This window comes from Sorghum bicolor, chromosome 4 (assembly GCF_000003195.3).
Source record: "Sorghum bicolor cultivar BTx623 chromosome 4, Sorghum_bicolor_NCBIv3, whole genome shotgun sequence".
In the NCBI taxonomy this organism is placed as follows: Eukaryota; Viridiplantae; Streptophyta; class Magnoliopsida; order Poales; family Poaceae; genus Sorghum; species Sorghum bicolor.
In genome coordinates this window covers 11,974,219-12,035,166 of record NC_012873.2, presented here as the reverse complement: position 1 = coordinate 12,035,166, position 60,948 = coordinate 11,974,219, and the positions used below count along the sequence as shown (strand labels likewise).

The 60,948-nt window shown below is 44.8% G+C and overlaps 4 protein-coding genes across 7 annotated transcripts; 3 read left to right on the top strand and 1 right to left on the bottom strand.

Moving 5' to 3' along the window:
- LOC110434423 lies at positions 7,061-12,283 on the top strand. 2 transcript variants are annotated; one of them, XM_021458438.1, is made up of 5 exons: positions 7,061-7,853; positions 9,110-11,174; positions 11,299-11,359; positions 11,446-11,669; positions 11,974-12,283. In XM_021458438.1, exons 1-5 carry the CDS (start codon positions 7,664-7,666, stop codon positions 12,026-12,028), a joined length of 2,595 nt encoding a protein of 864 aa, XP_021314113.1. In that variant the 5' UTR covers positions 7,061-7,663; the 3' UTR covers positions 12,029-12,283. The 2 variants fall into 2 exon arrangements, with proteins under 2 accessions (XP_021314113.1, XP_021314114.1); XM_021458439.1 differs by lacking the exon at positions 7,061-7,853 and adding an exon at positions 8,452-8,740.
- Positions 18,172-20,541, top strand: LOC8078357 (high mobility group B protein 6). The gene is made up of 7 exons (XM_002453590.2): positions 18,172-18,640; positions 18,754-18,900; positions 19,004-19,402; positions 19,489-19,620; positions 19,711-19,815; positions 19,915-20,003; positions 20,093-20,541. The coding sequence occupies exons 1-7, from the start codon at positions 18,242-18,244 to the stop codon at positions 20,286-20,288; spliced, it is 1,467 nt and encodes a 488-aa protein (XP_002453635.1). The 5' UTR covers positions 18,172-18,241; the 3' UTR covers positions 20,289-20,541.
- On the bottom strand, positions 21,456-22,644 carry LOC8078356. The gene has a single exon (XM_002451853.2). The coding sequence runs from the start codon at positions 22,372-22,374 to the stop codon at positions 21,955-21,957; it is 420 nt and encodes a 139-aa protein (XP_002451898.1). The 5' UTR covers positions 22,375-22,644; the 3' UTR covers positions 21,456-21,954.
- Positions 26,823-31,197, top strand: LOC110434704 (protein RDM16). 3 transcript variants are annotated; one of them, XM_021459390.1, is made up of 7 exons: positions 27,497-27,574; positions 28,646-28,708; positions 28,788-28,909; positions 28,998-29,408; positions 29,504-29,698; positions 29,779-29,942; positions 30,030-31,197. In XM_021459390.1, exons 3-7 carry the CDS (start codon positions 28,799-28,801, stop codon positions 30,892-30,894), a joined length of 1,746 nt encoding a protein of 581 aa, XP_021315065.1. In that variant the 5' UTR covers positions 27,497-27,574; positions 28,646-28,708; positions 28,788-28,798; the 3' UTR covers positions 30,895-31,197. The 3 variants fall into 3 exon arrangements, with proteins under 3 accessions (XP_021315064.1, XP_021315065.1, XP_021315066.1); XM_021459389.1 differs by having other exon boundaries at positions 26,823-27,574; positions 28,646-28,909; XM_021459391.1 differs by lacking the exon at positions 27,497-27,574 and having other exon boundaries at positions 28,691-28,708; positions 28,783-28,909.

Here is a 60,948-nt window from a genome sequence, read left to right as displayed (position 1 = left end):
CACACAGGACATAGCAGAGTAAGGCCTTGTTTAGATGTGAAAAATTTTTGAATTTCACTACTGTAGCAATTTCGTTTGTTTGTGACAAATATTATCTAATCATGGACTAACTAGGATCAAAAGATTCGATTCGCGATTTACAGCTAAACTGTGCAATTAGTTTTTGTTTTTTTCTATATTTAGATGTATGTGCCGCAAGATTTGATGTGACGGAGAATCTTGAAATTTTTTTGGTTTTTGGGGTGAACTAAACAAGGCCTAACCATGTGTTCCATTTAAATTTTGTATAAATATTATAAGGATATGTACTTCTAACAAGGTCTTGTTTAGTTCCCTATCCGAAAAAAATTAGTCAATGTAGCACTTTCATTTGTATTTATTAATTATTGTTCAACTATAGACTAATTAGACTCAAAAGATTCATCTCTTAAATTACTTACAGGTAAACTGTACAATTAGTTATTATTTATCTATATTTAATGCTCCATACATATGCAGCAAGATTTGATGTGATGAAAATTTTGATTTTTTTTTGTTTTTAGATGGAACTAAACAAGTCCCAAAAGGAGAACTATTATTTTTAGAAAGAATAAAAAAGAACTACTTCATGAGGCCGTTGTGGCGTTGTCTCACACAAACCCATAGTACGGTCACACACTCAGGCCTTGTTTAGTCAAAAAAAATTTAAAAAAAATTCAGATTTCTCATCACATCGAATCTTGTGGCGTATACATGGAAAAAAAAATATAGATAAAAATAATAACTAATTACACAGTTTGTCTGTAATTTGCGAGACAAATCTTTTAAGCTTAATTAGTCTATGATTGAACAATATTAGTCAAATATAAATGAAAGTACTACAGTATCCATTTTGCAAAAAGAATTGAAACTAAACAAGGCCTGAACCTGCAAAACAACTTATCGACAAAACACACGTACGAGTATACTAATTTATCCATTGTACTACATCTCTAGTGGATGCAGGATTAGATTAAACATAGGTAAGTAGAGTTTGTTAAAAGTTGTCGTTGTTTTTAGAAGCAAAAGATGATCAGAAAACTGTAGTGGCATTTAAAGTAAGCTGTAACATGTCTTAGCTTGGTTTTCCATAAGCCTCTATGGGTTCATATGAACATTAATTAGTGTTAACTAGAAAATGGTGATATGGTAGCTATATAAACTTAAGGGAGAGGGAAGAAAATTGTTTCGTTAAACTTATCAGCACAACTTATTAGCTATGGTATAATATTTTTCTCTTACAATAAAATAAGCATCAACTAGCTTATTAGCCCAAAAACCATAGCTGAACTCCCTACTTAAGAACTAAGATAAGAAAAAAAATAAGATAGGTAGATAATAGGGGAGAGAAGCATGTGATTAGGCAAAAATCTATTTTAAAAGAACATCCACTAGGATTATATTTTTTGTGTAATGTCTATATGATTTGATAAGTATGTCATAATGTTTGGGTTAGGACTTAGGACTATACTTATAACTTGGTTAGTGTTTTAGCAAAAGTCAATGCTATGGCCTCGTTTGGTTACAACCGGTAAACTTTAACTCTTATCACATTGAATGTTTAAATAAATGCATAAAATATTAAATATAGATAAAAAAATAACTAATTTTATAGTTATATATAATTTGCGAGACGAATATTTTAACCATAATTAGTCTATAATTAAACACTAATTATTAAGTAAAATAAAAATACTACAGTACCTATTAAGGCCTTGTTTAGATCAAAAACTTTTTGATTTTGACACCGTAGCATTTTTGTTTTTATTTGACAAACATTGTCCAATTATGGAGTAACTAGACTTAAAAGATTCGTCTCGTAATTTACAGGTAAATTGTATAGTTAGTTATCTTTTTTAGCTATATTTAATATTTCATGCATGTGTCGCAAGATTCGATGTGATAGGAAATCTTGTAAAGTTTTGGATTTTTTGGTGCATCTAAACAAGGCCTTAAATTTTACTTTCTCAAACCAAACACCTACCCCGCGATAGTTTCCGGGCTGGGATTAGAGTGCCGACCACGCTGCTGTGCGGACGCAGTTCAGCATTGTATAGTTAGCGAAAAATTTTAGGTTTGATTAATATAGCATTTTTGTTTATATTTAGTAATTATTGTCTAATTATAGACTAACTAACTTCAAAAAATTTGTTTTATAGACAAAATATATAATTAGTTATTTTTGTATCTATATATAGTGTTTGATACATATGTCCAAAAATTCGACAAAAAATCTTGAAAAATTTTTACAAACTAAACGCCTCATGTGTAGTACTGCGTACCTCTGCAAGTGCAACCCCTCGTCAATAAATACAGGTCTTAATTTTGCCGAACCACCGCGTGCAGCAACCTTTGCACATGACTGGGTAGGTTTTATTAGGCCAGTTTTAATGGACAATGCCACTGTACGGTTTCACATCATCAAGATTGAAATGAAATCATCTATGAAATAACCCCAGCAATGAAGCATTTCACTTTGTTGTTTCCAAGGCTAAGCAAAGCATTTAATAGCTGCAAAATAATTGGATCATATGCAAGATGGTGAAACGATCAGGCCCTTAGTGGGGATTTCATCCCGTTTCACCGTGTGGGAAACAACCCCTACGGAGTTTCACCATGGTGAAACTACTTCCTTCTCTCTCCTCTTCGTTTAATGCAAAAAGTGTAGTTTTGCTGACATAACGCTCTAATAAATATGCACGACATCATCGTGAAACCTCCACTGAGACTAGTCTTATGAGTACTCCCGAAATGATAGGCCTATTTGACAACACTAAAAGTCGTATAAAATATGACCTGAAATTTTTCTTATAACATGTAGTCAATTGCTAAATCATCTTAGGGCCACTTTGAACGAAAATCTATTGATGTAAATTTTATGCTCTACATTTGCACAAAATTTGACTAAGGTCTTATTTAGTTCCCAAAAAATTTCAAGATTCCTCGTCACATCGAATCTTTGAATGCATTCATAGAGCATTAAATATAGATAAAAAATAACTAATTGTACAGTTTGCCTGTAATTTGTGAGATAAATCTTTTGAGCTTAGTTAGTCCATGGTTAGACAATAATTACCAAATATAAACCAAAATGCTATAGTAGTCGAACCAAAAAAAATTGCGAACAACAAGGCCTAATTGTTTGTCAAACTTTGCATAATTTGACTTTTCCTCTAGTCTAATTTGCCTATCATTTGTGGATGGATAGAACACTAAATAGGTTGATATGGTATAGTATAAATGAAGAGAGATGATAAAAACTTTTATGGGATGTTTCATGGGATGAAACTTGATTACACTATTTTCAACAACTTGAAATCTTGAAAATAGGGACATGATTACCCCACTAAGACTGACCCAAGGTACACATGCATATCAAGATTCAAAATTTTATAAACTTTGACCAATAGTTTAGCCAATAAATTTTAATTTTATTATAATATTACTAGATACGGTTAGATTTGTAATTAAATGTACTACCCGATTATCATGAGCTTATATGTATAAAATATAAAATAAAATGTATAAATGGTCAAAATATAATTTACAAGCCCGTGTAATGTCTAATTACGCCTTATAAAAGAGAATGAAGGCAATAGTTAGCTAACTTTTTTAGATAAAAACTAGCTATGGTATGTTAGAATCCCTAGCTAATAGTTTTATGGATACCTTTTAGTCTAATTAGTTGGATTGACTACTTGATAGACTAGTTGGTTAGGATCCAAATTAAAAATAACTCCACCCTATTAGTTTGCTTGTTTGGATGTTATTTTTTAGTGGCTAGTAATTGTTATTATATTGTTAGTATAAGTAATTCAAACAAGTGAGCTAAGCATAACTCGGTTGGTTAGTTTTCTCATGGTATAACCTGTCCACCTGATTCAAGTTCTAGATGACTTGATGTTGGTGCTTTGTATTTTTCTAGATTTATTTAGGAATTTAAAGACGTTGTTCAAGTGATGTACCCATTGATTAATATATGTGTTTGTAATGTGTTTCATAAATAAAATAAAGCAATTGCCTTCCTTACTCCCATCCATTTCATTTCTCCCAACCTTTGATAAAACACATGGATATTATTTTACTCATAAATACTCCCTCTATTCGAATTTGTAGGCTGTTTTGGCTTTTTTAGATATACAACTTTTGTTATGTATCTAGCTATACTTTATATCTATGTGTGTAACAAAAACTAGGTAACTAGAAAAGCTAAATGAACTATAATTTAGGATAGAGGATGGTACTTGGTAAGGCCGATTTTTGGCAAGGTTTATAAGAAAACTTAGTACTAGTAACTTTCACAATGCAAAAGAAGATGTTCTGATGTGTTGCTGATCTAATTGTTTTCTTTCTCATAGTTATATGCTTGAAACAATAAACAAGTGTACATATTATTTTGAACGTAGCACGCAAGTGTATTTTAAACTTTCCAAGCAAACGATGATCCTATGGAATTGGCTAGAGAAATCCTTTAAATTCTGGTTTTGTTTATGCAAATCAATTATACATGCATGCATGAAAAAACTATAATTGAAATTTCAACAATCATGGGAAAAATCTATAACAACTCATATATCAATGATAGTAACCGTTTATCTAAAATTATATTAGTATTTATTACAATAATCTATGTAAGTTGCTACTTTAGATAAAAAATCTATACATATTGAGACATTAATATATCTCCTAATAGTACAATTGTAAAAACTCTATTTTTTTAATAAAAGATACTATATATATATATATATATGTTTTTTGATAAAAGAAAACTAAATATTTAAACAGTGGATCTTGAAATGTTGTGGTGCAAACTTAAATGATCAATTATGTCCTCATAGTAATTATGACTACTATAAAACATAAAACATATACTTTTATTAAAATACAAAGTCAGAGCTCTAAATAAGAAGTTGCAACAAGAACAAAATTTTGAACCTAACATGCAGACATTTTTTTGTAGCAATTATAGTAAGTTTAAAACTTGGAAGCCAAAGACTGAATGATTATGTTAGGAGACACATGGGCTGCAATCAGAGCTAGTATAAATTAAGCTAAGATTTGATTAAATGCGTAATGAACAAAATGTAGAGAGAAAAAATATTGATAGGTGGGTAAAAACATGTATAGTAACTGATAATGAGTTGTTTGGCATGGCTTCTCCTCTAGGTGTTCATCCGGAGGAGGAGGAGGAGGAGGAGGAGGGAAGAGCCGCAAATTGCAGCTCCTTCTCTATACACAAAAAATGAGCTTAGCTCTCCTCCTTCTAGGGCGTACCTAAGTCTCAAGTGAATAGATTATTCAAAGTTCCAAGGTTACGTTCTAATATAACCAACATCATGTGTTAGGGGTGAAAATAGATTGGGTCGACCACTAGGTTGTTGATCTCACCCATAAAAGTGATACCAAAGGGTCATGGGGACTGATGTTAAAGTCTAAAATTGGACGATAAGCCCATAACCAATTGATTCACTAAGTAGCTAGGATTGATCCAATCATAACATAACCACCTTTTTAAAATTTGTGCCAAAGCCAAGAGCACAAGACTATTTGAATGTGATCGATGAGATTAGGCCCCGTTTGAATCCTTGTAGACAATAACTATATGCTAATAATTATCTCTTCTGGATCTAAACAAGTGTATCTAATAAAATGGCTAATTGTTAGCTGAACCTTAAAATAATAACTATATCACTAGCTGGACCAAATAAGATAACATCAGCTAGTAGTTACCTTAGTAGCATTTTTTCATTAGTTGTGCATCCAAACACTCTGCAGCGAATTAGTAGCTAATACTCATCAGCTAGTAGTTACCTTAGTAGCATTTTTTCATTAGTTGTGCATCCAAACACTCTGCAGCGAATTAGTAGCTAATACTCCTAGTTAGGCCTTGTTTAGTTCATCCCAAAAACCAAAAACTTTTCAAAATTTCCTGTCATATCGTATCTTGCGCCACATGCATGGAGCATTAAATATAGATGAAAATAAAAACTAATTGCACAGTTTGTCCGTAAATCCCGAGACGAATCTTTTAAGCCTAGTTACTCCATAATTGGTCAATGTTTGTTAAATAAAAGCGAAAGTGCTATAATATCGTTTTCCCAAAAATTTTTTGAACTAAACAAGGCCTTAGCTAGCTAATATTAGATATGAGTTATTAGCCAACTAATTATTAGTAAATAATGAATGAAATATGACCTAAAATGTATAGATAGTGACAATAACATGATTTAGGCCTTGTTTAGATACCCCCAAAAACCCAAAACTTTATAAGATTCTCCATCACATCGAATCTTACGGCACATGTATGAAGCATTAAATATAGATAAAAAAGATAACTAATTGCACAGTTTACCTGTAAATCACGAGATGAATCTTTTAAGCCTAGTTGCTCCATGATGGGATAATGTTTGTCAAATAAAAACGAAAGTGCTACAGTGTCAAAATCCAAAAAAAATTTGGATCTAAACAAGGCCTTAAGTTCAAGTTTTAGGCCTTGTTTAGTTGCGAAAACTTTTTGGATTTTGCTACTGTAGCATTTTCGTTTTTATTTGACAAATATTGTCTAATCATGGAGTAACTAGTCTTAAAAGATTTGTCTCGCGATTTACAACAAACTGTGCAATTAGTTTTTATTTTTATTTATATTTAATGCTTCGTGCATATGCCGTAAAATTTGATGCGATGGAAAATTTTGAATTTTTTTAAATTTTTGTTGGGAACTAAACAAGACCTTAGCCAATAGCATAGTACAAACCCCAAAGAAAAACCAGCGGGTCCAAAATCCAACTTTGCCATTCCAGGAGAGCGGGGTTTCCCGTTTCCAGCAACAGGAACGCAAAGATGCTGCTGTAGCCATGTATCGTCAACATTTTACGCAAGCTGGCAGCAGGCGAGGAGACCGGAGAGTTGCGTCTGATCAGAGCCTGACCTGGGGCTGGTGTACTCTACCGTGTGGTTCAGCAGAGCCACGCACTGCAGCTTTCCTTAAACAAAGCATTTTTAGCGTACCCCGCTCTTTATTCTGCCCCCTCCCCTCCTCACCTGTGCTGTGTGTGGCCTCCTCCATCGGCCATCGCCTTCGCCTCGGCACCCACCCGAGGCAGTCTACCAGTCGCAAAGCAAAGCAAAGGAAAGGAAAGGAGGGAGCTTTGCTGCTGCTGGCCCGAGTGGCTCGCCACCGCCTGACCTGACCGCCTGAGCCGGGCATTTGGGCGTCCCACCCCCGCGCGGGAGGAGAGCCAAAAGAGAGAAAAAGCGGCGCCTCATCACGGTCGGGTCGCCCGCCTCCTCGGCCTCTTCTTCTCCCTCCCGCTTCCTGTCTCTGCGTCGCCTTGCGGTTGTGCGCACCTGGTCCTTTCTCGGTTTCCTCTCCACCCGTCCTCCTTTTTTTTTTTTCTTCCCCGCCCGCTCTTGGCATCTTGCTCTCCGGCCTCTTCCTTGCCGTGCTCACCCTTCTTGAGCATTGCTCCTCTGTTCGTTCCCCGCCGAGCGCGGCCGCTTCACGTTCCCTTGGTTCCACCCACCGCCTTGTATGCGTCCGGCGCGGCGGCGGCGGCGGTTGGTGCTGTGACTGTGAGCGACTCGCGGCGGGGCGAGGGATTCCGTCGTGCTTAGCTCAGACCTCAGGGGGCCGGCGGCATTGTGCATGGAGGGTGAGGAGGACGGCTCCGGCTCCGGCTCCGGCTCCGCGGCGCAGCGCCCGCCGCCGCCTCCTCCGCGGCCGCCGCAGCAGCAGCAGATACGGGTGGTGCGGTGCCCCAAGTGCGACAAGCTCCTGCCGGAGCTGCCCAATTACTCCGTCTACGTCTGCGGCGGTTGCGGCGCCACGCTACAAGGTTGGTGCTCACCTTTTTCGTCTGCAATCACTCCCGCCCCCTACTTCTCTCCTGTTCTTATTGGGGGCATCCTAGTGCCTTTTTCTTCTGAGCTCTACCCATCCCACCTGCATTTTTGTTCCATTAGATCAGCGATCTAATTCCACGCTAATCATCAGTTCCATCGGCCACAATGTGAGATCCTTCTCGACAAACACATGGTTAATTTTTTTTTTCTCGAAATGGGCTCGTGGGGACTGCTGCTGGGTTGGCCGGTTTCCTGGGACGCGGATATGACCAGCTCGTTTCGTCCTCTTCTGAGTTCCGAAAGATTCCGTTTTTTTCTTTCGCAGGTTTCCTTACGCAATCTTGTTTTAGTGCCTGTTTTCTTTCGCTCCCCATTCTTGTCGAATGCTCGTTTCCTTCTTTTGGGACTCCCTTGTTGTATTCGCAACGGATTTGGCGTCCATCCTGCCACACTTGGTACGATGGCATATTGGCATTTACGACACAGTAAAAAAAAAACTGCCGTCTTTGGTGAACGCAACACTTTTTTGCAGTAATTTTGCGACAAACCTTGTTTTAACAGCCTGCCGTCAAAATTTCAGAACCCACATAACCGGAGTTCGTAGACAACTTTTTTTTTAAACGGAAAGTTCATATGTCCTCCTCCATCCATCCCCATCCCCGCCTCCCTTTTTCTTACCAAAAATAACAAAGGTTATCTTGTGGGACATTCCCCTTGGTACAAGTTTCTGTTGATTATTTTTTAATGTCTTGAACAAGAAGGCTACCTTGTTTAGAATTCGGCGGATCGTATCACTTTTATGACTCAAGAGTCTATTGTCACTTCTACATACTTCTTTGGACACAGAAAATGGCTGTGGCTGGCAACAGGGATTTCTTTGGTCTGATTTCTTGTTTCAAAGAATCTCCAGTCATTTTAAAATAATATGAAAATGATTGGAACCAACTATTTAAACTAGTTCACTTTCAATTCTGTATTCCCTCTTCAATTTTTTGTCAGCATTTGCCACTATTTGGTGATGCTTTCCTGTCTTTGCTGTTGCACAAATGTGATCTTAGGATTCAGTGTTGATGGACAAAGTTTATTATCGAGGTGGTTTTAAGTTTCTGCGAATTCTTGGATCCTCGATTACTCGTTCTTTGCTTTCAAGACATGTTCTTTGTAAATGTTCCGTAATTTCCAATGAAAGCTGAATATTTCTGTTATGTCTGTTCTCATGGTCACTTTTTTCCCTATTAACAATTTGCAGCAAAGAAGAACTCAGGATCTGATGCTTCTTCAGACACTGAGCATGTGAAGTACCTTGAAGTTCTTGAGAGTTTACCAGATAAGAAAGGAGCAGCATCTGAAGCTAGTTGTGCTGTTCGAGAAGCAGACACCAATACAATCGAAGCTAGGTCAGAAGAGAGATTTGTACCCAACAGAATGGTGGCGGCTGCACATAGCCAATCTGGATTCAGTTTCGATGATAACCAAACTACTTGTGCACCCAGCTGCACCATGAAGCTTGAACCTGCTATCAGAGATGACAACAGGGAAGTTCGGGAGGCAAAATACCGCCGCATTCGTTATGAAGAGAAAGGAGAAGCCAAGCAGCCAGTGAGGGTAAGAGACAGATCACCAAGGCCTGTGGTTAACAGCATCCCTTCTAATGCTTACTCTGTAGAAGGGCCATCTGAGTGTCAAATGAAACCGGGATTCATATTTGCTAATGGTGAGAAGGGCCATCTGAGTGACAGGAATTCAGATAGTCCTAGCACCAGAGTTAGTGGCCTTGAGAAAGACCGTACTGAGCTTCTGCGGATGCTTGATGAGTTGCGGGACCAGGTACAGAGATCCTGTGAGATTGCTGACAAGTCAAGTGTGAATGCTTCGGCAAATAGAATGGTGGATCCTGCAAGCTCCTACAATCCTCATGAGCGTCTGAGTCGATTGCGGTATGGTTCACCTCAGTTGCAAAGGAATGGTTCTCAGCACTCACCTTCTTTGAATGGGCAGGCGCCTGTTGTTCCTCCTGCTTATCCTTCAGTACCTGTACAGCAAGATCTCCATGGATACGGGGAATCGGTTGCACACATGGGAGCTCCTAGCTACCCAGCCGCTCCATATCCATGGAGAAACTTTGATAATTATTTCCATGGACAGTATGATCCTGACCCTCTGATCTCTTATCACCATGACGGCTTCTATCATCAGCCTGCTTGCTCTTGTTTACATTGTTACCATCGTGAATTCTTACCTGTTCATGGAGCTCCACTGGGTTTCAACCATCGCAGGGCACCGTATCTTATGAACAATCCTAGCTTGTACCCTGTAGAAGGCCCAGTTGTATTTGGTGCACAGAACTACAATTCAAGAGGTATGAATGGTATGATGCGACGCAATCACATGAGGGCCACCCTGAGTAAAAAACCTGCACAGACTTGTGAGCCAATTGTCAATGGTGCCCCTTTTACCATATGCTACAATTGCTATGAAGTGCTGCAGCTTCCCAAGAATTCTCTCTTGTTGGGAAAAGATGAGTATAAGCTGCGCTGTGGGTCCTGCTCACATGCGATAGTGGTCAGACTTGATGGAAGCAGGCTTGATGTTTCAGCACCTACACCAGTTTCACACTTATCACCTGGAAGTAAAAATTTCTCTAACAATGGCCAAGGAAGCAATGGACAAAATGCTGATGGAAGACTTCTTCCATCTTATAGTTTTTCTGTAGGCAGTCATTGCTCTCAAGAAAAAGATTTACCATCGAATTCAAGTGAAGCAGACAAAATGCAATGCATATCATCTTCTGCCAGCATTTCCGATGATGATAATAGCCCAGATAGATCTAACTCACAGAAGAACTCCTGTGGTTCTAGAGACCTTCCTCCTGATGCTGAAGTGGTTATCCGTGTTCCAAGCTTACCTCTTCGTGATCACTTTGGATACTCGCCATCAGAGAGGGTGGTTGATGGGTCAGGCAAAGGAAGCAGAAGTACCCGGTCTGAACATGAAAAGGGTGTGTTAACTGAAAGTTTTAAGCCAAACAAAGTGAAAGATGTACCTGTAGCAAGCGTGCTAGACCCATCAGATGACGAGTATGATGATCCTGAGTACGGTCAAGATCCAGGTGATGGGGCACAATATGTTGACCACCCGAGGGCCACAAAATCAGGCGATTCCTTTTTCTCCAGCCTGATAAAGAAGAGCTTTAAAATTAATGGTGGAATGGGCAATGGCAGAGCAAAGGTTTTCATCAATGGCTATCCCATTTCTGACCGTGCTGTCAGGAAGGCGGAGAAGATTGCTGGACCAATCTATCCTGGTGAATACTGGTATGATTTGTGTCTTCTGTATCAATTTCATTTTTAGGTTTCCTAGTAACAATGCTGTTCCATTCTGTAGCGAACTTTAGCTGGAATGTTACTTGACATTTTATTCTTATATCCTCTATACTAGGTATGACTATCGTGCTGGATTCTGGGGTGTTATGGGACAGCCCTGCCTTGGCATGATACCTGTAACAGAGCTTATACTTGATCTTTTGTGTTTGCGCACCCTAGTCATATCTTGATCAAAGCTTTTAACCTGGTGTCCTTGTTGCAGCCATATATTGCGGAATTTAACTATCCTATGCCTAAGAACTGTGCTGGCGGAAACACTGGCGTGTTCATCAATGGCCGAGAACTTCACCAGAAGGACTTGGATTTACTTGTGGGTCGAGGGCTTCCCGATTCTCCTGATAGATCATACAGAGTTGAGATTTCTGGTAAAGTATCCGACGAAGTATCTGGTGAAGAGCTTTATTGCCTTGGCAAACTTGCACCAACGTAAGTAACTTAAAGAAGCTTCAGATTCTTCAGTTTTTGTTTGCTTTGGAGTTCCCTTCTCGTGTAAGTGAGCGCTGTTAAATTCTCTTGAGCAGCTGCATCACTTCATGTGCATACGCAGTCAATTACTCTTATGACTTAATTGACACTTGTTTCATAGATAGTAGGAGTGGCAAAATAAGCAAGTACAGGGGTTCCTGTATGTTGCTACATGTTTGAGCTAGTAAAATTCATAGACATGATGCTCAGTGTGGGTCTGAGTATATTTAATTAAACTCATTTTGTATTTGCTATTGGAAAACAGGGTGGAGAAGATGAAGCGTGGGTTCGGGATGCGAGTCCCAAGGATCATTCAGTGAAATTGGTTCGCATCAAGAAGCAGAGGCTCTGAAATTTGTGTGCCGCCACGCCTTTGTGGTATAGATTGCTAATGTAACCCTCTGCCTGGAATCGTTGCATGTCGTAGAGGTTGTTTTGATCGAGAGTGTCATGGTGTGACCATGTAATTTTGTCTGTGGATTGTTGAAGCTTCTCAATGCAAGTTTTCTGTTGTGTATGTTGTCTATGAACTCCCTTATCTAAAAAAAAAATGTAGCTATGAACTTTACTGCTCCTGTTAGTGTCTGTGAACTTGGGCTTGGGTCAATTCAAGTGTGAGCTGCTAAATGTGCTTTTAGTTCTGCATTAAATGGCCCAAGTATGGATACTTTCTTTTTCTTGGGCCCAAGCCCAATTGGTTGCACAGCAGGCCGCGGGCTACAAGGCTGCAAGGCCATTGTGTGCAGGCCAGCCCCAGACACTTACTTCCGCGGCCTGTTTTATTTAGGGCGCCGTTGGTCCATGGGGTTCGACGAATTGGTAAATTCAGTTATATTCAGTTATTAAATCGTTTCGTTCTATTATAGTAGGGATGGAATTGTACATGTATCCATGGAATGATGGAATTGGATAACAACCATCAGATGGATTAAATTCTCATTATTTGCCGCGGGTGCGTCGGTATTGTTACTGATATAGTGTCTTCCTTGTGAAGCCCCTTGTTTAGGGGAGGGTGTGTAGGGTGGGACGGAGGGTGTGTAGGGTGGGACTGGCAGCGAGGACCGGGGATTTGAGATTGGGGAATCTCCAACATTCTCCAACTCTAGAGGTATGGTTGGGGTGGCGAGCGATTCAGCAATGGTGGTGGGTTACCGATAGTGATCGAGTGAGGTGCGGCGGAACATATCTGCTAGGCAGAGACAGGGTGAGAGTCGCCGACGAGGTGTCGGCGAGGAAGGTTAGAGCATCTCTAATGGCTTTGCAAACAAACTTTGCATTGCACTATTTATAAAAAAGAGTAGAAAATACTCCTCCAATGGTTTTGCAAATAAGGTTTGCAATTTGGTTAATTTTGCAAATAGAGGTTGAGGCTTTGCATATATGCAAACCTTCCCACCACTTTGCATCTACAATTTCGGCCTTCCACGTCGGACTCCGTCCCGCCGGCTCCGCCCCCACCCCGCGCGATTTCTCTACGCCCGTCCGCCCTCCCTGCCGCTCGCGCCCACCCTCCCTACCGCGCGTGCCCGCCCTCCAGCTGCCGCGCGTGCCCGCCATCCCTCCAGCTGCCGTGCGCGCCCGCCCTCCAGCTTCCTCGCGAAGGATCCCTCCGCCGCCAAGGTGTTGCGCGCCTTGTAATACCCTAGGTGTTAAGCATGCACTTAGTCTCACCAAAGCCATGCATAAGCATTCCATCAAGCATAAGCATCATGAGCATGACACTCTTGTCAAATTATGATTTGATGTGCTTCACTTCATGAGTTTAAATATGTTAAAAATATGATACTTGTTTCTAAAATAGTGAAATATTCAAATTAGGTTGCTTTAGGTGTAAGAAGAATTAAGAACATTTTTGTGCAATTTTTGGAGCTATGGAAATTGAAGAAATGGAATTTATACAAAAATATCCAAAAAGAATTTATTTAAAACCTAGAACTGAGTTTTAACTTGTAATTCAAATTCTGTTTGGAATTTGGTCTTGCTTGTTAAAGCAAAGTGGTAGAGTTTTTGTTTTGGAACAACTTTGTTTTTGGGAGCAAGAGGTGAAAATGATTTTAAATTGGTCCAAATGAATTTAGAAAGAATTTGGAGAAAAGAAATTTCAAAAAAAAAGGGAAAGGGGGCAGGCGCTGCTGGGCCGACCCGCCTCCCTTCTGGCCCAGCTGGGCAGCGCGGCCCGCTCCCCCTCCCCTCTCTCCCGCGCGCGCGGCGCCCGCCTTGCTCCACCCGGCGCCGGCCACGTGGCGGCCGTACGCCGGCGTTGGACGCGCCGCGGCCGGCCTCCAACCCCCCCTGGTCGGGACGCCGGCGCAGGCTCCCAGGCCACTCCCTCCATCCTGTCTCCCCCGCGCCCTCCTTCTCCTTCCTCCTCCGCTCGAACCGCGCCGCAGCAGCCGCTCCTCCGCGCGCCGTTGCCGGAGAGAGCTCCGCCGCTCGTCGCCGGCCACACCAGAGCATCAAGCTCGACGCCGAGAGCACCACGGCACTCGCCGTCACTAGGGTAAGCTCGTGCGAACGTTCTACCGAGGTGAGAGTCCGTCGAGCGCCATGAATCGCTCGCCGGAGTTACCCCGAGCTCGCCGGAGTACTCCGCCATGGCGGATCTAGCGTTTCCCTGCGTCTTTTCGCTCGTTCTCTGTTGCGCTAGGTCGGTAGGAAGGTGAGGAAGCTCGGAGAGGCGTTTGCGCACGCTCTACCGCGCCAGAGCAGCCTGGCCACGGCGAGCAGCGCCGCCGTGCCGCCATGCATGCTCGCCGGAGGTGTTCCGGCCGTCCTCTGGTCGATCCAAGGGTACCGCTGGGTGCGTCTTGCTGCGGGGAGCACATTGGTGCTCACCCCGTGGCCGGAGACCTCACCGCCGGCGAGATCCGCTCGTCGGAGGTGAGCTCCCTCTCGGTCTCGCTGACTGGTGGGGTCGGGGACCCACTGTCAGTCGCAGGGGTACCCCGGTGGGTGTAGATCTGGGTGACCGTAGCGTTTTTCGTCGGTTTTCTTGAAAAAGTGTTTTTTCCAGAAATTGATTTAAAGTTTGTAAAATCTATATCTTGAGTTCTACAGCTCCAAATTGAATGAAATAAATTTTGGTGTGCTCTATATTTCCAGATCTACAGTTTGATGTAATTGCATGTCATGTTGGAGCAACTTTTCTATGTGAATATATTTTATCCATGATTTTGTTAAACTTGGAAAATGCATAGTAAATGAAATATGGCTCAGAAAAATGTGAAACTTGTTTTGCTGGCTCTGCATGTGTGTTTACTCACTGAGAAAATATTGTTACATATTATTTGGTGTATAAATGAATTTATGGTAATTTAAATGCTTGCATGGCAGTGCTTTATGATTTTTAATAATTAAATGGGTCATGCAATAAATCTGGAAAATTTTGTGGGTATTTCTTATGATATTAGATAAATTGTAAAAATATGAAATCTGTTGTTTGACACTTATATCACAGTAGGGTGATTATACTTTCCTTATTCATTAATCTTGTGATTTTTGTGGCTCAAAATAAGTAACCAAAAATTATGAAAAATTTACAGTAGACTTTATGATTAGCTAGTAGTCTCTTGTAATTTTTCTGGAATTTATTGATGAACAGAATTGCATGTGATTTTTAATGGGCTTAGAAATGAATAAAGAAAATTATGAATGGTTGTGTATGTGGGTTGAACGGACTAAGTTGGGTTTGGTGTATCTTTGAAGCATCATGTAGGTTGCTGATTTCATTTGAAAAATAATTATAGAAGAGAATGTAATAGATGTTTGATTCAAATGTTTATTCTTGGATGATGTTGACTACCTTGTAATAAGCATGACCAAGTGCATTACCTATGCATCATAACACGACTCCTTTGGTACTCCCTCATGTAAGCATCCACTCGGGCATCTCGCACTCCCCTCATGAGCATGTATGCATCATACAGGCTCGCAGGAGAACGAGGTGGGAACCAAGGAACCCGAGGAGCTTCAGGAGCAGGAACCTCCGGAAGCACAGGAACCCGGAGAGGAATTGCAGGAGTGTCCGGATCACCGACCCAGCACGTTTGAGAAAGGCAAGCCCCGGAGCATTCTAAGTCTCCCTATTCTCGCTAACTTATATAAAGTGTTATACCTGTTCTACTGTATTGCATATTAAGTGATAGGAGTTGCCTGATACCGTTGCTGCATATGTACTCCTTGTTATCCCTGCTCGTTTATCTACCTTGTCCTATGTAGACAGGCGCGGAGTCTATGCTTAGCTTGCTTAGTCCGGTAGAAGTCGGGTGATGTCCTGTCACCTGCGAGATATAGGTGGATACCTGCTTGTTTAAGCAGTGGTTGCTTGGGGAAAGAAATAACCAAGTGTGGAATGTAATTGGAGACCGGGCAGGGTCTTATGGTGGGTTGACCATGGTGCCCCTGCCTGTGTCGATTAAGGACCGATCGTTGACGGCCCTCTTGTCATGTTGAACGCATGCCCCACACTTAGCTGGAAGGATAAGTCGTTCCGACCGCGAAGCCTGAACACTATCCGGGCCGGGAATCGAGCCGCCATGCGCTGTATTGGTGGTGGTTGAGGAGAACGACGAGGGCGCGGCGCGCAACCTTGGTATACCTTGGATACCTCGGTCGCCGGAACGGTCCTCGGGTACTGGCGGTGCCTGCCGAACCCGCGAATTGGTCCTGGATAGTGTAATACGGTGATCTGTAGCTCACTTGATCAGTGAGTGTGGTTTGTGTGGGGAATACCTCGCCAGCTGGTTAGAAATCGATTCGAATCGCCATCGCTCCTGGATAGTGAGCACTTGACATGAGCCCTGTCCTCGTAGTAAGGACTATGGAACACTTGGGTTATAATGAAACGGGTTTATGACTGCTGTGATGAGGTACTATCATAGTCTCATACTTGCTTGTAATAGCACAGGAGCAAACCTAGGTAATAGATAATGATACTTTCAACTTGAGCAGATTTAAAGAAGAAAAGATTTATGTAGGTTGGGTAATAAAACCTTGCGGTCTTTGCAAAATGGTTGTCAGCTACCCCACTAAATAGCCTTCATGATCCTTGATGAGTCTTTATTTTAAGTTTATGACGGGTAAGTCTAGCTGAGTACCTTCTCGTACTCAGGGTTCTATTCCCATGTTGTTTTGCAGATGGTCAAATGTACTATGGTTATTGCATCCTCTGTCTGTACCCAGCTATGGGTGATGACTAGACCAAGGGCGATGGTCACTCCGTCTCTTCTTTTGCTTTTGTGGGAATGACCGAACTATGGCACTGTATCAGACTTATCGTGTGTGTTGTAATTTCAAACTATGAAGCTTCCGCTACTTGAAGAACTTGGTTTGTAATAACTTTAAGCACTCCGATGTATTTTATGAATGTTGTAATCTGGATGTGCTTGTGGATGTCGACCGCTAAACTTATTACGATCTTGGCTGTATATGTGATGTGTGGTTTGAAATCCTTCGAGATTTCACGGACTACCGGGATTATATGGGCTTAAGCGTGATAGTTCGACTATGCAAATGGTCACTATTAGGCTTAATCTCTTATAATTTGGTCGGTTCTGTTACACGCCTCCTCCCGCAAGGTACCTCCATGAATCTCAATTCAGGGGTGGGGGTCCACACTTTGGGTTTGCGAAGTCTAAACGCAAAGTCTCTTGGAGTTGGACTATTTTTAGATTTTGCAAATGAGTTTGGGACTTTGCAAACAACACCAAATGCAAAATTCATTTGCAAAGTCCCTTGGAGATGCTCTTAGGCGGGAGTGGGTGGGGGGCTGTGCTTGAGGTGGCAGAGGGAGTAGATAGATGGGCGCCGACATAGGGGACGTGCTGAATGGTGATTAAGAGACGCGCCAAATAGGAATGGGATCCCTCGCGGGTGCATCCTTTCCCGAAAGTCTCGGCAACACCATGTACCAAACGCCGGCAAGATCCAGGCCTTGTTTACTTCCAAATTTTTTTGCAAAATAGAAATAGTAGCATTTTCGTTTGTATTTGACAAATATTGTCCAATTACGGACTAACTAGGTTCAAAAAATTCGTCTCGTCAATTCCGACCAAACTGTACAATTAGTTTTTATTTTCATTTATATGTAATACTCAATGCATACACCTAAAGATTCGATGTAACGGAAAATCTAAAAAATTTTGTAAAATTTTTGGGAAACTAAACAAGGCCCCAATGATCCCCATCCATTTCAGATTTTCAGTGATATACGCAACGTTCGGGAATCCAAAACAGGAAATATACAGAATTTATACGGAAGGCAATCACTAGTAGGCATGCCATGCGCGTGCAGCTTCCCTCCGCCTCTGGCCCCACATGCCAGCAACTCCGTAGGCTAGCCGTTGCACGCGCCGACGTCACCTGTCGTTCAAATTTCAAAAATTCTGACCGTTTGATGCTCCCGCTCCCCTTCTTCTGCTCCTATATAAACAAGTCAAACCAATCGTAGACCAGATCACCGACCACACACCATTCATCTCCGCCTCGGCCTCCCTCTCCCCTCCCTCGGTCCCTCTCCGCTCCAAACCCCATCCATGGCGACCGCCGCCGCGGCAGGGAGCAAGAGGGGCGGCGCCCGGGGCCGCAAGGCGCTCGTGGCCGTGCTCGACAACGAGGCCAACATCTCCGCCGGGAAGGCCGCTGCGCAGGCCGCCGACCTCTCGGCCTCCTCCGCGCAGAAGAAGGCGAAGCGGGCGCCGGCAAGGACCAAGGCCGCCGTCGCGGCGTCGGCGGTCGTGGACGACGTCGCCGAGCTGCAGGGGATGCTGGAGCGCCTGCGGCTGGAGAAGGAGAAGGCGGAGGAGATGGTGAGGGAGCGGGACGAGGTCATCCGGAAGAAGGAGGAGGAGATCGAGACCAAAGAGAAGGAGCAGGGGCGCCTCCAGGCCGAGCTCAGGAAGGTGCAGCGCGCCAAGGAGTTCAAGCCCACCGTGGTACGTTCAGATTCAGATCTCTCGGCTTCGGTTCAGGATCAGGGACCTCAACTTGTTTCTCTGCGTTCGAATTCGTCTGATCGGTTGCTGATATGATATGGTTTCTTCTGCAGAGCTTGCCCCTCGTCAAGTCGTTGCTGGAGAAAGACCAGGACGCAGACGACAAAGGCAAGAAGAAGAAGGGGAAGGGCAAGGCCGGCCCCGAGAGGAAGAAGCCCTGCCCGGCGTACGTGCTCTGGCTCAAGGACCAGTGGACCGAGGTGAGATTAGTAATAACCGCCCCAAATCAGCCCGATTCGTCATCTTTCTTTGTGATTTGCCCACCAGATGTTTGACGAATTGTGTTGCCCTTGTCTTTTCCAGGTCAAAGAGGAGAACCCTGAGGCCGACTTCAAGGAGGTGTCCAGCACGCTGGGCACCAAGTGGAAGGCACTGAGCGCCGAGGAGAAGCAGCCCTACGAGGAGCGGTACCGCCAGGAGAAGGAGGCCTACCTGCAGGTGGTCGGCCAGGAGAAGCGCGAGGCCGAGGCGATGAAGCTTCTCGAGGAGCAGCAGATGCAGTGGACCGCCAAGGAGCTGCTGGATCAGTACCTCAAGTTCAGGCAGGAGGCCGAGGAGGAGGGCGACAGCAAGAAAGGGAAGAGGAAGAACAGCAAGAAGGACAAGGACCCCTCTAAGCCCAAGCAGCCCATGTCTGCCTACTTCGTGTACTCGCAGGAGAGGCGTGCCGCGCTGGTTGCGGAGAAGAAGAACGTACCTGAGGTGATGGATTTGCTTAGTTATAAGATTTTCTGTTGTGTCAATGCGTGCTCATTTGTGCTGATGTGACATTATGTATGTTCCCACAGATTGGCAAGATCACCGGGGAAGAGTGGAAGAACATGACAGAAGCTCAGAAGGCTCCCTATGAGAAGGTTGCGAGGAAGCAGAAGGAAGAGTACCAGAAGCAGATGGAGGTGTACAAGCAGAAGAAGATTGAGGTGTGAAAACTGTACAGAGTGTGCTTCTACTATTTGTTTGTTTGGGTATGAAAGAGAAATGTCTAATGTGGAGCTTGTGATTTTTATCAGGAAGCTGCGAGCCTTGAGAAGGAAGAGGAGGAGCATAAGAAAATCATGAAGCAAGAGGCTCTCCAGCTGCTCAAGAAGAAGGAGAAGGCAGATAATATCATCAAGGTATTCTTGAAGATCCACTTGCCTGTCTACAGACCAATTTTTCGAAGAAAAAACATTGCGTACAATCCATGCTGATTTTAACCCCTGATCATTGAACAGAAAACCAAAGAAAACCGCCAGAAGAAGAAGCAGGAGAACGCTGATCCCAACCGGCCCAAGAGGCCAGCCTCTTCCTTCCTTCTTTTCAGGTTCAGCACAAATCCCAATTGTGGTACCGATTGCTGTAACATGATACAATTTTGTGGGCTGAATCACCATAATTTCTGTAATTTTTCAGCAAGGAAGCGAGGAAGCAGCTGCTTGAGGAACGCCCGGGCATCAATAACTCGTCCCTGAACGCACTCATCTCGGTGAAGTGGAAGGAGCTGAGCGGCGAGGAGAGGCAGGCCTGGAATGCAAAGGCCGCGCCTGCCATGGCTGCATACAAGAAGGAGATGGAGGAGTACACCAAGGCTCAAAGCTCCTCTGATTGACAGAATAACTAATTCCTGTGAGTGAACTTTGATTATAAGGATTCTCATCTCTGAATCCTGGTGTGGTAGATGACTTTGTGTGATCGTTAGCTTTTGGTCACCTCATTAGCATTTGCTTTAGTGGCATGGTTGCCACAAATTGAGTAATCTCAGCAAGTTTCGTCAGAGTTGCTTCAGTTCTTCAGTTAAACTTTTGGTGGCTCAGTTCTGATATCTGGTGGTTCAGTTAACTTTTGATGGGCACTGGCACCTATACTTTGTATCATGTAGACAAGATAACTAGGTCTGTTTGGCATGAAATATTTTCACCAACAAAATCATCAAATAACGAATTACTGTGCACAGGGAGCCATTCTAGCGCTGGTCCACTCATGACATAAATTATCAAATCGGAAGTTGACAGTTGATTAATCCTTGCAAACAAAATAAATTATTTTGGCACAAAGCTCAACAATCTCTTCTCGAAACCTCTCTTAATTTTCGTTTCCTATGAACCTTGAAGAAGTTCTTAATTTTGATTTGTAATAAATATGATGTGTCCTCTGCAGCGCTCACAGAGCCATTCTAGCGCTGGTCCACTCATGACATGACAAGCGCGGATGTATCTGCATCCCCAATTCGAACGGACGCCTGATAATGATATATAAAAAGGTACAAGGCTAAGTACAAGGCTAATCAGCACTTTACATGACCCACTTGAGCAAGATCACTGTGATAACTTTGAACTTTAACGGTTGAGCAATTGATCAGGAAAAGTATAGGATAAAAAGTTCCATAGACACACACGCACACACACGCTATACTTAGCCCGTAGGAACAATCAACAGCAGGCTTCTGCCTTCCATCACACGGCAGAAAGTGTACAACAGCATGTGAGCAAATAAAGAGAAACCGCCCAGCTTACAATGGCCACCGGCTTGGGATAAACATGAACTTGAACTAAAAACACCACATTGTCAGTGAAGTGATGATGTCAGAATAAGACAATGACACCAATGGATTCCATTGTGGTTATGAAAACCTTTTTTTTTTTCCTTTTCTGTAGAAGCTCTCGTGTGTTAACCTTGATTTGTTCGATTTCCCTGCTCCACAAGCTGAATTCCCTGGCCGTTGTGGCTAAATCTGTTACCGATGTACACAAATTCGACAATTGGCGAACAAACAAGATTGACTAAAAATTTCTCAGTATACAAGAGAAATGCTATACAACACTCAAGTGGGCCCGCGGCGGCAGTAGAGCTCCGGCGAGATCCTACACTCTGTTACATAAACAGATCCGTATACAAAACTACAGATTTGGATTCTCTTCCTCGCTGTACATTAGGTGTCAATCAAGAATACTCCTATATACGTACTGTATTGACGTCGTCTTCAGTTTGGAGCCGCGCGCCCGTCCGATAAACTTTGAGATGCATGGTCGGCGATAAGGCCGGGATTCCGACCTAAACAATGGCTGCCTCCCCGAGATCAGGCGATCAACGACGGCAAGCGCGCACTTGCTCCCTCCAAAGTCCAAATCCATCGGGAGGTGAGATCGATGAACGGCGGCGGCCAAGAACACGGAGGAGCGGCGCGTTCCACGACGACACGACGCGCGTGAACTGATCGAGGCAGATCGACAGTGAGCTTGCATGCTCAGCCATACGTGCGTGCGTGCGCTGTGGCGCTAGACGAGGACCTCGACGTGCACGACGGTGGCGGCGGCGTCGGGTGGGCCGACGAGGAAGCGCTCGGACTTGGCCGCCTTGCGGAGCACGGCGGGGCCGCCGGGGACGATGACGACGGCGTCGGGCGAGCCCTCCTCCTCGGACTCGGACTCGGAGCTGTCGTCGTCGTCGTAGTCCTCCTCCGGGATGGAGGAGAGCACGCCGGCCCACGACGACGACCCCGCGCCGCCGTAGCTGTAGTAGTAGTAGCAGCACTCGTCCTCCTCCGCCGCCGCCGCCGACGACGCCGGCCTGAGGCGGAGCACCTTGATGAAGAGCTTGTGCAGCAGCCTCGGGAGCCCCGCCCGCTTCTTGTTGTTGATCCGGCCAGCCCCGTCGGCGGCCGCCAGCGCCGGTGGCACGGCTGGGAACCACGGCATGGTATATATATGTCGTCGCCGGATGTACTCGATCGATCTCCCACCGTACCTCTCCTGCTGGACCGGTCCTTATACTTTACCTAGGCTTGGCTTTGTGATGGATCGACGGAGCTCGATGAATCGTGTATCTTTCGGCGTTAGTTCACTTGGCTGTCGGCTGTTAATTTAAGGCCGCGTGTTTTTTATACTCGTGTGTACCACCACTTGCAAGTTGCATGAGCCGGCCGGCCGGGTCGGCGGCATCAGGATAGGGCAGAGTAGCAGGAGAGGAGGGGATGGCATTTTGCATGCATGTGTGTGGAAGGTTTTGCTGTGTGTGGTGGTGGACACGGCGACGACGACGACGACGGACGAATCAGCGAGCTGACTGGCCGGGAAGTGTGTCATGCATATGCATGCTTTTTCACGGGCATGCATGCTTGTCACGGACTAATGCAGCGGCATCGGCCAGGCGCAGCTGATGGCGGCGTGGGCCGTGGGGTTAGCTTAATCGCTCATCTGACCGAGGTAGAGAGGAAGCCGGCCAATCATCGACCGACTGCCATGGATTACATATGCAGTGACATAAATAGGACGCCATGATGACACACTGCTGTCGTCGAAAATGATTCTACTTTTCTTCTCGGTATACTCTCGTGCTCCACCTTTGTAGGAGTACCTTTTCTCTCGTATTAATTAAGGAATTAAAACATGGGAGAAAAAGTTAAATACATGTGTTATAACGACAAGGTACTTTGATTGGGAAACCCGGCCTCATGACCAAAAAATTCCAGTACATATATAAAAAAAAACCTCAGCGAACAGGGAGAAGACGCTCCCGAGCATTTTTCTTAAAAACTCAGCGAATAGGGAGAAGACGCTCCTGAACATTTTTCTTGAGGTAGAAGATCTCTCGTGGAGGCCGAAAAATCTCCAAACCTCATGTGCTTTAGACGAAAAATCTCCAAACCTCATCCCCCACGGGGGATCAACTCCAGGTCAAGCTGGTACAAGAACGCATTGACTATCCAATCTGTACGGTCGTAAAAAAAATAAGAAGACTAGCTATCAAAAATAAGAAGACTAACTAAATACCATTAGATTCTTTCTTAATTATATTTTCATAATATACTCACTTTACGTTACAAATCTTAGTATTTTTCTCTATAATTTTGGTCAAACGTGAAAATGCTTTGACTCTCCAAGATTCTTGGAATGACTTACAATTTGGGATGGAGTGAGTAACATTTAGTTTTGTGGCATGTATGAACAAATTAAATTAATAGTATATTTTGTATAGGGAGAAGAGGACTATGAAAGTAAGAATTTTTTGTCATCCCACAGCATTGATCAAGTTCTTTTTTCTCGGTGAGGAAAAGTGAACAGATGCGGTGCACTTTCTTGATGGCTTGGGTGGCGGGTTCTGTATTCGGGCACCGGCGTGGCGGGCATCGGCGAGCAGCGGGCATGATTGTACGGCCAGCAAGGAGTAACTGTAGATGAACAGGGATGTGTGAGGATAGGTTCAGGATGGCACTGTAGCTAACTCACCACGTTAAAGGTCTCCAACTCTCCATAGATGACACCACGAAGAAGAAAAAAAAACCATGGTCACTCTTGATCAGTACATGTACCAGCACGAGCAGCACTGTACTTGTTTTAGCCGACTGTGCTAGAATCAGAAATAGTCGAAGCGCTTGACGGGATTCTCCTTTTGTTTTCACTGAGAATGGATTTATAAACAAAAACAAATATGCGTGTTTTGACCACGTTTTCCCGCAGGGCCTATCAAAAGAAGTGAAGAATCACACTAAGAGCACTCACAATGCAAGACTTTATTATAAAGTCTAAGACAATTAATTACATATTATTTATGATATTTTGCTAATGTGGCAGCATATTTATTAAAGAAAGAGGTAGAAAAAATAAGACTCCAAATCTTATTTAGACTCTAAGTCCACATTGTTCGAGTTAATAAATAACTTTAGACTCCATGATAGAGTCTGCATTGTTAGTGCCCTAAACATCTAGCGGTGCAGACAATTCTTTTCACCGCATATAGCATCGGTACGCAAAACGAACTAGGTTGGACATTTTCGTGCCACGGTACGACAGTTGTGGTACATATTTTGCACCGCGGTCCGAAACACGTCCATAATCTACTACTACTGCTGCTAATGATAATAATAATAATAATAATAATAATAATAATAATAATAATTAGATTATCGTACAAGAGTGCTCGTATGCAAGCGAAGGATGGGCCTATATAATCAGAGATGTGTGGGTGATGTCATTCAGTAAGACGTTGTGTGGACGAGTGGATTTCGCATGTGACCCGCTGCACATGGAACTGAAGGCGTGCATCCAGGGCGTTTGCACGGCAATTGAGCTAGGGATCAGTCATGTGGTGCTTGAAAGTGATGCCCAACAAGTAGTTTGGGGTATACAGGGTGATGAGTATAGATTATCGATGATGGGCGGCCTTGTGCATGAACTCTGGCCGAGATTTTTGTTGTCTTCCATGTGATTTATGCCCCCCGTGAGTATAATCGTGTAGCGCATTAACTAGTTATCATTGGGTGAGTTTGTCAAGTGGTTGAGCCTCTAGTGATGGATGATGTGCCAGATCTGTATCCAGTACTTGGTGTCGAGCGATTTAGCCGTCATGGTTGATTAATGAAATTGCAAAATTCCTATATAAAAAAGCAATTCCAAACATTCCACCACCGCGCGGGCAAGCCAGTAGACGGCGGGCATCCTCGCCATGCCTTGGCTTGCTCCTACTCCATCGGGGCAGGACCATGCTAGGGTGAGAGCCAATGGCTAGATCTGGCCGACTGACTGGCTTCGACCAGTGGTTGGTAAGGACGTGGATGGGACGTCCTCCCTAAGCAAGCAGTGGTGGCGGTGGCCTTCTCCAACCAACCAAGTCAGGGCCATGGGCGGTTGTTTGCCAAGTGCCAACGCTAGCCAGGAGCGCTCGGTCTGCTCTTGCTCGATGGCATTGTGGCTGACCTCCTCGCGCGCGGATCTGCCCGGAAACATGGCACGGTGGTTGCCAACGTCTAGATTTGGCCAGCCGCTACCTGCGGTGGTTGTCGGCCTCCCCACTGTCTGGCACATGTCATTGATCTAAGGGAAGCTACCATCATTAGCATTTAGCTTCTCGTGTTGCTCTGGATTGGCTTCTGCAAGCATTGGGAATCTAGGTGAAAACCCTGTCTCGTTGATGCTACAGGCCAGCGACGATGTCGCGTTTAGCCGCTGTACATTTTAGCTTCATGCTTGCACGGAAGCCATCTTGAGTTTGCTGCACCCAGAGGGCAGGTCTGAAGGGCGAAAGCCCTTACAAGCCTAGTGCTCTGGTCATCAATGGTGGTATTTGTGGACGTCACTTCCATTCTTGAAGGCGTCAATACAAGCACACCTGCTTCCTTCCACAACCGGCGTGCCCTGGTGCTCTCCGTGCTTCTTGCTCCTTGTTCCTCTCTTGGGTGAGATTGGCCCTAGCTACTAGTCGTTGCAGATGTTTTGACGAGTGTCCTCCTCTAGCATCTCTGCTCTGTCTGCGCTCTCCTTGATGGTGCCAAAAGATCGAATGCCAAGTGGTGTATCCACCGTTGCCACCATTCCCCTCTAAGTTTCCTCCCTATGGACGATGTTGAATGATGGTACCTAAGTCCGGATGTGCTATAGGTGTCACCTTTAGTTTCAAGGGAGGTCGCTATGTCCGATGATCATGGGCTTACGTGGCTGTCGTCACTCTTAGTCCCCATTTCACTTGCTGGTCCTTATATTAAGGGCAGCAACGGAGCGCCGCAGCTACGAAGAGTGGTGCAGGGCCAATGGCCATGTCAAAATCGACGAGTATGCTATTTGGCAGTGACGCAAATCGGTGATCGATTGGTGTTTTTCGGCTTGCGTCTAGGCTTATCCTTAAGTCCTCATGTTGGTTTTTGTTGTTGTTTATGTTAAGTGTTGTTGGTGGTGGTGTTACTGTTGTAATCTCTCTTTCTCTCTTATACTCCTTTCATTCCAAATTGTAAATCATTCTAAGAATCTTGGAGAGTCAAAGCATCTCAAGTTTGATCAAAACTATAGAAAAAATTACAAAGTTTTGTGGCATCAAATAGATATACTATGAAAATATAATTATTGAAAAACCTAATGGCACTTAATTAATATTATAAATGTTATTATCGTACCATATAAATTTGGTTAAACTTTAGATGCTTTGAATGACTTACAATTTGACGATGGAGTGAGTACTCCTGTGATCTTCAAAGTCGTGCTTTGCACCGTTCCACTCACCGACTTGCTGAGATGTGTGAAATAAAATCAGGTGGGAACAAATCGTCCCCTATTTCTTTAATAAAAAAAAACATTCGGCCACCGCCACCAGCCCACAACATGCCGGCAGGCCCCCAACCCCAACGGCCCAATCCAACCCGGAACCCGCACGCGGCGCCGACCGCAGATCCTTCGTCTCTTTATCCTCTCAGCCCTCCCTCATTGGCGAATCGACTCAAACCCTAACCCTCCTTGCCATTCCCCACCCATGGATCGCGAGCGCTCGTCACGCCGCACTCGCGACGACGACGGGCACCACCGATCGCGCGACCGGGACGACGACCGGCACCGCCGCCGCAGTCACCACGACACCGACGCTCACCGCAGGCACGACGGCGGAGACGAGGACCGCCGCCGCCGCCACCGCGACAAGGACGGTGGCGGAGGCGGCGAGGATGACCGCCGCCACCGTCACCATCACGACAAGGACGACAGCCGTAGCCACCGCTACCGCGACGGCGGGGACGACGACCGCCGCCGCGGGAACCGACGGTCCGTGTCCCCGTCCGAGTCCCCGCCGCCCTCGCCGAAGCGGGACCGCTCGACTAGCCGCCCGCGGGAGTCCGTCGAGCGCTGCGACTCCACCGACCGCGAGCCGCGGTCGTCGTCGCGGAAGCGGAAGGGCCACGAGGGCGGTGGCGACGGGGACGAGCCCGGCCGCGACGGGGGCAAGCGGGCCAGGGCCTCCGTAGACCCGCCTCCACCCAAGGAGGAGAGGCCTAGGCGGGAGCGCCGGAGGTTTGAGGATGTCGATGCGATTGGGAAGAATGGTGATGTGAGTAAGCTGGGTAAGGAAATCTCGTCTCATGAGCCGAAGAAGGGGGAGTTATCAATTAACGGGGATTCACAGAACGGCGATGCACATAATGTAAGTGTCATTACATTGCTGAGTTCATTTTATTGTGTTTTCATGTTGATTACTAAAGCTTGGGAAAGTAGAATGCTTATGAGTGCCAGTTTATCCTTTTTGTGAAGTATGCGATGGTTTTACTACTAGATTCTGGGTTATGGAAACCTGGAGAAATGAAATGGCTACATTATTGAGTAATACTATTTGCTTAGTTCATAGAATATCAGTTCATAATCTATCATCTGTCTAGAAAATATGTTGAAGAGCTTAAAGTCTTTCTGCAGAATCTGTGTTTTAAGGTTCATTTGTGCTCAAGAAGTTTATGCCATCTAAATTGAGTTGTATTGCTTGAATGTCTCCTTGTGAAAATATCTTTGGTTGGTGATTAACAGTTACTGTTGCTTGATTTGAGTAGCCACTGTTATTACAATGCCAACTTCTGCCCTAGATTCAGTAAGAATAAGGCAGCTATGGCAGTGCTTCCTAAGTCATAATTATGACTGTTTTGTGCTGTCATAAGTCTACAGTATGCTTTGTTTGGCACTTAAGAGTTGCAAGTATGGTGCACTTATGCAGCTTTTCTTATAATTATAAATATATTTTAACAGGCTACTCAGCAGTCAAGACTTCAATGCAGTCCCCTGTTGGTTTATGTTTGCCCAGTGATGGATGATATAGTTATATTTTTGAGTCAAAATGATGTTTTAAATATGAAGTTGTTTGAGGAATGTCATAGTATTTTTGCCCATGCTATAATCTGCCTATTGGCTACAGATGCTACTTTTGCATTTGGTCGTAGTTGCTTTGCTTTTGCAAGGCTGTGGCATTTAAAGTGAATGCCTGTTAAAAATTGTTCATTTTGATATGCTAAGTCATATGCTGGCCAGGATTTGAAGATGCACTAATTTTTTTGTGTGCTGTGGGCTATCGTGCACATTCCACTTGACCATTTTGTTAGTTTTTTTTGATGCGTTTGTTGTATTTTCTGTCCTTTTTTAAGTGCCATGTATTTTGAGACAAAATTGATGATTCATCATCATATTGTTATTGTTTATTTCTATGTATGACTTCTCATCTCATATTTTGCAGGCTGGTTCTCAGCAATCGCTCAGTGCCGTTTCTGTGCCATCTTCTGTCCCCGTTCCTTCAAAGGTATCATCAATTTATACCAACAATGCAAATGAGGGAGTTAGTATTAGATCTGATGAGGTTACCGTAAAATCTAGTACAGATGGAAGTGCAATGTCTGCTGCTGGCAAAAGCAGTAACCTATCTCTTGATGCTTTAGCCAAAGCAAAAAAAGCTTTGCAACTGAAGAAGGAACTGTCAGAAAAACTCAAGAAATTACCTATGGTAAGAAAACATAGCTATTCCCAGTCCCTTGCTCTATTTTTTAATTGTATACTGTGCAATTGTTCTAATCTTATTTTTCCCCACACAGCTTAATAATAAGCCTGGTACAGCTGTTGCTGCTACACAAGTTTCTAAAGAAGAAGTAAAAACTTCTGTATCAGCTGTAGATGCACAACTTTTTTCTAAAGGAGAAGCAAAACCTACTGATGTCTCTGGAACGCTGGCCATAGGTGGTGCAATTGGTATTCCAGGTCTTACAAACATTCCCAATCTCGATTCTGTGAAGCGAGCCCAAGAACTTGCTGCTAAGATGGGGTTCCGCCAAGATCCACAATTCGGTCCTCTCATCAACTTATTCCCTGGTACATCTACTGAAGTTACTGTACCACAAAGACCTGCAAAGGCTCCTGTTCTTCGCCTTGATGCTCAAGGTAGGGAAATTGATGAGCAGGGTAATGTGATCAGCATGACAAAGCCAACAAATCTTAGTACTCTGAAGGTAAATTTTCATAGGTTACTATAGAGCTTACTATAGAATTTTATCCATGATTTTTCTGTATGGTGACTGGTACCATCTTGTTCTACCTTGGTTAGGTCAATATAAACAAGCAGAAGAAAGAGGCTTTTCAAATAATCAAGCCGGACTTGGACTCTCTTGCAAAATCAAGTGTTCATTTTGATGAAAGGATGGGCTTAAACCAAAAGAAGCTCCTCCGTCCTAAAAGGCCAGGATTTCAGTTCGTTGAAGAGGGTAAACTCACCAGGCAGGCTGAATTGCAGAAAATTAAGGTATGCGGAACCTGCAAGATCTGTTTTGGTTATGTTTATCAATATTTCTTCTCCCTTATTTGAATGTTTCTTTTACCTAGAGTCAATTTGGTGAAGCACAAGCTAAAGAGTTCAAAGTAAAGCAAGCCCAGCTTGCTAAGGCAAAGACAGAAGTAGACATGAATCCAAATCTTATTGAGGTTGCTGTTGGTGTGAGAGCTCCAAAACAAAAGCAGAAGGAAGAGATCCCTGAAATTGAGCCATGGTTGTTTCTTGCTTCCTCTTTGAATGATGTTTTTTTAAGGTTCTATGTTGTAAATGAACATAAACTAATTTTTATTGTTGTTTTCAGGGATGCAAAAATTTTACTTTCTGCCACATATGAGGATATCTCTGTGGAGAAGCTTAATATGGACAAGATCACCATTTATGTTGAACATCCAGAACCATATGATCCACCTGCTGAACCTGCACCACCGCCGCCCCAGCCGCTGAAGTTGACTAAGAAGGAGCAGAAGAAGTTGAGAACACAAAGGCGTCTTGCTAAGGAAAAAGATAGGCAAGAAATGATTAGGCAAGGCCTCTTGGAGCCACCCAAGCCCAAGGTCAAAATGAGCAATCTTATGAAAGTACTAGGCTCTGAAGCTGTGCAAGATCCCACACGGTTGGAGATGGAAATAAGAACTGCTGCTGCAGAGCGTGAGCAGGCTCACGTTGACCGTAACATTGCCCGCAAGCTTACACCATCTGAGCGCCGTGAGAAGAAAGAACGGAAGCTTTTTGATGATCCTACTAACACAGTGGAGACTATAGTTTGTGTTTACAAGATAAGAGACCTGTCCCATCCACAGACACGCTTCAAAGTTGATGTGAATGCACAAGAGAATAAACTAACAGGTGCTGCGGTCATCACTGATAGTATCAGTGTTGTGGTTGTTGAAGGGGGGAAGAAATCAATCAAAAGGTATAATAAGCTCATGCTAAACCGTATAGACTGGGCTACTGCTGTTGGTGGTGATGAAGATGCAGAAGTGGAAGCCGACAAGCCAGTGAATAGCTGTGTATTGGTCTGGCAGGGTACTGTGGCAAAGCCCACCTTCCACAGGTTCACTGTACACAACTGCCGGAGTGAGGCTGCAGCTAAGAAGGTTTTCATTGATGCTAAAGTTCCTCACTACTGGGACCTTGCTGTCAATTTCTCAGAAGATTCTTCCTGAGCAAAGCACCTGTTCAGAACTTTGCTAGCTGCTTCTGATCTTTGCTGGCCATGCTAGTGATGTGTGGCCAATGTTATAAGCGCTTGTCATGATGGTAAGTCTTCTTATCACGAGTATCTATACCAACGGGCACATCTGCTGAAGTGCTGAATTGAGTAATGCTTGGTGTTGTCAGTCTGTTGTGAACATGCCATTTCAGAGATGTTGATGTCTATTGCTGGATTTTCCTGTGGACTAGAAACTATGTTGCGACCAACTGTTGAATTTTGCAGTGTGCATTTGGAATAAATCTATTTCGACAAATGACTGTGTTTAGTATTGTTGCGGTGTGAATTACGGTCATGGTCGTGTTTGTTTGTAAGCCACGCCACAACTGATGGCAGTTCATTTCCTGCCGAACCTGGCGGCAGCCACTGCGCCGCCACACAGCATGGTGTGGTTACCAACAGCAGCTGGGAACCAAACAGCCTCAATTATGTATGCATCTCGTTCTGACAGCCTCTCAACGTATGCATCTCGTGCTGATTGTGCGTCTGTCCTGTGTCCTCTCCTCCCTTTCTTTCCCCTCAGTCTCTCTTGCGTTTACTGGAGCAGGGAGGAAGTACAGGACGGTAATAACACGAAAGTAAGAACATGGTTCTTTGAGGGCGTGATTGGTTGCTCGAGTAGTTTAGATGAAGGGGTCATCCCAGCCAGAACCAGCATCGTTGAGACCATATAGGCTGTCATGTTCTGTTTTTAGTCTGTTAGGATAATTTCATAGAATGCTATCTTGTTTGGTTGTTGCTGAATGAAAAGGTGGCAGCATCCATAAATAATTTTGGTGAGGTTACCACCATTGCCAAGCAAACAAAAAATAGCATGAATAAAAGATTAAAATTGACAAGAGTAACAATTTCGTCGATCCAACATGAGTTCCACATAGCACACATACTAATACACATACTCAGATTAGAAATGATAGGCTTGCCTCAGTTTAATTGGTTGGTCATTTGAGAACCATTATTGGCAGTAAGAAACATCAAGATGCATGTAACAGAACTGCCCAAATTATAAGAGATTAAGAACCGCCTAAATTATAAGAGATTAAGCCTAATAGTGACCATTTGCACAATCAAACCATCGAGCTTAAGCCCATATAATCCCGGTAGTCCGTGAAATCTCGATGGATTTCAAACTACATAACGTACATACAGCCAAGATCGTAATAAGTTTAGCGGTCACCATTCACAGTTACATCCAGTTCACAACATTCATCCAATACACCGGAGTACTTAAAATTATTACAAACCAAGTTCTCAAGTAGCGGAAGCTTCATAGTTCGAAAATAACACACACATTTAGTCTGATACAGTGCCATAGTTCGGTCATTCCCACAAAAGCAAAAGAGAAGGTAGAATGACCATCGCCCTTGGTCTAGTCATCGCCCATCGCTGGGTACAAGCAGAGGATGCAATAACCATAGTACATTTAACCATCTGCAAAACAACATGAGAATAGAACCCTGAGTACGAGAATGTACTCAGCTAGACTTACCCGTCATAAACAAAAGATAAAGACTCTTCAAGGATCATGAAGGCTGTATGGTGGGGTAGCTGAGACTTTTTGCATAAAAGCATTACTCCACTAAAATATAGTCTAAAAACCTTTCTTCTTTTAATTAGCTCAAGTTTGATATCATCATTACATATTATCTAGGTTTGCACCTGTACTATTGCAAACAAGTGTAGTAATATGATGGTACCTCATCATAGCATTCATAAATCATTTATCATCATAACCCAAGTGTTCCATAGTCCTTACTACGAGGACAGGGCTCATGTCAAGTGCTCACTATCCAGGAGCGATGGCGATTCGAATCGATTTCTAACCAGCTGGCGAGTTTTTTCCCACACAAACCACACTCACTGATCAAGTGAGCAACAGATCACCGTGTTGCACTATTCAGGACCAATTCGTGGGTTCGACAGGCACCGCCCGTACCCGAGGACCGTTCCGGCGACCGAGGTATCCAAGGTATACCAAGGTTGCGCGCCGTGCCCTTGTCGTTCTCCTCAACCATCACCAATATAGCACGTACATCGGGCCGATTCCCGGCCCGGATAGTGCTCAGGCTTCGCGGTCGGAACGACTTATCCTTCCAGCTAAGTGTGGGGCATGCGTTCAACATGACAAGAGGGCCGTCAACGATCGGTCCTTAATCGACACAGGCAGGGGCACTATGGTCAACCCACCATAAGACCCTGCCCGGTCTCAAATTCCTTTCCACACTTGGTTATTCTTCCCCATAGCAAATTACAGCTAATCAATCAGGTGTCCACCTATATCTCGTAGGTGACAGGAAATCACCCGACTTCTACCGGACTAAGCAAACTAAGCATGGACTCCGTGCCTATCTACATAGGTCAAGGTAGATAAACAAGTGATGATATCAAGGAATACATATGCATCAACGGTATCAAGCAATCCCTATCACTTAATGCAACATAGTAGAACAAGCATAATAGTGAGAATAGGGAGACTTAGAATGCTCCGGGGCTTGACTTTCTCAAACGTGCTCGGCTTGTGATTCGGGCACTCATGCAGCTCTTCTCCGGGCTCCGGTCCTCCCAGAGGTTCCTGCTCCTGGACCTCCTCGTGCTCCTCGGGTCCCACCTCGTTCTCCTGCGAGCCTGTATGAAGCATGTGTGCTCATGAGTGGAGTGCGAGATGTCCGGGATGCAATGCTTATGCAAGTGGGTAACAGATGACTATGACATGGTGCATAGATGCTATAGGTGGTCATTTCTACAAGGTAGTCAACATCATCCAAGAACATGTAATCGAACTAAGCATCTATTACATTCTCTTCTACAAGTTGTCTTCATGGTTAACCAGCAAGCTCACACGAAGCTTCAAAGATACACCAAACACCCTTTTACTTTATTTAACCTATGTATAACAATTCATAATTTATTTATCCATTCCAGATTAATTGCATGATCCAATTATTTATTAAAAATCATAAACCACTGCCATGCAAGCATTTAAATCACCATAAATTAATTCATACAGCAAATAATGTGTAACATATTTTTCCCAGAGACCAATCATCCATGTAGAGCCAACAAAACAAGTTTCATATTTTTCTGAGTTATATTTTAATTACTATGCATTTTCCAATTTTTAGCAAAAACATGGATTAAATATATTTGTACAGAAAAGTTGTTCAAACATGACATGCAACCATACCAAACTATAGATCTGAGATTATAGAACACAGCAAAATTTATTTCATCAATTTTGGAGCCATATATCTCAAGATATGGATTTTATATTATTTAAACTATTTTCTGGAAAACATTTTCTGAAAACCTATTTCAAATCCACCCCCGGGACCAGCTAGGTGCACCCGGTGCAGTGCACCCGCGGTCACTGACGAGCGGACCCGCCTGCCAGCCGGGCCCGCTGGCCAGAACGCAGAGAGAGGGGGAAGGTTCCCGTCGACGGCTTGCCGCCGGTGAGGCCTCCCGGCCGAAACCAAAGGTACCAACGCGTTCGTCTCCCTCTTGCGACTCGATCCCACCCCACCACTCGCTCTAAGACCCAGCACAGCGGGCTGGCCACCAGAAATGGCGGACCGGCGGCGCTGCCGCAGCGGTGCCGACCACCACACTCCGATAGAGCGCGCTAGAGCGGCTTCTCGTGACTCGGGGAACCACGGCGACCACGGTGCGCGCGCTAGCGAGGCAAGAGAGGGCCAAGAGAGGGAGAGCCAGCGATACCGACGCCGCGGAGAGCTCTGGCGAGGCCGCGCACTCACCGGCGAGCGATTCGGTCCCCTAGGAAGGCTCACCTGCGCGAAGAAGGCACGTCCGAGCATGCGGAGACAAATGCGGAGCTCGAAGAGGTGGAAAGAGGCGCTGGGAGGCGACGAGGTGCCGGGAACAAGGCGAAGGGAGCTCGGAGAGCTCCGATGGCGGGCGGCGGTGCGGTGCGCGCGAAGCGGAGGCGAGAGAGCGGGAGAGAGAGCGAGAGAGCGCGCGGGGGGAAGGTGAGAATGGCGAGTGCGCTGGCGCTGTCCACAGCGGAGAGGGAGGTCGTGGCGCCAGCGAGCCGCGCATGCCGTCCACGCGGCGCCGTCGGCCTGACACGGTCGGGCGCGCGCGCGGCGCGGTCGTGTTCGAGCGCCTGGAGGGGGAAGTGGACGCGGCGCGGGGAGGCCTGGGTTGGCTTCGCTGGCTAGGCCGGTTGGTTGGCGCCGGCCCGCCAGTGAACAGCCCCTCTTTTCTTTTTTTTTTAAAATTTATTTTCCCAAAAGCTTAAATGAGACTTTTGAAGCTTTTACAAATCTTTTTAGGGGTTGGAGTAAAAAGAAGAATTGCTCCCCACAAAATTCCCTACAACTTTTTTTTAATAAGCAAAGCCAAATTCCAAATATAATTTGAATCACAAATTAAAACTAGTTCTAGGTTTTTAATAAATTCATTTTAGGGATTTTTGTATAAATTCCATTTCTTAATTTCTATAGCTCCAAAAATTTCACAAAATTACTCTTAAATTTTCTAACACATATTTCAACCTAATTTGGGCACTTCAAGAAATTTAGAAGTAAGCATAATATTTTTACCCTATTTAATTCACATAAAATAAAGCACATAAAATCACACTTGAATGAATGACATGCTCATATGATGCCATGCTTGATGAGAATACTTATGGATGGTTTATGAGACTAAGTGCATGCTTAACACCTAGGGTGTTACAGCCCTTCCCCCCTTAGGGAAATCTCGTCCCGAGATTTTGGGTTACTAACCATTTCTTATGAAATTTTGGGTAAACTGTTTTTAGGTAATCTTCGATTTCCCAGGTGGCATCTCTATCATCATGATGACTCCACACCACTTTATATGTTCTGACAACTCTGTTTCGGGTTACCCGCTCCTTGGTATCTACGATACCCACTGGCTGCTCCTTATATTCTAAGTCTGCCTTTATTTTGATTCCTCGGGGTTCAATCCTCTGCTCGGGTACTTTCAAACATTTTCGTAGCTGTGACACATAGAAAACTGGAAAGATTGAACTCAACTCTTCAGGTAATTGAATCTTGTAGGCCACAGGGCCTTTTCTTTCTAGTATCTGATACGGTCCCACATATCTGGGTGCAAGCTTGCTTCGAACTCGGAAACGCTGAACTTTCTTCATTGGCGTAACCTTGAGGTAAACATAGTCACCTACATTGAACTCGAGTGGCCTTCTTCTCTTATCGGCATAACTCTTCTGTCGCGATTGTGCCGCCTTCATATGTTGTTGTATGATGTGCAACTTTTTCTCAGCCTCGTTCACGAAGTCGATACCATAGTATCTCCTTTCACCAGGTTCGACCTAGTTTAACGGAGTTCTACACTTACGACCATACAACGCTTCGAACAGAGCCATCTTGATACTCTCTTGATAGCTATTATTGTACGAGAATTCGGCCAAAGGTAACCATGATTCCCATGATCCCTTGGATGATAACACACAAGCCCTCAGCATATCTTCGAGCACTTGATTGAGTCTTTCCGTTTGACCCGAGGTTTGGGGATGATACGCTGTGCTTCTTATCAGACTAGTCCCCAAACTCTTATGCATTCACTCCCAGAAATGAGCGGTGAACTGCGGTCCCCTGTCTGATATGATGGTCTTGGAAATACCATGCAACTTAACAATCTCAGCTAGATACAGATCGGCATACTCAGGAGGTCTGTAACGAGTCTTAACAGGAATGAAATGAGCCGACTTGGTCAATCGATCTATGATTACCCAAATCGAGTCATTCTCTTTTCGTGTTGTTGGTAAACCTGTGATAAAGTCCATACTGACCTCTTCCCATTTCCACTCTAGAACTGACAACGGTTGCAACAAACCTGCAGGTTTCATATGTATAGCCTTGACTCTGCAACACGTGTCACAACGGGCCACATATGCTGCTATTTCTTTCTTCATCTTAGTCCACCAAAAGTGAGATCTTAGATCTTGATACATCTTACTACTGCTAGGATGAATGGAAAGCTTGGAGAGATGTGCTTCATCCATGATGCGATTCTTTAATTCTCGATTCTTCGGAACTACCAGCCGGTGCTGAAACCACAATACCCCTTTTTCATCAACTCTGAACTGAGTCTTTGGGTTGTTTTTGATCTTTTCTTTGATGTGAAAAATACCCTTGTCTATTTTCTGACCTTCGATGACTTGACTCTCAAGTGAACAACTGAGTTGTATGTGACATAAGACTTCAAGATGCATGAGATTGAAACCATCCTCAAACAACGATTGAACTGCTTGATAGTGCGGTTTGTGACTCAATGCGTCGGCTACCACATTAGCCTTGCCTGGATGATAGTGGACTTCCAGATCGTAATCCTTGTTCAGCTCCAACCATCTTCGTTGTCTCATGTTCAACTCGGACTGAGTGAAGATGTACTTCAGACTTTTATGATCGGTGTAGATATGACACTTATTTCCTAACAAATAGTGCCTCCAGATCTTCAAAGCGTGCACTACTGCTGCTAGCTTGAGGTCGTGAGTCGGGTAGTTGACTTCGTGCTTTCTCAACTGTCGTGAAGCATAAGCTATAACTCTGCCGTCTTGCATCAGCACACATCCTAAACCACTTTTCGATGCGTCGCAAAACACATCAAAAGGCTTCTCGATATTGGGTTGCGCTAGAACGGGAGCGGTGGTCAACAACTTTCGCAAAGTGCGCAAGGCTAGCTCACACCCCTCCATCCAGACAAACTTATGATCCTTTTGTAGCAAACTGGTCATTGGCTTAGCAATCTTGGAGAAGTCGGGTATGAAACGACGAGAACCCTAACCGCCACTCCGCATAGCCAAAAAAGCCCTAGATCAAAGCGCCGACGCCATTGCCGACATTGGAGCTCCGCGTCATCGCCGTCGCCTCGCCTTGCCGTCGTTCTTGCCAAGGTAAGCCATGCCCGAACTTCGTTGTCACGTGAGGGACGCAGCGGTGCCCTCGGTGCGCCCCCTCCCTCTTCCCTCTGCACCGCTCGCGCCCGCCGGAGCGCCGCTGCCAGCGCCAAATCGCCCTCCGCCCGGACCGGTCACCCCGGCCTCACTCTCGTGCGGCCAGCGCGCGCATCGCGCTTGTCTCGGCGTGCGCCCTAGGTGCTCTTAGTGCGCTCCCCCATGCCCCATAGTGCCGCAACCGAGACCTCACCGGCGCCGGCCATGGCGTCGCCGAACCTGCTCACCGCGTCGCCGCGCACGTGTAGAGCCCTCGCCTAACACCGGTCCACCATAGATCGGTGGATGACGCCCTACCTTGGTCCACCACGCGGGCCGTTGACTCTCTAGCCCCGCTCCGCCACGTGGCCAATCAGACTGGTCAGCCACACCGACCCTAGCACTTTTGGAGGAAAGCCTCCGACCTTTATAGTAATCAACCTACGGTCCACTGTAGTTTAAAAATAATTAGATCTAGGTCCTTATTTTTAGCAGTTTAGCCCCTGGCGCCATTAGTATTTATATATTTAATCCTTTATGCTTTTAAAATTCAGTTTTTAATTGTTTAAAAATACGAAATTAGTTCATTTAAACTGCAGAATTGCCACTCAACTTGTTTTAGCCATAACTTTCACGTTTTAACTCTGATTTAGGTGGTTCTTATTCCTATAGTTTCGTATCGACGTGTAGATTACTGTTACACCTGTTTTTGATTGTATTGTTGTATTGTTCCTAATTAAAGTTTGTTTGCTTGCATGTATTGCTTCTATGTATGATTATTGTTGCGTATAGCCAACGAGACGTTCGTGAAGGAAGAGGAGTAGGATCCCACTGAGTTTGAGCAACTCGAATTTGACCAAGGCAAGTGCAGACACCACTTGATCATTTTGGACCTATACATTGATGTCATTTTCTTTTCATGCATGTGTCTAATATATGCAGACCCTAAGGACCTGACCAGCTTTACTTATGATTCCTTATGCACCTAGGGTTAAGTGTATGGGTAGACTAGGGTTTAGTAGTTATGCTTAGCTGCTCTAATCACCTTACACATAAGCTTTAATAAAGAACATTCTCTACTTAACTTGATGCTTAAATCATGCTGAATCATGGTCAATGCAGTGATGGAGATGTTGGATGCTTGGGAGCATCATGATGATGGTGGTGACAGGGGGAGCGGGTACTAGTGGTTGGCCTGGTTGCAGGGCGTACCTGTCTCTGCTCTCCGTAAGGACTTAGTCATGGAGCGGCCCCTAGGACATACAGTGCAGCCCCAAGCTATATGGCTCTGGCTTCACTAATTAGCCGGACCTCCACTAATAGGGTGTTGCTTTCTATGTAGGCATAAGGAAGTAACTTGGGTAATGGATATTAAGTTGTCGGTTGTTCGGTGCGCCATGGCTATAGGCACGACTACCAAGTGCCTCAACCAAAACTTACGAGTGGCACCTATTAGTTGGATCCTATGAAAGGTCTCATAGTGAGACCCTGCCTGCTCACCTTGGTAGTGTTTTGGGGAGTCACGACCCCGGGCAAATAGGAATCACGACCTGAAGTGAAAGTGCACACATCTGCAGAGTGTAAAATTGATATATCAGCCGTGCTCACGGTCACGAGCAGCCCATACTCTCACATGATGAGCAAATTGGAATCACATGGTACTTGGAGAAGGAACTTGTTTGAGGTTGCTATCTCGTGCTTTGGTGGAATGGCTATTCCGTGTTGGCTGGGATGGCTAGTCTTTTAAAAGATGTTAATAATTACTTACACTAAATAAGGGTTTGGCTACTGCTACTCACTAATATTAATAGATTGTTATAATAAAAGTGACCAATTAAAATGCCACCGCAGTCAAACCATGTCAACTTTTACCTTGTTTTAAGCTTTGCATGTCATATTTTCTGTCTATGCTTGCTGAGTTCGACATGAACTCACCCTTGCTATAATCACATTAAAGGTTGCTTAGATGATCAAGATAACAACTTCAACTTCCCCGAGGATTATCCTGAGTCGCCTGGTTGTTAGGCTCGTGTGTCCCTACCATCAACCTTCCTGTGGCGAGGTGGTCCCACTATGTCAGTGTTGTTAGCTTCCCATTTATTAATTGAACAATTCAGTATAAGTTTTCGTTCATTCTTTGATTAAAGACTTGTAATAATGGTACTTTTATACTCATTTATGTTATTCATTTAAACATTGTGTTTTGTACCATTGATGATGTCGACTCATGTGTGTGAATTTGAGATCCTGGCGCACATGTGATTGGCACCTGAATGCTCTTTTACATCCGGGTGTGACGCATGGCGATTTGTAAAAGTGGAGAGGCAAGAAGATGGTCATCTAAGGTCCCATGTAGTTGCTCAGGTGGTCCCTAAGCCAAAGGATACTATGTGCCTCTGTCATCTGAACAAAGCAAAGCCCCTCAGCCTGGTTCCTCAGAAGATAAACCAGAGCTACCATAAGAGCCTCCTGAGTGTAACCAGGATAGTTCATGACACAACCATATAGGTCCTCATGTACTTCATTGTGTTGTGGAGCTTTGAGAGCTGCCCCAACATTTTCCACAACCCTCACCATGCCATTCATGATGTCAAGCTCATCTTGCCCTACCTTCCTCTTTTTTCCTCTCTTTCCCTCCTAGGGCCATCATCAGTGCCCTTAGAGGCTTCAGCAAGAGCATCATCAGCCTTGCTAGACTGCACCTCAGTCTTTACATCATCAGTGAGGTTACTCTGATCTTGAGCAACATTAGTAGGGACACCCAAAGGTTCAATTAATCCCATAGCATATCTCCCAGTTGCTTAACTCCCACCAAAGATGGCTTCCATCTGATCATAGTTCTCAATGGGGTTGTTCAAGAACTTAGCATCAGCTAGGTCATCCTATTTATTGAAGACAACAAGGTATTAGACAGAGAGCTAACAGATACTTATGGAATGTACAGAAGATTTGCTAGGTGCATGTTAAAACCTTAGTGTGTCCTAGAGGTGCTCATCATCCAGTACAATCATGTTATGATCACTATCCCAGAGGGCACCACTCAGGTCCTTGAGCCTAACAATTTTGACCCACCTTTGCCTCCATTTGCGCAGATGATTGTAGATTTGTTGGGTTTGCCTCCATTTGCGCAGATGATTGTAGATTTGTTGGGTGGACACTATCTGCCTAACAAACTCAGAAATCATAGTAGCAACCTGGCTAACATGCACCTCCTTAACCCCTTTATCAGTTTTCACTCCTTGCACTACCAGATCATGGAACCTCCTTAGCATGAACCTATATTAAACTGGAGTATAGTGCATAGGGCTAACAGGAGGTGCATGCTGGTCATCATCTGGCACTACCAAGTGACTATTGCCACCATCAAGCATGTTAGCCTCATCAATGATGTTAATCTAATCACTTATCCCTACTGGTCGTATTCATACACCCAACCACATGATCATGAACCATATAAACAATATAAATATGTAGCATGATGTAAAAAAGAGCAAGCATAGTTGGTTCAATTATTACAGATCCCAAATATTTGAAACATCATTGGACAATGCCTAGAAGTCTCATAAAAAATAGTTCACATCACAATTACTAAATAGCACACAATAACATACTGGTTCACAAGAAAAAGACTACTACCTAGAAGAACCTCTGTTAGCCCACATAGCATTAGCCCATGCTTCCCTCATCTGAGACCAGGCTTGGTTATCAGGCACATCATCAGGGTGGGCATCAGGATTCCTATGGTTTGGATTCCAGGTGGCTTCATCAGGCACATGCTCATCATCACCATATCCTAGAATCCAATTTTGAAGGATACAACATGCCAGAACTGACCTGTGTTCTATAAGTGTGAAATGGTTTGTTGTCCAGGATTTTGAATCTATCCTTCAAAGCAGCAAAGGCTCTTTCAATGGTGACTCTTAGGGATGAATGCCTAAGATTAAATAGCTCCATAGGGTTCTGGGGTCTATTGTTGCCATATTCCCTCAGATGATACCTAATACCATGAAATGGGGGCAAAAACCTAGGTCTTACTGCATAACCAGCATCCACAAGCAAGAATTTCCCTATAAAATGTACCACATATTTGAGGATCAGTTACTACTTGTACCAAATTGGGTACTAATGAGTACTACTACCTTGAAATATATCTGGAGGCACCCTAAGACCATCTAGTCTTACAAGAGCATCAGCTAGTATGAGGACATCATGTGCAGAGCCTTCCCAACCAGCTAGGACATATGTGAACCTCAAATCAAAGCTCACAGCTGCCAGGACATTTTGTGTAAGTCCCTTCCTCCCCCTAAAGGTAGGCTGCATCCTTTTTGGCACCCTAGCTAAGACATGATTTCCATCAAGTGCTCCTATGCAGTGAGAAAGTTGTTTGTGAAATGGGTGAGGAAAAAGATCAGTGCTTTACTGATGACCAAGATTGGAGTATAATATAAACCAACCTTTAAATAAAGGTACCACCTTCTTCTACCAAGGATCTTTGAATGGACATTTATGGAAGCAAGGACAATCATTTCACCCCTCAACTCCCCAACTGCATAAAGCACTCACCGAAAGAACCTACTGATAGTTTCACCTAACCTCGTGAATGTAAGGTCTTCTACCCTGAATCTCTATTTGTGACCCACAACATGCAAGAACATTGCTACATGCTCTTTCACACTAGCATGGATGCTATCATACAAGAGGTATCTACTGCGAAAAGGTCACAAAGATGAAATAAGGGTGCCTTTCTCATTCTAAGGAGGTTCACATAGTGCACATCATCTGAGTTGTAAATGTAGTTTAGGTTATTCATCCTTTGTTGGTCCCTGCCTGCCATGGGACCATAGGTTATAGATCTAGCATCCTAAGCTCTTCTCCTAAACCACAAGAAAAACCAAGTGGCCACAACTACTAACATAGCAGCAGCCGCATGTCGCCTAGCTTTGAAATCCATCTCTAGAAAAAATGGAATACACATGGACAAATTAGAAACCTAATGAACCAGTACTGATGTGTACTACTGTTGGGTATTTTAAACGCAAACAGAAAAATCCGCAAGCGCACGGATACCGATGTAGCCTTCACCCGGGAGTATTCCAGAGTATCGATTTTCCACAGGGAACGTGAGTGTACTAATTAAGAATCAAGATCGCCCAAGGATAACTATATAATTATTTTCGGTGGGAAGAGAGAAAGTTTCCTGAGAGTTCTCTAGTTGATCTAAGAATCAAGAATTACTTCAAGATTATCTATAACGGGACATCAGAGCACTAACCACAGAAAGAGATGAGAAGGGGGCTAGGAAGGTCTGACTACGGTCCTACAAACACCAATCCGAACGAGGTGGAATACGTCGACCGTTAGGGCTGTCACTACCCTAAGGCTACCACAACAATCCACAGGATTGGGTGCAATTCCAGGTAATTGCAAGACTAAACACCACGTCTAATCTATTAATTACTACTCTAGCGTTATAAAGACTAGAGCACTTGATGCAAGCGGGAATCCAATAAATAACTTGAATGTAAATAAAAGTAATTAAAGAACTCAGGAATTATGAATTGAAGAACCTGGAGAACGATGAAGAACGAACCAGATGCTGCAAAAGTACAATGTTGAGGAAGATCCGACAGATCCGGCTCCTCCTCCGCTCTCCTCTTGTCTCTCCCTATTTTCTAGATTACAACTAGAACTAACTAGAACTAGAACTAGAGGAACTAGAACTAGAACTAGATGAACTAGAACTAGATCTAGATGAACTAGAGGTAGAACTAGAAGCCCTAGAGAGATCCTCTCTACTTGGATGAAGAATTGAAACCCCAGCTTTGATTCTGTAGAAGAGGTATGATCTCTAGGGGCCAGGGGGTCTGGTTTTATAGTCCCTTCAAGTGAATCTGGGCCGTTGGATCAAACCGACATTGATTGAACGGTTATTCTTGATCCTTTAGGTCGGTGGAGCAATATCCCGAAAGAGAGTCCTGATTGGACTCTATGTGAGGGCAGGCGCCCAGGAGAGGAGGGCGGGCGCCCTGTCCCTGAGTCCTCTCGGCCTCCGCTTCGGTCCCGTGGCTTCTGGAGTCTTCTAGATGATAGAAAATTGTGCGGCACGTTAATATCTCTATGTAAACCCGATGTGTGGGCCTTTCTTCCATATTTCCTGATAACCCCCTGCAGAAATAGACAAACACCAAAACTCGTGGAATTCTGTCAGATAAAACCCTAAGTCTGGGTGTTGGTTGCATTTGGATCCTTTTCCATGATTAGTTGATGGTTAAATATGAGCATTAAGGACCGTCAACAACTACCAAGTAAGAACAAGAACTCAGCCCAAGACTATGGTGGACGCGGCTACCACTCCAGATGGAGCTCCTCCTACGTCCACTAATCAATCGATAACAGTTTAATCATCAACCTTAGGCACTGTGCTCAGTATTTACATCAAAAAATAAGCATCACCAGCAAAAACTTGCTTCAGCTAACAAACATGCCAAACTGGACCCACATCAAGCATAAGAATCGGTAGATCTGCTTCAAGAACAAGTAGATATCAATCAAAATCACACAGATCTAGCTCGGTACAACAAATAAACCTAACCCATGTGCATTGCTCAATCAAAAACTGGATGGAAATCAAAGAAACAAGAGATGGAGGAGGTGAGATATACCGTCCTAGACACCAGGGTAGCACAAGGCTCCGGCGGTGAGGATGCCGGAAGGGCGAATCTGGCGGCACGAGAGGAGAGGGGAGGACTCACCAGTGAAGATGGAGGCGGGAGTGGTGAGAGTGAGGGGGTAACCCTAACAAGCACCAGCATGCGAGCTTTTGTACCAGGGACGACGCTAGCTCTCGCCAACATCGCCTAGGGTTCCTGCTAAGACCCAAAGCATCCTAGCTGGAGTGGGAAGCTCGACTTGAGAAGACGAAGGCAGCTGGGATGGAGGGGGCGAGGGGAACAAAGTGATACAGGAAAAGGATGTGAGCAAGGAAACCAAACACAGGCCAACTGGACCAAGCCGTGCCAGATGGACCTTTGAATGGCCTGGTCAGGGCAACCAATCATGCCCGGAGCCTTTGTGCGGTCTCGTCTGGTTTATGATCCATCCCTCCGTTTCTCTGAAATTTGGGCAGGAACTTTGCTGGACAGCAGCCAGCAGGCAAGGAGAGTGTGGGTTCCTCGCCACCACCAATGGCGTGCTGCGGAGGAAGGGCACTTGTACACAAGGGCATGCAGCAACATGCGTCGCGTCACCAAGACAAGTCCCTCGGTTCTTGTCCTCAACCTTGCCCGGTATGTGCTCACTGAAATGCGTGAGGGAGAGAGGGGGTGGGACTATGGGAGGTGAGAGAGCATTCACACACTAAGCACGCCATGTCAGCTCTAGATGTGTACGCCGAGGGGTATGGACAGACTCACAAATCTATAGTTGATGGATCTAAAAGAAATCTCCTTACAAGTTAATTGATTTCTAGTTCATTTGATTCAAATATAAAGTATTTGAATTTCAAAGGTTTGCAACATCACGTCTACATTTTTTACAAGGGAGTAAAATGTGTAGCTTGACCTATGTCCTAAGTTCTCTAGTTTTGTTTACCAATTTTGCAACATTCTTGTTATAGCTGAATTGAGTAACAAGTTTTGCATTTCTTTTTCCGAAATTCTGTAGTGCTGTGGAGTAGAAACTTGCAAATTCTACTTTAACTATGGCCTCTAATTTTCACCTGAGCAAGACCTATGCAAGAAAGTAATCTATCAAGATGTGTAACTATGATTTTACTATCTTTACTGCAAAAGAGTATCTAAGTTCCAATCTTATCAACTAGCCTATCGTCTAAGCTAGGAAAGTAAAGCACACAACAAAGGTAGCTTGTAAATGTGGGATAGAGATGCAAACTCCCGTCAACGACTCTAGTATTTTGCCGAGGTATCAAGAAGCGCTCAAGCTTCCCCTAGTCCTCGTACAAGCACGGTACACACAAGCACCTCTCATTAAGAGGTATGCAAACTTTACTAGCAACTAGACCTAAGCCTAGAGCAAGGGCATATGAGCATGGTCTAACTAACCTAAGCTTGGATGAAGAATTAGAGGGATCCTCTCTACTTGGATGAAGAATTGAAACCCTAGCTTTGATTCTGTAGAAGAGGTATGATCTCCAGGGGCCAGGGGGTCTGGTTTTATAGTCCCTTCAAGTGAATCTAGGCCGTTGGACCAAACCGACATTGATTGAACGGTTATCCTTGATCCTTTAGGTCGGTGGAGCAATATCCTGAAAGAGAGTCCTGATTGGACTCTATGTGAGGGCGGGCGCCCAGGAGAGGAGGGCGGGCGCCCTGTCCCTGAGTCCTCTCGGCCTCCGCTTCGATCCCGTGGCTTCTGGAGTCTTCTAGATGATAGAAAATTGTACAGCACATTAATATCTCTATATAAACCCGACGTGTGGGCCTTTCTTCCTTATTTCCTGATAACCCCCTGCAGAAATAGACAAACACCAAAACTCGTGGAATTCTGTCAGATAAAACCCTAAGTCTGGGTGTTGGTTGCATTTGGATCCTTTTCCATGATTAGTTGATGGTTAAATGTGAGCATTAAGGACCGTCAACAAGCTCCCCCAAGCTTAACCTTTGCTCGTCCCTGAGCAAAGATAGACTCAAGAGTTTCTGTAGTGGTTTCATGCCTTAAAGATACACATGCGTTCAAACAAGATCTCATCTCTTGGTTAGGGTAAACTGTTAAGATTTAAACTTACTCATATTACCTTCCACCATGGGGCTTGCAGCCGTCACCTGTGTCTTGAGTAGTTAAAAGATAGAACGGTCTAGACAAGCGCTATGTCTCTTGTTCTTCGATTAACTATAGCTCTGGAGTTTTTGCAGATTTTCAAATAAAACTCAGAGATTCCTTGTATGACTCTCTCTAGTCTCTCTTTTGTGGTATTTCTGGATCCTTACCAAGGCAATAAAGGTGTATGCCTTCTCTCAAAGTATGTGGTATTTTTGGTATGAGGCATAGTGACATTGCCTTCTCTCTCACCCTACTCTAATAATGCTTTTGATATCTGGAGCTCATAGGTGGGAGACAGCTAATACATACTTACAAGACATTTATTGCATAGTCAAACAATGGATCCAGAAGAACATGTCAATAAGTCAAATGAAGATATGCATGTGTGGCGAATGAATGGTGTATGGTAATGATGGTGATAACAATGGTGAAAGTCTAATTCTACTTTTGCTCTTTTGAGGGGATACATACCTTTCTTGCTCTTTTGAAACTTTTTGAGGAGAATGAGATGCTCTATATTTTCTTTTTCTTTTCTCTCAGGTGGGTATCTTGTACCCCTAATTCTACTTTCGGACACCTGTCCATTTTTACCTCTCGTCTCACTTTTTTCTTTTCTTTCGAGGTTCCGGGCACTTGCCCCTTTTTATTTCCTCGTATCTTTTTTTTTCTCTTTTTTTAGAGCACTCATCTCTTGAAATAATGTACCAAGTGGTAGTAACCAAGATAACTTGAGCATTTATTTCACAGGGGTAAAAAGAAATGTTTTTGGCTATTCCCTCCCGGATTAGGAGTGGAATATTTTTGGGTGGTTCTGGAGATGGAAATGGGTGGATATATGTGGATGCGTACTTCCGGAGTAGAAGCAACATGTGTGAGTGAACGTGCAAGTGAATCTTGATTTAACCACATTACAAGCTCCTAAGGGTCTACACAGCTTGACCGCACTCAATGCTCATAAGTAGTAAAAAGTAAATGTGTGGCTCAAAGTCTAGCAAGCATGTATATATGGCTGTGGTAGGAATTTAAACTCTCATCATACAGGAACTCATCATGCAACATTTTAAAGATTTTTAAAGATAATGTTCTCCAGAATTCTAGCATCTCTAGGAACAGATAAACAACAGCTCAACCTTCCCATATCATATCCGTTAACGATTTTGACTTCAGATCAAGTACTCTCCCCACAAGTTCAGGTTTAGAGCAAATCTTAATTAATAACAGTCATGCCTAAACTTGAGAGTGATTTCAATTTTGAGAACTAGTCATGGCAGAGCAACTATTCGTCATTTCCATATGAGAGCTTATCATGAGGGTTCATAGCAAACTTTATTTATTTATTTATTTAGCAAACTAAGCAAATATATATATATATATATATATATATAAGCACAAAATCTTTATTTGGGTTTTTATGATCATGCATCTTTTTATTATTTGAGTAAAGTATAAATGTGAGTAGAACACTTAGCTGGATAAATGGGGGTGCTCTTTCCCCAAGCTGGATTTTGACGTAATTTCTTCTGATGTAGCTAGCAGGTGGCAGAGGTGTATTTGAATGTTGGCAGCACCCTGACAGCAATTAGGATGTCCTCCGTCTGCTAGTCTTCTTTGATCCTTGAATTCTGTGGAGCTCAAATAGACAACAAAGCTTTGTGGAACTCTTGGCAAGGCGTTCAGTGTTTTTAAGTCCTCCGAACGAGACTCTCCGTTTTCTCAGTCGTCCTGGGATTCGCTGGATGGCGTAGTCGGTGGTTCCAGCGGCGCCTCCTCTTCATGTATAACTATCTTCTCTCTCCACATCTGACTCGGTGCTACGGTCTCCTCAGGACAGTTCTGTTCAAGTTGTATGTCTTCAGACCTTACCACTTCTCCTTCATAGTCCTCCCATCCGTCCTTGATAATTTGCCTCCACTGGTTGCGGTTGCGTCGTCTTCTTCTTGTCCTGACCTGCTTAGAGTCGGTTCCAATGTAGATGACTGCTTTAACGGTGCTGAGGAACAGTCTCCCAATGGTCTCCCAATGGTGATGGGTGGATTGTACTTGTCTTCTCCTATGTCAATAACCTTAAAATCATCTGGAGCTAAAAGTATGTTGGTTGTAGGGGCATGGTTCTATGCAGGAGGTGATAAGTGACTGCGGCCATTATCTTGATGTCAGATCCGGTGTCGTAGAGTGTCTTCTGAAAAGAATATCCGTTGATTGTGCACTCGATGCTTGGAACACCAGGGTCGTCCTTCTTGATCAAGAAAGGCGACTTGAGTTGACGATCTTGACCTCCTTGAGCTGCAGTGACCATCTTAGCTGACTCAGTCTACATTTGCTTGTTCCTGTTCCCCCTGTTGATCCTCTTCCTTGGTTCATGTCGGGATTGCTTTGAGATTTGTGTAATCTTGTTCTTGAAGGAAAACGTCTCCTTCCTCCCTTTGATGTAGAAACTGATCTTGGCAGCACTAGCGTGGATGACCGCTCCCGAGGTGTTCAGGAATGGCTTTCCCTAGGTATAATGTTGACGCTGGAGCCAAAGTCGCAGAGTGCTTCTGGGAGGTCCACCATGCCGATGGAGATCGGGATGACGGGGCGTCCTAGATTGCCTCTCTGAGTAGTTAGGCCTCCGTTGATTCCAACCTTGGTTTTGTTGAGGACGGTTGTAGTAGTTGTTGTTGTTAATGTAGTTTACGTCCTCAAGCATCTTAGGGCAGTGATTGCCTGAGTATCCAGTATCTCCAGTGTGTTTGTGCTCGTAGATCCAGGTTCTTCACTTGGTGGAGTCTGGGAGTTGTAAAACTCCTTCATACTTTGCTCGAAGTGTACCTGCTCGTAGAGACAAGGCAGAGATCAAGTGCATGGGCTCTGTTGGTGGAAAACACCAACAAAACCAAAAGTATATTTGTTCTTCTCTAACCTTAAGCATAGTGAGCAAGACAAAGTTGATGGATAATAAGATCATGAGTGTAGCATTTAAAACATTTGTCAGATCAAATCGCTCAACCTAATGGAAAGATAATCTAACATTTTAGCTCATATGATTAGGAGTGTGGGATCACAAAGGTGGAAGGACTAAACATATTGAATCGATTGGGTTGGTTAATCTAGAGTTGTAAATCATACATGTTTGTCTCTTTTATTCATGTGAACGCCAGAACCAAGGAGAAGCTTATAAAAGTGATAGTCAAGTACCTTAAGATGTTACCTTACTTGAAGAGTGATGGTACAGTATTATCACCTTGTGGAAGCTTTCCTTTCTTAGCGGTTGTGCATCATGTTTGTGGCACCCTCCATAGATCATCTCTTGTGAGCTATGCCTTCCTTGTATAAATTGTTAACCTTCATGCGTCTCTCTCTTTGTCTCCAATGTGAGTTTGAGGGGGTGGGACTATGGGAGGAGAGAGAGCATTCACACACTAAGCACGCCATGTCAGCTCTAGATGTGTACGCCGAGGGGTATGGACAGACTCACAAATCTATAGTTGATGGATCTAAATGAAATCTCCTCACAAGTTAATTGATCTCCAGTTCATTTGATTCAAATATAAAGTATTTGAATTTCAAAGGTTTGCAACATCACGTCTACATTTTTTACAAGGGAGTAAAATGTGTAGCTTGACCTATGTCCTAAGTTCTCTAGTTTTGTTTACCAATTTTGCAACATTCTTGTTATAGCTGAATTGAGTAACAAGTTTTGCATTTCTTTTTCCGAAATTCTGTAGTGCTGTGGAGTAGAAACTTGCAAATTCTACTTTAACTATGGCCTCTAATTTTCACCTGAGCAAGACCTATGCAAGAAAGTAATCTATCAAGATGTGTAACTATGATTTTACTATCTTTACTGCAAAAGAGTATCTAAGTTCCAATCTTATCAACTAGCCTATCGTCTAAGCTAGGAAAGTAAAGCACACAACAAAGGTAGCTTGTAAATGTGGGATAGAGATGCAAACTCCCGTCAACGACTCTAGTATTTTGCCGAGGTATCGAGAAGCGCTCAAGCTTCCCCTAGTCCTCGTACAAGCACGGTGCACACAAGCACCTCTCATTAAGAGGTATGCAAACTTCACTAGCAACTAGACCTAAGCCTAGAGCAAGGGCATATGAGCATGGTCTAACTAACCTAAGCACGTCGCAAAGCACCTATGCTAATCACAAAGTGAGCTTTATGCCATTTGCAAATGGAGAGCTCCAAAGTGGCACACAAGCACACTACTACCTTCCCTCAGCTCTATCTGACTTGTTTGGCCTGTTGGAGAACATATTTATAGCTCCAAGCAAAGATATGGCCATTGGGGACAAGATCACCCTTTTTGCGGACCATCGAACTATCCTTTGGCGGACCGTTTGACCATATAATTTGATGCTTTCTATAAGTTAACGTTGAAACTAGCCAATTTTCTGGGAGTGTCGAACCAAGCGTGATATTGTTCAGTTTATTTCTGTGATTGTCGGACCAAAGATAGGGGCATCAGACTGTCTGAAGCTCCTTTTTCAAGTAGAGACACACTTCCGTATTTTAGGCATAACTTTAGCTCTGAAATCTGATATTGGTGATTTTGGACTTTTTAGAAAGCTAATGAAGAGCTCTACAACTTTGAACTAGTTTCATGTCAATTTGAGCAGATCCAAGATCACGAGATAGTTCCAACTCATTCACTCTTTTGTGTTGGCTTGAGTGGCTTCATCTTTGTTTGCATACTTGTGTTCACACTTCTACTTCTTGGTGTTTTTGACTTCTAGCATGTCTTCAAAAGAGCTTCTAAAGTCTTGCTTGAGGTGTTGATCATCCATATCACTCTCTTTTGTAACACCCTAAAATTTACTCCTTTTGAAATATAGATAAAATTATTTAATTTTGTATTTTTGTGCTCATGAAAATAGAGGAAAAATAATATTTTTCATTAAATTAAAATTTATCATAAGGCTTCGCAATATTATTATGCATACATGCTGGTGCTTATGTTTTGATGTGATGCTTGTTGCTCCTTTATGTGTTGATAGTAAGAAAAATATTTAAAATACGTTTAGTAGATCGATATTCGGCACGTATTTATCTTTTATCTACAACCAAATTACTTGTTTCTAAGCTCAAATTTTTATTAGGACCTTCCTAAAATATTTTGTTTGTCACTCAAGCACTTCTTCTAGTTCCTCGTCCATCAAGCACTCTCTACAAATTTTTCGGGAATTTTTTCAGCTTCTGTTCTCACTTTTCTATGAGCATAAATCTAATTTTCAGATGCCCCAAATTATCTTACCATGAGGTCCAAATACGTTATCTGAGTTCCTCATATTCCATAATGTCTCTGAGAATTTTCTCCGAATTTTCAGAGCTTTTTGAATATTTTTCATAGTTTAAATAATAATTCTGAACTTTTTTAGAATTATTTTATCCATGAAAATAATTAATTCCGAAAATAATAAATCTATTACTATTTTCCAACGTCAAAGCCCATAATCATAATAAATCCCAATACTATATTTTTATTTACTAATGAGCTTTAATAATTAATTAGGCCTATTAGTGAAAATGAAGGTTGCAAATCAATTAGTACCATATCTCTAGTTGACGTGGAGGTGGGGAGTTTTAGTACCAACCCCTTAGGCAAAGCACATCAAAGACTATCACATGGGAAGCCTCTAATTTGAGAATTCCTAAGGTAGTAAAATAAAATTTATATTTTCTTCTCTACAACGTGATCGCCATCGTCTCGCCTATACACGACATCTACGAACGGTCGGCTGCTCCGGCGTTGCTGTAGCTCCAAGAAAGCGTCACTGCCGGTGAACCTACTCCCTGTCCACCAACGTAAGCCCCAATCATACAAACAACTCGGTTTTAGATTAAAAATACGTTTTCACTATTTATAGAATTGCCACTGACTTGTTTTTGGCCATAAAATATTCATTTTAACTCCGATTTGACCCATTCAAATTACGTTAGGTTCGTTTTAATGAGATCTACATGTTAGTAACATTGTTTTCTCAGTTTGAAACTTTTTATTTTTGTGACCCTAATTAATTAATTACTTTTTTATATAAAATCTTAGAAAATTCATAACTTCTCCGTTTTAGCTCCGATTTTCGTGATCTTTATGTCTATGATATCGTAGCTCTGCGTAAAATCTTTTTATGAACTCTCTATACTATTTTTATATGATTAGTGTACTGTTCTAATTGTAGTCTTGTTTGCTTCGTGTATGTTGTCTCCGTTTGTTTGTGTGTTGATGATCGATGATCGAGTTTAGACGAAGAGCAGTTTTCAGCGATCAAGATTAGAGCCTTAGCAACTAGTAAGACCAGCTGGATCAACAAGAGCATTTGGATTAAGGCAAGTATAGCATTTAGATTTTATTTCTGTGACCATGATCCTATGACTAGATTAATGTTAAGTAATAAATAATAAAAATGACTTTTTAACAACTTGATGATTTATCTGTACGTGATCACCCGGGATAACATTGCAACCATGAGGGCTATAATGGCTCTGGCTTTAGCTCAGTATGAGGACCTTTTTCTAGCTTGTTAGCGGTTACCTTAAATGGCGTAAGAATGGCTAGACACGTTGGGTATAGTGTGGCCTCTGTCCGTGTGTATAGGCTGCGGGTTATGTGTCATGGAAGGGGGCTCTATATCTGCCTGCCGAGTGAATCTAATGGCCCTAACTTGTTAGACGAAACCTTTGAAAGGCTTCATAGTGATCCCTGCCGACCTTCCTTGGAAGTGGGTTAAGAGGCTGATCACCTCGGGCGAAAGGGTAAATCATGACTCATAGGTAAAGATGTACAACCTCTGCAGAGTGTAAAACTGGTATACTAGCCGAGCTCAAGGTCAGAAGCGGCCTTGGGGACATCTACATTAAGGGTGATGAATCTTGTGTGTTAAATATGCTCATTGTTTATTGTTTAATACTCTACATTATTTATGTCACATTGATCATGAGATTGTGGGAGCTATACAATCTAGTTGCTATACTTGTGGAGTTCGACATTGTGGGGGTATAAAACCCCTATACCCTTACGGCTAGACTTGGGTCAGGAAGCTTGGCCCATTACGAGACGAGTTTAAGGCTTGATCCGACAGCTTGGAGTCTTGCGCAAGGAAACAAGACGTGGAGATCAAGCAAGATTCTAGTCGGTTAGGATAGGAATTGATATCGAACTATCTATGGCAATTGTAACCGACTAGGATTAGTTTCCAGATCTGTAACCCTGCCCTCCGGACTATATAAGGAGAGGCAAGGGACCCCCCTAGATCATCATATTCTCTCAACACAAATCAATACAACCAGACGCAGGACGTAGGTATTACGCCAACTCGGCGGCCGAACCTGGATAAAAAGCTTGTCTGTGTCTTGCGTCACCATCGAGTTCGTAGTTTGCGCACCGTCTACCGATAAACTACTACCGTGGGTATACCCCAAGGTAGACTGCCGACCAGCTTTCGTCGACAGTGGCGCGCCAGGTAGGGGGTGTGCGTGCAACTTCTCCGGCGAACAAGATGGTCACGATCCCAGCTTCCACGGCCGTGCCTGAAGGTCTCACGTTCACCGTCGGCCAGATCACGTGGACGACGCGCAGCGGCGGCCTCACGACCACGGTTTCGAAAGAAACTCAGATCCAATCTGAGAACACGTCGACTCCGACCACTCGCATGGCGGAACCGAGCACCCGACCACCGCTCCCGCTCTACAAGGGAAAGAAGATCGACTGCTCAGACCTTCTCCAAGCGCTCGATCGCTCTGATTCCAAGCTACTTGAAGCCGCCCAACTAGTGGACGGAATCCTGCGTCAGCCTAATCAAGCTGCCCCAACGGATTTTTTCAAATCCCGTCGGCCAACTCGTGTCGTTACACACGAACGGCTAGGAACGTCTCTGACGATAACCTCAACTCCCTCAGGACGATCCGTCAAGCTCAAGAAGGGAGACTATCCTTGCGGCCTGAACAACTCGGCCTCTCTCTACTCGCGCCACATCCAATCCGTTTTCAGCAAAGCGGGTTGGTCGCCAAAAAGGAACGGTCGTCACTACGTCAACATGGTGACAGTCCAAGAACTACGGGACGGTCAGGCTTCCAGTACCAACTCGAGCACCGGTTCCGTCCCCACCGAAGTTATAAACACCGAAGATGAGGACTATGACCTGGATTTGCCTTCACACCCTCCGGGTTTCCCTCGTTTCCCGGTATTTCCCCCCCGGCGAGGGGATATTGTTTTCAACGTCAGCGCCGACGAGCCGGTCGTTGATGGAGAAACAGATGAGCAGAGACAACTCCGCGAGCAGCGCAACGCCGATCGCGCTCGACGACGCGCAGACGAGCAACAACAAATTCCACCGCATAATCTTAACGACGCTTTTGATATGGTCGGGGATCAGCCAGTCTACAAGACACCAAGCGCCAACGTGGCCGTCGCCATGGCTAATCTAGATCGGCTCCCTGATACCCCTGAGTGCTAGGGAGTTCGGACCAGCATCCGAGCACACCTGATCGCCGCAATGGGACAGACAGCCACTCTGCTCAAGAGAGTCCAGGACGTCTCTTATACGGAAGCCACCTCCGACCAGACTAATCGTAGCTGGACCTCACCGCCTGCCAGCAGGCGTCACCGCAGCCGCTCTCCCGACAACCGTCGAAAAGATTCGCGGCGTGACGATGGTGGTCGGGACACTGACGGTCACCGCGAGCAGAACCGCAGACGCGGTCAAGAAGTAAACCAGCACAGGGATCTCCGGCACAACATCCCTCCCAAAGACGCCTGGGATCGCATCAACAGGCGTGCCACAGAGAGAGCAGCCCACGAAAACCTGCGCCGTATCGAGTACGATGCAACCCATGGCCCCCCGGGCCTAAGACAGTTCTCCTCACACCTCCGCCAGGTCGTGTGGCCCCGCAATTTCAAGCTCGAAAAACTTAAAAAATACGATGGCAAGGAAAATCCAGAGAACTGGATCACTCTCTATGAAATCGCCGTCCGATCAGCAGTGGGAGATGAGCACGTCATGGCCAACTACTTCCCCGTAGTCCTCGACCAGGCTGGTCATCAGTGGCTTCTTGGCTTGCCCGATGACTCCTTCGACTCTTGGGAAGAGCTACGCCAGGCTTTCATCGACAACTTCATCGCCACATGCGAGCAGCCTAGAAATAAGTATGACCTCGAAAGGATAAGGGACAGGAAGAACCAACCTCTGCGCGATTACATCCGACGATTCTCGGATATGCGCCTCAAGATCCCGAAGATTTCCCACAACGAGGCCATCTCTGCCTTCATCAAGGGCCTGCGTTTCCATGAAGCGCTCAGGAACAAGCTGTTGCGTAAACGGCCAACAACGGTGGCAGAGCTCCTCGCCACAGCCAAAAATTATGCCGACGCCGACGACGCAGAAAAACTAATCCGAGACGATGCGAGAGGTCCCGACCAGCCTCCACGGCGAGATGACGGTCGCGGTCGATACGACAACAGGAACAACCGCCGCCCCGACAACCGCGATCACAGAGAAGGTTGGGATCGGCGGCGCGACAACCGCGACGATTTCAGAGGAAAGCGTCCCCGTGACTACGACCACGAAGTAAATACGGTCAAGCGTCCCAACGGCCGGCGGGACTACCAAGAAGACTACAATAAAACGCTGAAGGGACCGTGCCAACTACATCCAAAGTCTAATCATACCATGGAAGAGTGCCGCGTCCTCAAAAGCATCTATACACGGCGGGCCGCCCAAGACGACTCCGCTAAGAAAAATGGCAAGCGAGACGGGCACGACCACGAAGACGAGGATGAGGACCAAGATAGGGACCCCCGACACCAATACATCAGCCCCACTGACGTGGTCCACTCCATCTTCGAGGGCAAGGTCTCCATCGAATCTAAGCGAGAAAGAAAGCTATTAAAGAGAGCCTGCCTCAACATAGACAGCACGGACGGGCTGATCGCAGACCCAAAATTTCCCCCGTGGTCGCACAGGGAGATCTCATTCAGCAGGAAGGACCAGTGGGCCGCTATCCCAGAGCCAGGTCGTTTCCCTCTGATCCTGGACCCCTGCATCAACAGCATCAGATTCGAGCGCGTGCTCGTGGACGGGGGAAGCTCCATCTACATCCTCTTCCGCAACAGCCTGCCCGCTCTCAAGATATCTCCTGCACAACTAAAACCCTACGATGCCCAATTCTGGGGGGTTTTGCCAGGTCAGAGCTCAGTGCCCCTCGGACAGATAACATTGCCTGTCCAATTCGGCACACCCGACCATTTTCGGACATAGTTCATCAACTTCGTGGTCGTGGACTTCGACGGGACCTACCACGCTATACTGGGCCGACCATCACTAACAAAGTTCATGGCAGTCCCGCAATACTCATACCTGGTCCTTAAGATGCCTACGGAGAAGGGTGTCCTAACCGTCAGAGGCAACGTCTACACCGCGTATACCTGCGAAGAAGAAAGCTTCAAGATCACCGAAGCAATAGACCTCTCAATCCGCATGGCAGAAACAGCAACCCAAGCCGCGCAGTTGCCCCCCGACCAGCTTCGACTACCCGAACAGGAGACAGCCAGGAAGAATTCAAAATCCAAGGAGCACAAGGAAGTTCAGCTGGTCGACGGAAGCCCCGAGAAGACGGCCCTCATCGGGGCCAATCTGGATCCAAAATAGGAAGACGCGCTCGTTAGGTTTCTAAGGGACAACGTGAGCGTTTTCGCATGGAAACCCGCAGACATGCCCGGCGTCCCACGAAACCTGATCGAGCACTCCTTAAATGTCTCGAAGACCGCAAGACCAATCAAGCAAAAGCTGCGACGGTTCGCTCGTGACAAAAAGGAGGCTATTAGGACAGAAATAACACGGCTTCTAGCAGCCGGATTCATAAAAGAAGTGTATCATCCCGATTGGCTCGCCAATCCGGTTCTTGTACGCAAAAATAATAATGAATGGAGAATGTGCGTTGATTACACTGATCTCAATAAACACTGTCCTAAGGATCCTTTTGGTCTCCCTCGCATCGACGAGGTGGTCGACTCAACGGCCGGATGCGAACTCCTCTCTTTTCTAGATTGCTACTCTGGTTATCACCAGATCTCGCTAAAGGAAGACGATCAGATAAAAACATCCTTCATTACTCCCTTTGGCGCATACTGCTACACGACCATGTCCTTCGGACTCAAAAACGCCGGAGCCACTTATCAATGGGCTATCCAGCAATGCCTCCACAACGAGATTCGTGATGACCTCGTCGAGGCCTATGTAGACGACGTGGTCGTAAAAACAAGGGACGCGAGCACCCTAATCGGCAACTTAGACCGAACTTTCAAGGCGCTTAATAGGTACAAGTGGAAGCTTAACCCCAAAAAGTGCATTTTTGGTGTTCCTTCTGGTCTACTGCTCGGCAACGTTGTCAGTCGTGATGGCATACGACCAAACCCTTCAAAAGTAAAAGCAGTACTCGACATGAGGCCACCCAAGAATGTCAAGGATATTCAGAAGCTTACCGGATGTATGGCTGCCCTCAGTCGCTTCATCTCAAGACTAGGAGAAAAAGGCCTCCCTTTCTTCAAACTCCTGAAAGCGTCGGAAAAATTTTCTTGGACAGAGGAAGCTAACGCCGCATTCACCCAGCTCAAGACTTTCCTCACTTCGCCACCTGTCCTTACAGCGCCTCAGCCTGATGAAGACCTACTCCTTTACATTGCTGCAACCGACAGGGTTGTTTCCACAGCAATAGTGGTCGAGCGAGATGAACCAGGTCATGCCTATAAAGTCCAGAGACCCGTTTACTTCATAAGTGAGGTCTTAAACGAGTCCAAGGCTAGGTACCCACAGATACAGAAGCTCATATACGCTATCCTAATAACGTCAAGAAAGCTGAAGCATTATTTCGACGGCCATCGAGTCTTGGTGACCACCAGTTTCCCTCTCGGGGACATTCTGCGCAATAAAGACGCCAATGGCAGAATCGTGAAATGGGCGATGGAATTATGCCCATTTTCCCTAGAGTTCCAGAGTCGCACCACTGTCAAGTCTCAGGCCCTGGTCGATTTCATTGCTGAATGGACGGATCTTAACGAACCTCCCGTCCCTGATGTCTCCGTCCACTGGTTAATGTTCTTTGACGGGTCCTTGAACATCAACGGTGCCGACGCTGGGATACTGTTCGTGTCACCCAACAAGGACAAACTGCGTTACGTCCTTAGGATCCTATTTCCGGCGTCAAACAATGTCGCCGAATACGAAGCATGCCTGCCTGGCATAAGACTAGCCGTTGAGCTGGGAGTCAAGCGCCTCTATGTCTATGGCGACTCCGCTTTGGTTATCAACCAGCTCAACAAGGAGTGGGACGCAACCCACGAGAAGATGGATCTCTACTGCAAAGAAATTCGCAAATGGGAAACCAACTTCTACGGCATAGAGTACATCCACGTGGTCTGGGATAAGAACCAAGCAGCAGATGCGTTGTCGAAGTTAGGGTCATCTCGGGCCCAGATCCCGCGGGGTATTTTCGTCCAGGACATCCACGAACCGAGCGTAGGCTCCCCCCTGGTCGACAAGCAACCCACCGAGGCAATGCTCATAGACGACGCCACTCCGACAACCGGTGGGCGTGATTGGCGTACCCCGTTCATCAAGTATATATCGGACGGGACAGGCCTTCTGGACAAAACAGAGAATGAGCGCCTCATTCGACGGTCAAAGAACTACATCCTGGTCGACGGTAAACTCATGCGAAAAAATGCAAGCTCCGAAGTACTGCTCAAGTGCATACCCCAAGATGATGGTATCAAGCTCCTAGAAGACATACACGCTGGATCCTGCGGCAACCACGCTGCATCCAGAACGTTGGTTAGAAAAGCCTTCCGAGCAAGATTTTATTGGCCAACCGCGGTCAACGACGCAGAAAAACTGGTCCGACACTGCGAAGGATGTCAGTTTTTCGCCAAGAGGACCCACGTACCTGCTCACGAAATTCAAACCATCCCGTCATCTTGGCCTTTTGCTTGCTGGGGACTTGACATGATCGGGCCATTTAAACCAGCCCCGGGCAATTTCAAGTTCGTTTTCGTGTTAATCGACAAGTTCTCCAAGTGGATCGAATACATGCCTCTGGTCAAGGCAACCTCCGAGAAGGCTGTGGAGTTCCTCAATCAAATCATACATAGATTTGGCGTCCCGAACAGCATAATCACCGACCTGGGCACTCAGTTTACTGGCACCACTTTTTGGGACTTCTGCGATGACAGAGGCATAGTCATAAAATACGTGTCAGTGGCCCACCCACGCGCCAACGGTCAAGTTGAACGTGCTAACGGAATGATCATTGACGCCCTAAAGAAAAGGTTGTACACCGAGAACGACAGAGCACCCGGCCGATGGATGAAAGAGTTGCCGGCAGTGGTCTGGGGCCTCCGAACTCAGACCAGTCGAAACACAGGAGTGTCTCCCTACTTCATGGTGTACGGCTCCGAGGCAATCCTACCGTCGGACATAACCTTCGGATCTCCCAGGATCGACCACTTCGACCAGGCGACAGCCGATAACGCCAGAGAACTCGAAATCAATTGCATGGAGGAAAAGCGTTTGAATTCTTGTCTCTGAACAGCAAAGTACCTTGCGGCAGTCAGGCGATACCACAATAGGAACGTCAAGGACCGTTCCTTCGTGGTCGGCGATCTGGTACTTAGGTGGAAAACAAGCCAGGAGGGAATGCACAAGCTATCCACTCCCTGGGAAGGACCCTTCGTGGTCACCGAGGTCACACGACCTACGTCCTACAGATTGGCATACCCAGATGGAACACGTGTGCCTAACTCTTGGCACATAGACAAACTGCGACGATTCTATCCATAAAGTGTTAATAACTTTCCTTTGTAAGTATCTTATAATTGTCAATAATGAAATTTTCTATTTTTTGCCTATATTTTGTTGCACGAAGAACTCGGCAAAACTTCTGCAATGCAGCTCTTAGCAACTACAAAGTCGAATACGGTGACACGTCACTCAGATATTTATACAGCGCTCAAAACGACAGTCATGACAAAAAGCAAACTTTATTACAAACTTTACATACAAAGTTTACAATAAATACCCCGACGGGCAGACACTAGTCTATTCCTACAAGACTACTCTATTGGCCTAGCTGCTCGGGCTGATCACCCGCCTGGCCCTGCTGCCCGGACGAAGGGGTCGGGGCCACCGGCGCCTGGCTGGTCGAGACCGCAGGCGTCGACCGCCCATCTCCCGCAACGGACGCGCCTGACAACTCCCTGGCCGACCTATCTGAACCCAGCTGGTCTGGGGGAGTGGCCGTTCCGCACAGAT

Bases quoted from the DNA above. Each gene is read 5' to 3' on its own strand.
- LOC110434423 (XM_021458438.1), top strand. From the start codon at position 7,664: ATGGAGGGTGAGGAGGACGGCTCCGGCTCCGGCTCCGGCTCCGCGGCG. The intron at 11,175-11,298 runs GTATGATTTGTG...CCTCTATACTAG, and splicing joins ATCTATCCTGGTGAATACTG to GTATGACTATCGTGCTGGAT. The intron at 11,360-11,445 runs GTAACAGAGCTT...TCCTTGTTGCAG, and splicing joins CCTGCCTTGGCATGATACCT to CCATATATTGCGGAATTTAA.
- LOC8078357 (XM_002453590.2), top strand. From the start codon at position 18,242: ATGGCGACCGCCGCCGCGGCAGGGAGCAAGAGGGGCGGCGCCCGGGGC. The intron at 18,641-18,753 runs GTACGTTCAGAT...TTTCTTCTGCAG, and splicing joins AGGAGTTCAAGCCCACCGTG to AGCTTGCCCCTCGTCAAGTC. The intron at 18,901-19,003 runs GTGAGATTAGTA...TGTCTTTTCCAG, and splicing joins TCAAGGACCAGTGGACCGAG to GTCAAAGAGGAGAACCCTGA.
- LOC8078356 (XM_002451853.2), bottom strand. From the start codon at position 22,374: ATGCCGTGGTTCCCAGCCGTGCCACCGGCGCTGGCGGCCGCCGACGGG.
- LOC110434704 (XM_021459389.1), top strand. From the start codon at position 26,915: ATGGATCGCGAGCGCTCGTCACGCCGCACTCGCGACGACGACGGGCAC. The intron at 29,409-29,503 runs GTAAATTTTCAT...TACCTTGGTTAG, and splicing joins CAAATCTTAGTACTCTGAAG to GTCAATATAAACAAGCAGAA. The intron at 29,699-29,778 runs GTATGCGGAACC...TCTTTTACCTAG, and splicing joins CTGAATTGCAGAAAATTAAG to AGTCAATTTGGTGAAGCACA.